Consider the following 72,089-nt stretch of genomic DNA (forward strand, 5'->3'; position numbering starts at 1 on the left):
AATTGAAACCGGCCTCACGGGAGCGTCATAAGTATAGGCAATGCCCTCTTCCCGCTAGGCCACGGCACCAACATTTTCGGACACGCTGCCGGTGCGCACCAGTGCCCCTCGTTCTCCCTCTTCAAAGTTGGGAGGTATGGGATTGTACTCTTTTACTGGGTATAATTATAATTTTACTAACAACCATACAGTACAAAGGATTTATTGGATATCATTGAAAATCAATTTTATTAGCCTGAATTGATCTTAATGATTAAGATTGGTGAAATAGAATAGAATCAACTTTATTGGGCATGTGTGCTTGCGCACACTAGGAATTTTTTGTGGATTTCAGTGCAGCATCAAGCAGGGATGAAGGGAGGGGGGGATGACATTACATATGTTACATTGGGACATTACATGCGGGGGAACATGCCCGCCGAGCTGCGTGGTGCCTAGTCAGCCATCAGCGGCACCACTGGTCGTTGCAGCAGCCAAGTGGGTAACAATATAAGCAAGAATAGGGATGTTATTCCTGGATTAACCTGGCGCTCAGTCGCTGCCCTGGGTCGCTGTTAGATTGTATGTATCACCTAACATACATAGACAAATAGGTAAAGAAGGAAAGTACCAACAGTGTCCTTGGGCGCTGATCTCAAGTGTGTCTCTCAGTTGGTTGAATACCCAAAAACACAAAAAAACATAACCACAATAGTGTATTACCCAATGGAGTATACAGTACAATGTTCATGAAACCATTTAGAATTTAAAGTGGACTCGTACCCTAGACTTTGGTCTACTGTTTAGGCAGACCAAACAAGCTTGGGAGGGAGCGGTTCTGTGCCGTCTGATCCCAGATGTCCAACTCCAATGTCACATATGAACAGAAAAAAGCTAAAATGGTGTAATACCGTTATGGTGTTTTTTATCACATAGGTGTATTAAATGAACAGTCAGACTCGTACCGTATTCCTAGGTCTACTGTTTAAGGTAGACCTTCAATGCTTTGGGGGGAGCGGTTTCTCACCGTCAGACTTCCTCAATCCACCAACAGCCAATTGCATATAAAAGATAAAAAGCGAGTTGTATTGTCCACAATCAGGATGTAGACAAAATAGGCAGATGGTAATACCAGGCGTCCCTGCAGCCTCTCCCGGTGGGTGTCCAGTGTAATATCCCCTCCTGCTCCACGGCCAACGCGTTTCTAGACCACAATGGTCTCTTTTTCAAGGCATGTGGAGCTGGATACATTTACACATATTTATACCCCCAATCGGGGGAGCCTAATGCCAGACATGGATCACCTAACAGCTAAGAACCCTCACAGTCCCATTTCATTTTCCCGGATTTCACCTCCGTTTTTTTCCTTTAAAGCGTGTTTACACAGCTGACTCCTGTCAGTGCTGTAATGCCGGTGGTTTGACTAGGCGGATGTGACATTCGTCCACCTCCGCCCGTCCTCGCTGGTATTTCTGTAGTTCTGCGGGTGTGAGCGGAAGTGATGTATTACAACTGCATCCGCCGCGTTCAATGACGCTTGTTTGCGTTCCATTTCGTTTCCATTTCCGGGAAAACACGCGATTTTGCGTTCCATTTCATTTAGATTCCCATTAATTTCCACAAAGCTTAGTTTCAATGCAAAGTGAGGAGTTATCCTCATCGTTTCCCCGGTATTATGATATGAAACAAAGAAATGCATATATTAGATCTTTTTCACAATAGCAGCGTCAGATTTTAAAGTGACATCGTGCAATAAGGCATTTTAAAGTGCATTGGCAGTGCGTGTGTTTCAAGTCCTTTACGAATATTTCGGAGGTGTTCGCCCATTCTTATTTTAAAGGGCCTACTTGTCCTCCCTATATAGAACTTGCAACACGTGCACTCAATGGCATATATCACATTTACTGAGTGGCATGTGACAAATTCCCTGATAAGGTGTTTTTTACCATTTATCTGGATTTCAGTAATTTTGGGGCCGAAAGTGTTCTTAACATTTTTGCAACCTATACAGGTACCACATCTATAAAAGCCAGTAGATGTGACAACAGCTTTTTTAGGAGATGTTGGGCAGAGGCTTTTCACCAACTTGGATTTTAAGTTCGGTGCTCTCCTAAAGATGCATATTGGTTTTGATGGAATCTCAGCACCTATAACTGGGTCCTTTTTTAAAAGGTCCCAGTGTTTTTGCAGGATTTTCTTAATCTCCCAGTGCTGCGAGGAGTAATTGGTAACAAATGACCATTTAAACTTGTCATCTTGCTCAATTACTTTATCCTTGGGTGCAAGTAAAGTGGCCCTCTCTAATTCCTGCGCTTGTATGAGGGAATTTTCTACCTTTTCGGGATCGTATCCACTCTCTAAAAAGCGCTCCTTCATTCCTTGAGCCTGTTCTTGAAATACAGTCAGATCTGTGCAATTCCTTTTCAACCTCTTGAATTGCCCTATAGGGATTGATTCAAGCCATCTGTCTTGATGACAGCTATTGCGATTTATATAGGCCTGAGAGTCAGTCGGTTTGGTGTAATTTTTTGTTTTAAACACCTTGTCCTCTACATATATGATGACATCAAGAAAGCTTACTTGGTCCTGACTGATGTTGTATGTTAATTTAATCCCTTTGTCATTCTCATTTAAATAACTACAAAAACTGTCAAGACCCTGTTTATCTCCCCTCCAGATGAAGAGGATGTCGTCTATGTAACGACGCCATGACACCAGGTTTGCCCCATATGGGTGGTGGGACCAGATGGTATCGGTCTCCCACTCACCCATAAAAATGTTGGCATAACTTGGGGCAAACCTGGTGCCCATGGCTGTCCCCCTCTTCTGGATGTAAAATTCATCCTTGAATACAAAATAGTTGTTCTGTAAAATGAACTCTATTCCTTCTACCAAAAAGTTTTTCAATTTTTGGCTTATTTCACTGTTCACCAATGCCCTTTTTACCGCCTCTACACCTTGAATATGATTTATAATGGTGTACAGGGACGTTACATCGGCTGTAACGAGAAATACATTTTCTTCCCACTTAATGGACTCAATAAATTTGAGCACCTCTGTTGTATCTTTGAGGTGTGATTGATTTTTTATCACCAGTGGTTGTAAATGGACATCTATGAACATAGAGAGATTTGAGGTTATAGAGTCTACCCCGGAGATGATGGGTCTTCCGGGGGGATGTGTAGGATTTTTATGGATTTTCGGGAGTATATATATAGTAGGTATTATTGGACATTCTATGTTCAGGAATTTATTTTGATCTTCTGTTAGGGTTCCGCACCTACTATATTTGTCTGTCAGATTTTTAAGAAGTAAAATGATTTTTTGGGTGGGATTCCCCCTCATTTTCTTATATGTTTCCTGATCTGAGAGTTGTCTGAGGATTTCCTCCTCATAGTCCTTCTTATTCAGAAGGACTATCCCACCCCCTTTGTCCGCAGGCTTTATAATCAAATTTTTATCCTCTTTTAATGATTTTAGACCTTTCCTTTCCTTATGGGTTAGGTTTTGTCCTATTTTTTTAGAATCAAGTTTCCTGACATCATCCATCACAAGTGTGTTGAATAAGTCAAGGAAACAGCCTTTTAGGTGGGATGGGTAAAATACTGATTTTGGTTTAAATACTGGGGTTTCAGCATTATAGCTTCCCTCATTTTCTCGATCATGGAAGAATTTTTTCAGGGTTAATTTCCTGAGGAACTTCTGTACATCTATAAATACTTCAAATTGGTTAATTGGTACAGATGGGCAGAATTTAAGACCTTTTTCTAATAGGGTCCGTTCTTCTTGGAGGAGTAGATGGTCACTTAAATTGAAAATTTTAATTGTCCCTTTATTTTCAGTAGTAGAGCTAGAGTTTTCACTTATAGCAATGGGATTTTTTGTTTTTCTCCTTTTAGTTTTCCTCTGGGTATTTTTCTTTTTAATACCACCCCTTTTACCTCTGGTAGTTATCTTTTGTGATCGACTTGGTGGCGTTTCCCTAAAAAATGCTGATGATCCTCTCGTCTAGGTGAATAGTTCCCCTCCAAATTACTAAACCGATTATATGTAGGGATACTATAGTCCATCCTCTGACTATTTTCATGTTCTCGATGCCTATATTTTTGGGGGTCAGGTCTGTACCTCCAATTTTTAAATGTTCCCTCTTCCCCTCTTTTTGAATTTTGGAAATTAGGGCCATAGTTTCTGTTAGGGCTTTTGTCACATGGGGACACATTCCCGCCGAGCTGCACAGCGCCTAGGCAGCCATTCAGCGGCACCATGGTCATTGCAGCAGCCAGGTGGGAACAATATAAGCAGGGACAGTACAGATAAGCACAGGGAACACATTCCCGCCAAGCTGCACAGCACCTAGGCAGCCATCAGCGGCGCCACTGGTCGTTGCAGCAGTCAGGTGGGTAACAGTATGAGGTAACAGAGTGAGCATAGACAGCACAGTTGTAACAGAGACAGTACAGTTATCACATATAGGATACAGGATACATATGGCTGAGTGCACAGTTCCTAGGCAGCCATTGCGGCGCCATCTTGCATCTTCCTGTAGGGAGAGCCGTGGGTGGTGGTGGCAGCAGTGGGGAGGAGAAAAGAGAGTAACTGAGGTCTGGGCAGAGACATTGAGGCCTGGGGCTGGAGTTGGTGGGGGAGAGAGAGTCAGTGAGGCCTGGGCAGAGTCAGTGAGGCCTGGGGCTGGAGTTGGGCCCTCCCTGGGCTGAGATCCATGCCACAATGTCTCCTGGGGGAACCCCTGGTGCCCTCCCATAGCTTCCCCTCCCCTCGACTGATGGTCGCCGGGAGCCTGGTCACCTGGATGCCGGGGTCGTGGGATAGACGCCTGCAGACCTCTGTGTGGGGCCTTCGCTAGGCTGTACCGCTGCTGCCTGGGGGGATACCGGCTCTCTCTTCTCTTCACTCCTGGTGGCCATCTCAGCTCGCGATCCCGCAGTAGGGCTGGGGGGCCGGGGGATGGGATCTCCGTGGATGGAGCTGGAGCTCCCAGTGTGGTTTCCTCTCCAACCCCAGCAAGGGGGGGCGCCCGCCCACAGACTGATGGTCCTGACCATCCCGCTGCTACTCCAGCGGCTTGCGGCACTCACCGCTGCTCGCTGCCGGGGGTGAGCAGCTCTGCCTCTTCCCTCTCCTTCCCGCCCCTCACCCCCGCCGCCACGCTGCCCCGGAGGCCCGGGAACATAATTTAACACAAATGTCTGAACTGATGGTGTGTGTATCTAGAACAAGAATATAAAAATATAAAGCAATTTAAAGAATGTAGACAAAAAAAGACACTTAAAACAAAGCAACATTATACAAATAACAGCAAATATATATATATATATATATATAATATAGTAGTTGCAAAAAATGCAGTAATTGCCATTTGTTTTTTCTTTTAAATAAATATGTACTAACTTTCCATATTCCGGTCTTCAGTAAATTTCCAGCCTCTTTCCAGAGCAGCCATGACTGACAGATGTTAAGTTTAAAATGCTATAAATATGTGCCTGTAGAAAAAACTGACAAAACTAACACTTTACTGTGGTATCTCCTAACATTCCATTCAGAAGACATAAATACTGCTGCTGCCTAAGAATCTATTCTTAGGCAGCAGCAGTATTTATGTCTTCTGAATGGAATGCCTGGACATGCCCAAGTTAACAGAGTTTTTTTAATTATACCCCTTTTCCATTAGCAACCTGGGTCAGACCCGGTAATTTGTATCGGGTTGGACCTGGGTTTAAGACACATTTCCACTACAGTGCTACCCGGTAAATTGCTGGATCAGCCCAGTTTACACTTAACCCGGGTAAAGCCTGTTTTTTCCTATACTATAGATTACATAAGAAAATGCCTTTTTAAAGGGCTTTACCAAGAGTGAGGTGACAAAACAGGGCCACCGTTAAAGAAAACATTTCCTGATTAAAGAAGAGACCACAAATATTTATTTGAAAAAGTTTGTGCTTTTATTTTAGTCCCAAATATTGAATATGAAACCTTTTCAAAAGTCTTTTCACACGCGACACGCAAAACTTTTTGAAAACTGTTTGCAGTATACCGAAGCCATTGGTGTACCTAGACATGTAGAAAATGCACATAAGCACGTATAAAACGCACATGAAAATACCCCAGAAGCTCCAATCAGCTGTTTTTCAAATATACCGGATTAGGAGCGTTTCCACTATCCTTGAACCCAGGTACAAACTGTGTCTAACCCTGATCATTACCTGGGTTGGATTGACGGGGAATCCAACCCGGGTTATTTGACATGGGAAAGAAGACCCAGGTAGAAGCGCGTCCACGCTGAAATTACCAGGTTATTTCTGCTAGTGGAAAAGGGGTATGACTATGCAGACGCATCTTCAAAGAAACCTTTAGGTCTGTCCGCTATGACACACACAAAATCAAGAATTTACTAAAGATAGGAGGACAAGGGAAAGTGCAATATTGTTAAACAAATCTAACCACTTCATGCCCATTAATGCCCCATACAGCGGCTTCTCCACTCCACTTCTCCACACCTTGAGCCACCCGATCGCAAGTGATATATCGCATGCAGTCCTTTTGCATGCAAAATATCGAATGCAAACCCAGCCGAGCCTGCCCGTCTCAGAAGCAATCTAAAAGATTTTTTCTGCAGCAGGGGTGACTCAGAGGGTCCGGTGCTATGCACATTGGACCGCACATTGCATCGGACCCACTGTCAGTCACCTGCAATTTGGGCTCTTGCATACCTCCCAACTGTCACGATTCCGTCGGGACAGTCCCGATTTTCGGGTCCTGTCCCGACGTCCCACCCGCGGCAGGCATTGTCCCGCTGCGGGGGGTGGCAGTTGGGAGACCCCCCAATGTAGTAGAATAGACGCTGTGCGCATGCGCACAGCGTCTATTCTCGTATGAAAATGAGGTCGCGGCTAATTAGCATAAGCCACGCCCTCATTTGCATACACCACGCCCCCTTTTCGGGCGAGTGTCCCTATTTCTTCACATGAAAAGTTGGGAGGTATGCTCTTTTCCTGTGATATATTGCTGCAATCACAGGAAGAGTCCAAATTGCAGGTACATCACCCAGTGTATGAGGGCCTTTACATGCAACATGTTGACCTATGGATGAAACAATTCTTTCAAAACAGTTAAAACAGTTGCAAGATGTCTTTTGACATGTGCAGAACTTGCATTGGGCAATTATTTCAGTAACATTAAAACATCTATAAAGTTCTTATCACTAGTAGTAAAAAATGTTTTAAACTGTGAGGTAATCCTTGTTTTCTGTGAGCCTCCAGCTAACTGACACATGTGTCAACAAAGAACATTCCCCACATCTTTATATGGTTGCACTCCTTTTCCACTGTAACTGGAGTAACCTGTTCATCCAGCACTATGTAGCATAAACACAACTGGAAATAGAGCTCCTTTGTCATTTCTGTCATCCTAAAAGACCAGTCATGCACTAATAGCCTCAAACAACATTTCTGACACACCCTCTAATATCATCCATTAGTATGATCTTTCCAGTAAGAAGGAAATAACAAAACAAGGTACACAGTAGTGATGTCACCAGTTTACTGATGAAAATAAACCAGTCGGCTGTGATTCTAAGATGAATTATTTTGTCACCGTTGTCTAATGCAGCTGCTCCCATAATAAGTAATAATGCCAGAATAGACACTATTGAAATAGGGGTACTCTTTACCTAGCACGGCGCCCATCGCGGGCATCGCATGCACATCGCATGCCATTTGCGATGCGACCGACGCGATGCCCGCGATTTCCCATAGAAAACCATGTTAAAAATAGAAATCGCGTCGGTCGCATCGCATGCGGCCAGAAAAAGCATGCAATGCGACCGACGCGATTACCGCGATTTTCCATAGGGAACAATGTTAAATGGGTCAATGGACCCGATTTAACATTGGGAACAATGTTAAATGGCCCACAGATCCCAAATAGCCACCCTGGGCCCCCCTTAATTGTTAACGCCACCCCACGATCAACGTGAACCCGAAGCGTGGCGAGCGCAGCGAGCCCGCGAGGGGCGGCGGTACGCGTCCTCCGACCTTTTCATACCCCCACTATCCACGTCGGTGTGGAGTCGAGAATAGATAGTGTGGCGAGCGCAGCGAGCCACCGAGCCCGAAGCGTGGCGAGCGGACGCGGATACCTGTGAAGCCCGCAAAGGGACGCGTTTACCTGTGAAGGTATCCGCGTCCCCTCGCGGGGCTCGCTGCGCTCACCATGCTTCGGGCACTATCTATTCTCAACTCCACGCCGACGTGGATAGTGGGGGTATGAAAAGGTCGGAGGACGCGTACCGCCGCCGCTCGCCACGCTTCGGGTTCACGTTGATCGTGGGGTGGCGTTAACAATTGGGGGGGGCCCAGGGTGGCTATTTGGGGTCTGTGGGCCATTTAACATTGTTCCCAATGTTAAATCGGGTCCATTGACCCATTTAACATTGTTCCCTATGGAAAATCGCGGTAATCGCGGCGATCGCATCGCATGCGATTTTTTGTCCGCATGCGATGCGATCGACGCGATTTTTTTACCTGCGATGCCCATGATCAAAATCGTGGGCGCCGTGCTAGGTAAAGAGTACCGAAATAAGCAAGGCTTGTGTAAGGCAGTGGGCACAGATGTATAAGGAAATTCATGTTTCCTCAAGTCATTGCCACTGCTTCCTTTCCATATCCTGATTATCGGCTTATAGGATGAGAGATTACCTCCATTGAACTCTGGCAGTGGAACACAATGTTAAACAATAGTGTTGGCCATTGACCATGGAGGTTTTAGATGGTTTTACCATGGTTGTCCACCATTTGCTGTTGTTGATATCTTAGTGTTGGGATGCAAAGCACTAGTTCTGCCCCTGTGACAAAAATGTGTGAAGTGACGCCCCCAGGTTTTTAGTGTCTCGTCATGGGCTAGTCAGTGAATAAGCAGTGATGACCATTGGTGGGTGAAAATATTGATGGTCCTCCACTGCATTGTCATCAACCCTTGATGGTCTTTCACTGTTCCACCAATAATGTTTCTGGTCACACACTCCTCTCTAATAGGCTGAGAAGACCAGTAGCAAACTGCCGTCATGGAAGGGGTCTATGTTTTGTATGCTAGCCACAAGCAGTGGGCATGGGGTATAATAATACATCCACCACCAATCAACATGTGCTGGACGGTTTACTATCTGACAGTCTGCATACAAAGGGGTGAATGTGGTGAGTATTCTGTTTTAACCACATAAGACATCTGTACATAAGATCAATGTTCTAGTATATTTTGCGGATTAACTCTCCAATGCACTATTACAGCTGATTTTTATGTACAAAAGGCACAGATGGCAAACAATAAATCTCCAGCAATGATATTAATGGGAAAATTGTGCTCACATGTGAAACAGGATTTAATAAGTTTGTTGTGTTACCTAAACAACAAAAAGCATGCATGGCAACATTTCACATTCTTAAACCCAAATAATTTAGTAAATGTACAAGTTTTCCTCATATTTTTCAACCATTTTGTTAGTCCCGGTAAGCATATGACAGGCCGCCAAAAGCAGGAAGACCATCCACCTTTACCTGTGTAATACATGGGTCACTGCACTTTGTGGTAAGCATAACTCAGTTGTCAACTGTAACTAAACTATACCCTGGTGCACTTTCCTCACACCATAGACTCTCTTCCTTCATCCTGCATGTGACTAGGTTTCACTCCTCTTCTGCAGCATACACACAATAAAAAGTCTGACACATTGTGGCTGAAAAGTGAGCGGCAAGGATGAAAGTACTGGTAGAAAAGGAGCATGAATGAGATTGCAGCACAGTATCCAACCAACAACTGTAAGACAAGTAGTGGGGAACAAAAATACTCAAATCCATCTTCTTTATAATAGTACCAGAGTAAAATGAGTACTGCATTTTCAATTAATCTAAAAGTATAGTGGACGCTTAATCTTCCCCAGTTTTGGGATTGATCAATAAGGTTCCGGTCTGATAAATTGAGTTGGACTGCTGACCAGCAAAACATATTGATGGCAGAGTACAACAAAGTCATTGTGCCCAGAACAGTCACTGTGCCAATCCGACTAAAGTTTTTCTCCACATTCTCTGGAAGGCTGTTTCCACTCTTCCAGAAGTAAACCCATGGCAGGAGGAAGAGAGCCACTAAGTTCACCATGATCACAATGGCCACCCAAGATTTAAGTGCAGAGCAGAAAAGCACCAGCACAGTGACACGGGTAGCGATCTCCAAACACCTCCATAAAATGATGCAGAGGAAAGCTGGTACACTCAGACGCACTTTGTAATCATCGTATTTGATTTGCATTGCCAAGACATTGAGGACCAAAGCACCATATGTCGTGGACGCCAGAGACATCGCCATAAGGACAGCTGAATGGAAACAAAGAGAACCATGCTGAGCTAATACATTAAATTGTTTATAATAATGGAGAATAAAAATAACATGCACAATTTCACCATCTATTGATAGAACAACCATCTCCTCTAGTCCCAAGTAGTCTCCTTTAAACCACTAATTCAAGACCTCTCACAGTCTTGTCATTTTCACCTCAAAAATATTTCCAGGATCAGACCCTTTCTCCCTCATTATGCTACAAAGACCCTCATCCACTCACTGCTGATCTCCAGATTGGACCACTGTAATCTCTTCCATCTTGCCTCCATGGCAAAGGCCACTCGCCCCTCCAATATATCCTCAATGCTGCTGCCCAGCTCTTTTTCGTCTCTAAACTAACTATGTAAATCTCCCCTCTCTTACGAGCTGGCTCCCTTTTCCCTTCAGAATCCAATTTAAGCTCTACACATACACTTACAAAGTCCTCACCCATTCCTCTCCAACTTATATATCTGACATTATCTCTCTTTACACTCCCACCTGCCCTCTTCATCCACAAATGCACACTGTCTCTCCTGCTTACCGGTGGCTTCTTCCCATTCATGCCTCCAAGATTTTGGAAGTTGTGCTTCTTATCTCTGGAATTCTCTAACCCTCCCCCTCTCTACAAACCTTTAAATGGGCTCTCAAGCCCCACTTTAATTAAACCCAGCCATCTCTCATTCTATTCTTCTGTGTTACTCCTGTCTGCCCCTCCTCTTTAGAATGTAAGATATTATGAGCAGGGCCCTCTCTCCTCATGTACTTTTCTTGGAATATACTGCATATATCTTTGTCACCCTAATATTTACTTCTGCGTCCTGTCACTTGATACAACTGTCTTTATTTTCCATATACTTGTCCTATATTGCCTTTTACTGAAAGTCATTGTTCTCTTGTTTTTGCTTTTATGTATTGTTAGACGTTGTGGAACTCTTGTGGCACCATATAAATGATAATAATAGAAAAATTATTTACTCTTATTCGCCACTAGCCATAGAGTTTTAAACATATAGTTGTGTTCTAGTCCACTAGACAGATCGAAGGAGATAGAGAAATTCTGAACTTTTGTAAAACCAGAGGGAACATTTTAAGTTATATATTTTGAGGTGGAATGGGATCATGAGCTAGCTCGCCTCTAAATTCTATAGAAAAAAACAAAGATGGTTAGTAATAGTTCAACAGATAGTACTTTCTCTGCATGCAAAAAAAGGATAGTATTTGTCCCACTATAGGATTGCAATATGGCTTGTACAGATGTACAAATATACACATAACAAATACTTAAAAGCTGCCTTTGTTCCTAACTTTAAATGTGTCCAATCATGGTTTTAAACTTAGACCATTACAGTAGGTGGCTGCAACATCAATACATTTTCTGAAACCAAAAATGTCATCAGTAAGAGAAGTATGCCTTCAGTATTTTAAGGTTTACAATATTAATTTAATGGGCACATTACAGCACTACAAGTGTGACTTAAACCACAGTTAAACCCATCATCCATGATATGCGTTGTGCCATGTCAAAAGGAAACGGGCTACCATATTTTATGGTTTATTAATGCATTTACCTCTGCACTTTGGATTCATATAATATGTGGCAGATGTACCAAGCTTTTGAGTGTGATAAAGTGTAGAGATAAAGTACCAGGCAATCAGCTCCTTTCATTTTTCATGCACAGTCTGTATCATGGCAGCTGATTGGTTGATCTCTCTCCCTTTAATTACTCTCCAAGGCTGAGCACATATTCATAAAATGAATAATAATAATAATAATCTCCCCAATATGTCTGGTACATCATCTCACCTCGAGCAGTTGGGACATATCTCTGCAAAACACAGACATACAGTTGAAGGGTGAGCTGTGGTGTCGACCCCAGGAAGGCTTGAATGACAGCTGTGCGCTTGAAGGCATTACGGTGTGTGGCCAATCTTCTCAAAGAATGCCCTACCTCCTGTTCTTCTTCTTCAGCCTGCCCCCAGCCTCGTAAATGTTTTTTCCTTGAGATGCTCACATATGGCTCCTCCTCACGCCCCATCTGACAGTAAACTATTAGTGCCTCCACGCATCTAAGGGACAGTAAAGTGGTATTGTTACAATAATATAGATATACTTTGGATTACTTATAAAATATACAAGAATGACATTGTGAAATATGGAGTGAAGGATTATAAAGTCTACATGAATGTGAAATATATATGAAATTCACAGATTCGATTAAGGTTAGCTTAGTTTCCCTAAGCCAGGTACACAATGGTCAATATGCTGTCAGACATATCAGACTGGCATATCGCTCAGCGTGTCTTATTATTATTATTGTTTATTATAAGAAGTCACAAGGGTTCTGCAGCGCCTAACAGGACATTGAAGCAATTTTTAGGTTTGCATATATATATATATATATATATATATATATATATATATATATATATATATATATATATACACACACACACACACACACACACACACACACACACACACACACACACCGGGGGTAGTTCGGCACTCCTGCTGATTTTCTTAATGTCCCGCGGTGCCCTCCTTGGATTAATAATCTCTGGGAGCCCTATAACCCTGAAACCAGGTGTGAATAAGGCAGGCGGCACTCCAACGAAATTAGGTGAAGAAAATATGCTGTTTATTTCATTGCAGTAGTTGCCTACGTTTCAAGACCGAAGTCTTTTCGTCAGGGCGTGCAATATCCAAAGAATAAAGGGGATGCAGTTAAGATCCCGGCGGTCGGGATCCCGGCGTTCAGAATCCAGACGCCGGAATCCCGACCGCCGAAATGCCGACACTTTCTCCCTCCTGGGGTGTCCACGACACCCCTGGAGGGAGAATAAATTAGTGTGGCGAGCGTAGCGAGGCACCGGGCCCGCTGCGTGGCGAGCGCAGCGAGCCCGCAAGGGGGGGCGATCCACGTCCCCCCCTTGTCGGCATTTCGGCTGTCGGGATTCCGGCGTCGGGATTCTGAACGCCGGGATCCCGACCGCCGGGATTCAATACTGAATCCGAATAAAGTGCTCACCTTGAAAACGGGGCTTGTCTGACCCCAAAACGTCGGCATATTGAGATTTTTACAATAAATTCTTTTTTTCACTTTTGAAGTCTCCTGAGTGCCACTGCCCATCCACTGCTGCTATATATATATATATATATATATATATATATATTATATATATATATATATATATATATATATATATATAGTAGTACTCAGCTCAAACAGACACTGTCACTCCAGCAGTCTTGGTGCATACATCAAAGGTTTATTGGGTGAACCGACGTTTCGGGGCTCCAAACGCCCCTTTTTCTTTTTTTTCCCAAAATATTTTTATTGAGCCTCATAAAATAGAATAGTGGTACAACACATCCAATCATGGATGATGACATTGTGATAGCATCAATGAGGATCAAAAACATTTTCTAACATTTTCTATAACAATTCACTATATAAGTGGAAGGAGGAGTACTCTCCCAAGATATTCAAGAAAGTATAGCTGTAAATGATTCCATCGATAATTCTCGACAGGTAATTTCGGGATGGACTCTCCATTTATTGACTCGGCTATATTAAATGCCCCTTTTCCAAGGTGCTCCTTTGGTCATGGCTAGCCATGGCTATTCTATTGTTCTCAGCTGCAATACAATACGTATTGCAGCTGAGAACAATAGAAAAGCCATGGCCAAAGGAGCAAAGATGAAACTTGCTCCTACTATTCTAAAAAAAGCACATGTGGAGAGAGGGCCCTGCTCGTGAGAGCTTACATTCTAGGGGTGTATGCGCGATATGCACACTACCCAGGTCGCTTGCGATAATGCTTCGCTAGCAATACTATGCATGTTTCTCCTTGTCACTCTAGTGTGTACCTGGCCTTAGGATAAGTTATTACCTGCTGAATTTACACTGAAAATATGGCATCATTGGTACTAGCACTATGCAAAATCATCTGTTTTGCCAGCCTATCAGTGACAACCTGACAGCTAACCCTCCCACCCCCCAGCTCCTAAACACAGGCCACACCTAGGTACCACATTTTTGTCTCCCAGAGAGAGAGAGAGGGGGCGGGAGAGAGAGAGAGAGAGAGAGCGAGAGAGGGAGAGAGAGAGGAAGAAAGGGTAGAGGGAGAACAGAAAGAGATCGAAAGTGCTCCCCTGTGACCCCCCCCCCCCCTTGGTGAATTTGGGGGGGTGATATCTTGTTTCCCCAGCAGGTACCACCCATAGGCCGTACCTCACAGACCTAGTGGGAAATCCATCCCTGCCTAAACACCTGTATGACTTTCCCTCACAGTGTAACACAGTGTACTACAGCACCCCTTCCCCTGTAACCTTATGTGTCAGAACCCCCTGGCTGCTTATCTCAGCACCACAGTCCATCATGCAGCCTAATGTGCTCAGACCTACCTCAGTCTATGTCCCCCAGGCTAAAGTATGCAGATTAAAAGAGGAAAGAGGCGGGTACCAGATAAGGTATGCGGTTATTAGGTAGAGAGTGTCTACATTACCTGATCTAAGTGATGGGAGCTGCCAAACAAAGTCAAATCAGTTGTGCTGGATAGAGGATTCTTAGTGACTGACCACAAATTTCTCTGTCCAGTTTATTGTGCTTCATTAACTCAGGTTGATTCATGATATGCCTCAGTTTGTATTTGTGATGCATGCAAAAACTGCAGAAGATTCTCAATGCAAACATACATGGGATGGTGACTGGTGTTTCTAATGAATTGATCTTTCATAGCTTAATGGCTGAGACTGCAGTAGTAGTAGTAGTAGTACGTTTATTTATAAGGCGCCACAAAGTGTCCGCAGCGCCGTACATAGCAAAAAAAAAAAAAAAATTACAAGGTAACGTACAGGGTGTGTAGAAAGATACAGTATAAATAGGGGTATAGCTGGTAGAACTAAAATCAGCATCAGTTCAGAAGTAGGTGTCAAAATAGTCAAGGAGACCGAAGATGAAGTAGAGGAAGGGAAGAACAGGACAGGAGCACAGGTGAGGTAATGAGGTAGGGTGAGTACGTGAGGAAGGAGGGCCCTGCTCATAAGAGTTAACATACTAAAAATAGGTGGGTGGACGAACGAAATACAATAGGATAAGTAGGAACGGAGGGGAACGGAGGCAGGATAGGAGGATCAAAAGAGGTTAGGAGGAGGGATAGGCTAGTCGAAAAAAGTGGGTTTTGAGGGAGCGCTTGAAGGAGGTAAGGGAATCAGATAGCCTGATGGGTGGCGGGAGGTTGTTCCAGTGCAGGGGGGCAGCGCGAGAGAAATCTTGGACACGGGAGTGGGAGGAGGTGATTAGGTGAGAGGTCAGTCGGCGGTCAGCGATGGAGCGAAGAGGACGGGAGGGAGTGTGGATAGAGATCAGTGAAGAGAGGTAGGGAGCTGTGGAGGAGGAGAGAGCCTTGTAGGTGGTGGTGAGGAGTTTAAAGAGAACTCGGAAAGGAATGGGGAGCCAGTGAAGAGATAAACAGAGGGGGGAGGCGGAGGTAGAGCGGCGGGAGAGGAAGATGAGCCTAGCAGCAGCGTTAAGAATGGATTGGAGAGGTGCGAGGCGGGTGAGAGGTAGCCCAGAGAGAAGGATGTTGCAGTAGTCAAGGCGGGAGATGACAAGAGAGTGAATAAGAATTTTGGTCGCGTCAGTGGAGAGGAATTGTCTGATGCGTGAGATGTTGCGTAGGTGAAAGCGGCAAGACTGTGAGAGAGCACGAATGTGGGGGGTGAAAGAGAGGGAGGAGTCAATGATGACACCGAGGAAGCGCGTTTGGTCGGTGGACGTGATCTCGGTTTCACCAATGCTGATGGAGATAGTGGGAGAAGAGGGGATGTTCGGGGGATGGAAGATTAGAAGTTCAGTTTTAGCCATGTTTAGTTTCAGGAAGCGTTGGGTCATCCAGGCTGAGATGGCCGTGAGGCATTCGGAGACCTTGGACAGAAGTGATGGGGATAAGTCGGGGGAGGAGAGATAGATTAGGGTATCATCAGCATAAAGGTGGTAATGAAAACCATAGGAGCTGATGAGGGTGCCCAGAGAGGTGGTGTAGAGGGAGAAGAGGAGAGGGCCAAGGACTGACCCTTGGGGAACACCGACTGGCTGGGGGGTAGTAGGAGAGGAGGAGCTCGGAGTGGAGACGGAGAAGGAGCGATCGGAGAGGTATGAGGTGAACCAGGAGAAGACCGTGCCAGTGATGCCAAAGGAGCGGAGGGTGTTGAGCAGGAGCAGTAAGAAAGATATACCCACCAATCAAGCAAATTAACACCATTGGAATTTTGTGGGGTATTGCAGTTAGCACAATGGTAATACATTGAAAGCACGTACTATCAGGAATATTAAAATGGGCATATGATAAGGTCCTTTTAATACACAGTCATATAAGAAAATGCGGTTGGCAGGTTGACAATAAATAGGTTGAAAGTCAATAGGTCGACACACGAAAAGGTTGACATACCTTAGGTCGATATGGTCAAATGGGTGACAATTACAATAAGTCAACATGGAGCTATGTGAGGGGACGCAGTAAACTTATATGGTGTCCATGTCCATATGGGTCAACATAGACCCCCAAAAAACTCTGAAAAACCCATGTCGACCTTTTCCATGACGACTTATTTCCTGTGTTGACATTTTGGCCATGTCGAGCATTTCCATGCTCCGACAAATGACCTTAATTGGGTCAACTTAATGAACCATACCCCATATAAGCATAGGACATCATCCTAGAATGATTAAGTGACATTGTCACCAAAGAAATAGAATAATGTAGTGAATCTCGATATTATTTTGCTTGCAAGAAAAGGGTTGTGACATGGGTTGTGACATGGCAACACTTGCTGGCATTGTAATTTACTGGGATGAGCTACAAAGACACAATTCAGTATGAATCAGATGATCAATCAGCAGCCGCCTGGTAGCAGGCAGCCACTGGGAGACTGGACTACTCTGGGAGCATCCCAGGCATTCTGGGAGAGTAGTCAAGTATGTTAGATGATTAACTAATATTAATTAATCAAACATGTTGCAGTACACTAGTCATTCACAACATATTTTATGTAAACATTAAATACATAAGGGAAAATAAATGTATAAATGATGAGTTCACGTCTATGATCACTGAGAAGTACAACATACACTCTACAACACACGCCATGGTCTGTTTCCTCCCACGTCAGCAGCACACGCAAGGGGGGATGTTATGTTTGCCTGAAGTCATAGTGGCCTTATCTGGGGGCATCCTGAGATGTGTCCGCCCCCTCATTCACACATAGGCCCAGATTCTCTAAGCTTCAAAAGTGATAAAATGGAGAGCGATAAACAGCCAGCCAATCAGCTCCTACCTGCTATGTCACAGACTTGTTTGAAAAATGTCAGGCAGGAGCTGATTGGCTGGCTGTTTATCAATCTCCATTTTATCACTTTTGAAGCTTAGAGAATCTGGCCCTATAATCCTTGCGGTGTTTGGGTGCATTGCACATTTGCGTAATCGATGCAAAGTGTTTCTAATTACATCAGTCCTATAGGGTCATTGTTAATTGAATTCATTTAGTCTGTTCCTAGAAATTTATTTATTATTATAACAACCAGTCAAAAAAACTGTACAGCTTAAACAACATTACCGTGTCCTACAATATTTCTTGCAGACGTTCTTTAGCAACAGCACTAACATTCTGAGAAGTTTGGGGTGAAGCGACCAGATCCATTTTACAAAGCAGGGGTGTATCGCTTCTGTTTTGTTGACATGCCTCGTCAAGGGTCTCTGAGTAATCTTATGTGACCGGATAGGATGGTCAATCGGAGTAAGCTTTGGCCTATAAATACTGACCGAGGTCTGCAACCATCATGAGTAGTGAATGATGGACACAATGGTGATCTAATGATGGGTCCATCTTTATCATGACAGTGTGGCCAAAAAGTCTTATCTAATTATTCACATGATGTATAGTTCAAAATAATTTGGTATATTTTTTTCTTGAAATGCTTTCAGAACAGCTTGTTATTATCTATCAAAAAGATAAGAGCAGTTTCTTGTGATTAGAGAGGAGCGGGTCCGGATCGCCGGGATCCGACAGATCCGGATATGGTGATCCGAGTCGGCCCGGGAGTTCCTGCCTGAATTCCGGACCGAAAAAGAGGCAAAACGTCATCATCGCGCTGTCGGATTCTTGCGGGATCTGGATTCTATATAAAAGACGCACGTGCGCCCCGCCATCTTTACTCCAGCATAGGAGAGGGAAGAGGGTGGTTGTGCTCTGTGCTGTGCTATAATAATAATATATTATTTTGCTGCTGCTCACTCGATTAGGGTCTGCAGAGGCTGCTGTACACAAGTCCAGTGTACAGGGGCTGCAGTGGCCAGTGTACAAGGGGCTGTGTTTAGTGTGACAGGGCTTGTGTCCAGTGTGACAGGGCCTGTGTCCAGTGAGACAGGGTCTGTGTACAGTGAGACAGGGTCTGTGTCCAGTGTACAGGGGCTGTGTCCAGTGTACAGGGGCTGTGTACAGGGGTTGTGTCCAGTGTACAGGGGCTGCAGTGGCCAGTGTACAAGGGGCTGTACAGGGGCTGTGTTCAGTGTGACCAGGGGAGCCGAGAGAGGGGGGGAGCAGGTACTAATTACCCGGGCCCAGGCTTGCTGAAGGGGCCCCGCAGGTTCGACCCCTCCCTTCCCCCTCCGTCCCTCCCAGGTATCAACAGTAGCACACACTTCTACAGCATGTGCTGTTCTCACTGACAGCGTGAGAGGTCATGCGTTTTTGAATGGTTAGCTCTCTGTGCACCTATACTCAGGGGCGGATCCAGGATAAAATGACAGGGGGGGGCACCATGATAAAAGAGGGTTTAGGTGGGGGAGGGGCGGTGTTAGTGGTGCCTAAGAGAGCGGCAGAGAGAGGGTGGGAATGGGATTAAAAATAGGCCCTGGCATTTAAAGTACGCAGGCCCACCATGGTGACAAAAGTGAAGGATGTAGTTGTGCTCCGGAAAATGGGGTGTGGCCACTCAACAGGGGGCGTGTCCTTGAGTGTAGTGTACAACACCATATACAACTTTTATTATGCAACAAAATACTAGACCCCATTATACTTGCCCCTTACACATGATGCCAAATGGAATGAGCCAAAATTCACATAATGCCACATGGATTGAGCCAAAATTCAAATAATGCCACATGGATTGTGTCAAAATTCACATCAAGCCACACGGATTGAGCCAAAATTCACATAATGCCACATGGATTGAGCCAAAATTCAAATAGTGCCACATGGATTGTGTCAAAATTCACATAATGCCACACGGATTGAGCCAAAGTTTACATAGTAACACACGGATTGAGCCAAAATTCACATAATGCCAAATGGATTGAGCCAAAATAAACATAATGCCATATGGATTGTGTCAAAATTCACATAATGCCACATAAATTGAGCCAAAATTCACATAATGCCACACGGATTGAGACAAAATTCACATAATGCCACACATATTGAGCCAAATTTCCCATAATGCCACACGGATTGAGCCAAAATTCACTTAATGCCACACAGATTAAGCCAAAATTCACAATACGTTTCATAATCAGGAACATTGTCCACCAAAGGCGCGCATTAAACATTTACACCATAATGTCCATTACACGTTAAGTTACACGCCATTATGTCCATTATGTATTATGTCAAACACCATAATGCCTATTAAAAATTATGCTACATAAGTGCTGCTTATCTACATGCTCATTGCCAAGGGTTCCATGCTCATTGCCAGAGGTTCCATGCTCATTGCCATGTGGGATTACATGCTCATTGCAAAGTGGAATACATGCTCGCGGTAAATGGGGGACAGCCGCCAGGCAGAAGTGATAGCCACTGACAGTGGCAGAGCCTTACTGTATTCAGAGCACTGCAGGTCCTGGCTATTTGAAATAATACACCTTTCACACCAGAAAATGCATTCCCAGGTTGGCCCCTTTTACACCAGCCTAGTCCCTGCATTTTCTGGTGTGAGGGGGAGAGAAAACCACCCCTCCCCCCCCTTTAACCAGTTATCTTATTTAACCGGCTATATCTTCGGAACCAACTGATCCATTTACATGCGACAAGTATCATATTGAAGAACTTTTGAGTGGGCTTTGAATGATTTTGGTCCAGTGAAACTGGAACTTTTGGTTCCAGAGTAATCTGCCCTCAAAGAACAAGAACAGCCATGAAATTACATTTCAAAAATAAAAAAATTAGTTTACACGTAACTATTGACCGTTATGGACCAGCCTGGTATCATATTGAAGGCCCAGCGATTTGGAATTGAATGAGATCAACCACAAGCTTCTGTGATGCCAGAGGGGGAACTGGCAGCCGTCGGAACCGGGTGGGGGTCGGAATTAACGGGTCCCATATTATCCTATGGGGAAAAAACGTTACAGCTTTGCCAGGCGATATCTCTGGTTCCCGGCGGGCTAGAGACACGGGGCTGGGCTCGTTGGAAAGCCCTGGTCCTCAGCTACAAAATGAAATGACAGGGGGGACACGTGCCCGGGTGCCCCCCCCTGAATCCGCCACTGCCTATACTAGCAGCAATACTACTGATTGTGTATAATTTGAGGCATGCTGCTGCACTCAGCGCTGTACTCTGCAGTATTAATGCTGGCTGTGCACCTATACAGGGGAGCCGAGAGAGGGGGGGAGCAGGTACTAATTACCCGGGCCCAGGCTTGCTGAAGGGGCCCCGCAGGGGCCCTGGTTCGACCCCTCCCTTCCCCCTCCGTCCCTCCCAGGTATCAACAGTAGCACACACTTCTACAGCATGTGCTGTTCTCACTGACAGCGTGAGAGGTCATGCTGAGCCTGCTGTCAGCACAGCACATGCTGTAGGTGTGTGCTGCGTCTGAGATTACAGTTTTTAGAGTTTTCTTTTACCCACCTCTAAACATTTTGGGGGTGTGGCCTAAGTGTGGGAGGTGCCCACACCACACACACACCCAAAATTTTACCGGGGTCCGGCATTCCTCTCGGCTGCCCTGAGTGTGACAGGGTTTGTGTCCAGTGTGACAGGGCCTGTGTACAGTGTGACAGGGTCTGTGTCGTGTTTACAGGGTTTGTGTCCAGTGTACAGGGTTTGTGTCCAGTGTGACAGGGTCTGTGTCCAGTGTACAGGGTTTGTGTACAGGGGTTGTGTCCAGGGGCTGTGTCCAGTGTACAGGGGCTGTGTACAGGGGCTGTGTCCAGTGTACAGGGGTTGTGTCCAGTGTACAGGAGCTGTGTACAGGGGCTGTGTCCAGTGTACAAGGGCTGTGTCCAGTGTACAGGGGCTGTGTCCAGGGGCTGTGTACAGGGCTTGTGTCCAGTGTGACAGGGCCTGTGTCCAGTGTGACAGAGGCTGTGTCCAGTGTACAGGGGTTGTGTCCAGTGTACAGGGGTTGTGTACAGGGGTTGTGTACAGGGGCTGTGTACAGGGGTTGTGTCCAGTGTCCAGGGGCTGTGTCCAGGTGCAGTGTCCAGTGTACAGGGGCTGTGTCCAGAGGCTGTGTCCATTGTCCAGGGGCTGTGTCCATTGTCCAGGGGCTGTGTCCAGTGTCCAGGGGCAGTGTTCAGTGCCCAGGGGCAGTGTCCAGTGTCCAAGGGGCTGTGTCCAGTGTCCAAGGGGCTGTGTCCAGTGTCCAAGGGGCTGTGTCCAGTGTGACAGGCTGTGTCCAGTGTAAAGTAAGAAAAATAAATAAAAGTAATAAATAAAATAAAAACACATTTTTGGAGGATGATGGAGGAGGAAATAGTGGGAGATCAGCAACCTGATAGAAGTGCTGAAGCTTCTACCACCAGTCATGACAAGGCGGATACCTCTGTATTTTTTGCTCTTTGGAGCATTTCTCTTTTTTTGGGGTAGTTTATTAAACTGCCACCCTGTCTGCCCCTGGAGTGCCGCTCTGCTTCCAAGATGTGCCAGGTTGGAGGTGTAAGGTCCACATGTATGTGATGCCCACTGCTGTCTCTTAGCTCAGTCATCCAGCTACCTCGGTATAACCTTTTGGCCCAACTACAGTAAATGAAAACAATTTTGTGAGCTGTGAAGTGATCAAAATTGACTAGAAATGAGTGGAAACTAATGTTATTGAGGTTAATAATACTTTAGGTCCAAAAACAGGCCCAAATTCTGTTATTTTAGCAATTTCGCATTTTCCCCCAAAAAATCCAGATCCAAAACCAAAACCCACAAGGGTGGTTTTGCCAAAACCAATCCAGATCCAAAACACGAAGGGAGATCCAGATCCAAAACCAAAACCCGAAAAAGTGGCAGAGGGGACGCGGTCTCATAAGAAAAACGGGAGCCCAGATATTACATATGTACCGTATGTTCAAATACAGGTTTGGGAATCATAAGGCACTAGGAGATGATTTGTTTAGTAACAGGTCTATACTTAGAACACGCAGGCATTTACTGAGGCTCGAGGAAAATAAATTCTGTACTGAATTAAGAAGAGGATTCTGAACCATGAGAGCAGTACAATTCTGGAACTCATTGACAGTGGGGGTGGTTACAGCAACTACGGTTATTGAATTTAAATCAAAACTGAATACATTTTTGGCCACTAAGGGAATCCTATAGATATGATTTACTCAAGTTAAAATAATATGTGCCTCTAATGCCGCCACCTGTCCTGCACTTCTACTGTCTAGGATGATCCAGTGTTTTTTTTAGACTTAAAATGTCTAGGACTGAACTGATCATCTTCCCACCCTCCGGCTTAAAATCCAACCATCTTTCATCCTAACAGTCTATTTATGATCAGTGCTAACCCTTCTGTGTCATTCCTGTCTGTCTTACCCTTCCCTCTAGAACAGTGGTTCCCAACCCTGGTCCTTAAGTACCCCCAACAATGCACATTTTCCAGGTCACCCAGCAGGTGCACTCGTTATTCAGGCACATTTGAAAAGATCCACAGGTGGAGCTAATTATAGCACCTGTGATTCTGTGTGGAGACCTGGAAAACATGCACTGTTGGGGGTACTTGAGGACCAGGGTTAGGAACCACTGCTCTAGAATATAGGTCCTCAAACTGCGGCCCTCCAGATGTTGTGAAACTACAAATCCCAGCATGCCTTGCCACAGTTTTGCTATAAGGGAGTGTTAAAACTGTGGCAAGGCATGCTGGGATTTGTAGTTTCACAACATCTGGAGGGCCGCAGTTTGAGGACCCATGTTCTAGAATGTAAGCTCTCACGAGCAGGGCCCTCTCTAGTCTTCCCTCCTGTTCTCACAGAACTCTTCTTGCATTTCAACTACAGCTCTCTTACTCACCTACAATCTTTACCTGCATCTATTCTCATTCACTTCCTTATATCTCAGCTGTATTGTGTACTAAGAATTGTGCTTTAATGGTGTTATGCCTAGTTCTGTGTACCCTGTACTGTTCTATATGTACGGTGCTGACTGGTGCAATCACCATGTGGCGCCACTGAATTGCTGTCTGAGTGCTGCACAACTCAGTAATTATATGTTCCCCATGTCTGTGTCCCTCATTAGAGTACATCTAATATATATCTATATATCTGTACTGTTACTGGCTACCTATCTGGCTGTGCAATCACCATGTGGCACTGCTAAATGGCTGCCTAGGTGCTGCACAGCTCATTAATTATATGTTCCCCATGTCCGTGTCCCTTATTAGAATGTGTCTTGTGCATATCTGTACGTGTGATGTATATCTGTACTGCCATTGTTGCCAGTGCCAGATTAAGGTCTAAACGGGTCTGGAGCTTAAAATTATCAAGGGCCTATTATGCGCAATCAGGGGCGTAAGTAGTACATTGTGGGCCCCATAGCAACATTTTGAAAGCCCCCACCCCCACCATTGCCATTATAATGCCTTTTGGGGGGTTAATTTAATTCAGTACATTATGAATAGCACCAGGAGGGAGCTCGCATAGCTAGTCAAATCAGCATGCTGTTATGTCAGAGAATGAAGGTACTCATGGATGTTTAGTCACAAGTACTGGCATTCTCTAACTAATGTGCCCTGCGCAGTGTTGCTTTATACCGCACTAGGGCACAAAGCAGCATTGGTGAGATAGTTTCTTCATATTTCTGCTCACATCTTACCTGGCATGCAAGCAGAAATCCTCAAGTTAGGACTTAGCATCCCCTTGATTTGAATAGCTACAGGGATGTCTCTCAGGGTGCTGTGAGAGAGAATGATGGAGAGAGAGAGAAAGAACGAAGAGTACGATTGATAGTCAGACAGAGAAAGGGAGAGACGTGGACTGAGAGAGGGTCCCAGGGAGAGAAAGGGTAGAGAGAGGTAGTGATAGAGGGTGCCAGGGAGACAAAGGAAAGAGAGAGGTAGTAAGAGAGGGCGCCAGGGAGAGAAAGCGAAGAGAGAGGTAGTGAGAGAGGGTGCCAGTGAGAGAAAGTGAAGAGAGAGGGAGTGAGAGACGGTGCCAGCGAGAAAAAGCGAAGAGAGAGGGTGCCAGGGAGAGAAAGCGAAGAGAGAGGTAGTAAGAGAGGGTGCCAGGGAGAGAAAGCGAAGAAAGAGGTAGTGAGAGAGGGTGCCAGTGAGAGAAAGTGAAGAGAGAGGGAGTGAGAGAGGGTGCCAGCGAGAGAAAGCGAAGAGAGAGGTAGTAAAAGAGGGTGCCAGGGAGAGAAAGGGGAGAGAGAGGTAGTGAGAGAGGGTGCCAGGGAGACAAAGGAAAGGGAGAGGTAGTAAGAGAGGGTGCCAGGGAGAGAAAGCGAAGAGAGAGGTAGTGAGAGAGGGTGCCAGTGAGAGAAAGTGAAGAGAGAGGGAGTGAGAGAGGGTGCCAGCGAGAAAAAGCGAAGAGAGAGGGTGCCAGGGAGAGAAAGCGAAGAGAGAGGTAGTAAGAGAGGGTGCCAGGGAGAGAAAGCGAAGAGAGAGGTAGTGAGAGAGGGTGCCAGTGAGAGAAAGTGAAGAGAGAGGGAGTGAGAGAGGGTGCCAGCGAGAGAAAGCGAAGAGAGAGGTAGTAAAAGAGGGTGCCAGGGAGAGAAAGGGGTAGAGATGGATTGAGGGATGGAGCCAGGGGGAGAAAGGGGTAGAGATGGAGTGAGAGATGGTGCCAGGGAGAGAAAGGGGTAGAGACGGAGTGAGAGATGGTGCCAGGGAGAGAAAGGGGTAGAGACAGAGTGTGAGAGAGGGTGCCAAGGAGAGAAAGGGGGAGAAGAGGTTGTCAGGGAGTGACAGAGAGTGTCAGGAGGGGGGTAGAAGATGAGAGGGGGAGGGTGTTCAGGGTTAAGGATGAGGGGGTAGAGGATGAGAGTGTGAGAAGAGGGTAGGAGGGGAGTAGAGGATGGCTGGAGTGGTAGAGGATGAGAGGGGGGGTAGATGATGAGAGGGGGTGGTAGAGGACAGGGAGGCTCTGCTCACAGTCCAAGTAGCAGGACATGTACCTCTAACAGCACAGGGCTCCCATCTCCAGGTGCCGGCTTTTCAGCTCCTGATCCCCAGCACCAGCAGCCCAAAACTGCTTGTCCCTGGCATCCCAGGGCTCCCATCTCTGGCGCTGGGTCTTCATCAATGTTTCCTGGCAGTTCAAAACTCCCTCTCCTTTTTTAAGGCAGGGTGCTGACCACCGGGCATGGCACTTTTTTCAATTGGGAGGGCACATTTTGTATTAGAAATTTACATTAGAAACAACAACACAAATAATATATATAAAAAATTGCATATTGCACTAGATTACGACAATTAAACGTGGTCATACTCTGCTATGCCCATTAGATATTCTGTCATAATGACATTATACTGTACCACACACCATAATACCCACTACACATGAAGGCACACACCGAAAGATCTCAGTGGCATGCACAGTGCCACACACAAATAGGGCAGGGTGCATTTTGAAGTTTTAAAAATGGACAGGGTGTGGCACCCTGGAAAAGAAGGTTAGAAGGAACACTATGGACCAGCCTGGTATCAGATTGAAGGCCCAATTGAAGCAATTTGGGTTCGACTGAGATCAACCTCGAGCTTATGTGATGCCGGAGGAGGAACTAGCAGCCTTTGGAACTGGGTGGGGATCGGAATTAGAGGGTCCCATGTTATCCTATGGGGAAAATGTTCCAGTTTTTCCTGGCGGTATCTCTGGTTCCTGGGGGTCTAGCGGCGTGGGGTTGGGCCTATTTGGAGAGTGGGCCTGGAGCTATAGCTCCATCAGACTCATTGTTAATCCGGCCCTGATTGTTGCCTGTTTCTTGTACTGTTAACTCTTTGTATTAAAGTATGTGCTTTGCTATTTTTAATGTCTGTAAAGCGAAGCGCCTTGAGTCCTTTTGGAGAAAGTGCGCTATATAAATAAAACTTACTTACTCCTAGTGCTAGCTCCCTTATGGCTTTCACAACAGACATACTGTATGTATATATATATTTATATATATATATATATATATATATATATATATATATATATATATATATATATATACATATATATATACACTGGGCCAAATGTAATAGGGTGAGAGTTTCAGAAAATGAGAGATTTTGGGAGAGTTTTCCCATGTATTTTAAAGCAGCAATCAATTACACTGCAAAACCAGGTTGATTTTGCCATGTAATTGATTGCTGCTTTAAAAAACATGGGAAAACTCTCCCAAAATCTCTCATTTTCTGAAACTCTCACCCTATTACATTTGGCCCACGGGGTGAGATTTAATAGGATGAGAGATTCAGAAAGGGAGAGATTTGGTAAGAATTCTCCAGTTATTTTAAAGCAGCAATCAGAGGCGTAACTAGACCTTTGTGGGCCCCATAGCAAACTTCTGAATGGGCCCCCCATGTGCTCTGTAGGGGGGGGGGGGGTTGGGGGAATTGAGGTGATGGGGATCAGAACAGCAAATAGGGAGCAAGGCATGACAGTTTATATTTGTGTACATTATATACAGTATATTATACAAACCAATATAGTGGGTGTAGTTCAGTTGCAACTGCCACTTGCATGTAGGATCATTTTTTTATGGCTACATAGGCTCAATAATAGTAGTAGTAATAGGGGTACTGATGGTAGCAGTGATAGCGGCAGTGATCATGGTAGTTATGAGGGTAGTAATGGGTAATGATGGCGGCAGTGATCATGGTAGTGATGGGGGTTGTGATGAGGGTAGTAATGGGGTAGTGTTGGCATCAGTGATAGTGGCAGAGATGGGGTAGTGATTGGGGCAGTGATAGCAGCAATAAAATGGCAGAGACCGAGGTAGTGATAGTGGCAGTGAGGATGGTAGTGACAGGGGCAGTGATGGAGGCAGTGATAGTGGCAGTGAGGATGGTAGTGACAGGGACAGTAATAGTGGCAGTGATGGAGGCAGTGCTATGGCAGTGAGGATGGTAGTGACAGGGGCAGTGATATGGCAGTGAGGATGGTAGTGACAGGGGCAGTAATAGTGGCAGTGATGGACGCAGTGATATGGAAGTGAGGATTGTAATGACAGGAGCAGTGATGTCGGCAGAAATCTAAAGTAAAGGATACATATCATCACTGTTGCGTTGGGCTGGTGTCCTGGCAGTGTACTTACACAGAGGTAGGCGGGAGGTTTTATGCATATTCCATAGTGTAGCTGAGCCTACAGTAGCGGTGCCGGCGCTGCACGGATGACGGAAGTGACACTTTAGTATGAGGGGGATATATATCATCACCCCTGCACTGGCTGGTGTCCCGGCAGTGTAGTTATGCGGAGGTACGCGGGAAGAGGAAGCCGCGTCTTATGCATATTCCATCAGTGTAGCTGAGCCTGCAGTAGCTGCCGGGGCTGCGCGGATGACGGAAGTGGCACTGTAGTATAAGGGGGATACATATCATCACCCCTGCGCTGGCTGGTGTCCCGGCAGTGTAGTTATGCGGAGGTACGCGGGAAGAGGAAACCGCGTCTTATGCATATTCCATCAGTGTAGCTGAGCCTGCAGTAGCTGCCGGGGCTGCGCGGATGACGGAAGTGGCACTGTATAAGCATGAACAGTCAGTGTCCGTCATCTACAGTACGCAGCCCCACTCCACTACTGCAGGCTCAGCTACACTGATAATTCTGCAGAAGACGCGGCTTCCTCCTCCTGTTTTCCTCTGAGTTTGTAAAGTGTGGGGCGTGAATGATTACAATTAAAAATGAGGAACAGTTTTTGTAGAGGGTGCAGGGGATGGTCTGTGGGATCCTCGGGCCCCCCCCACCGTGCCGGGCCCCATAGCAGCTGCATCCCCTGCACCCTCTATAGTTACGCCACTGGCAGCAATCATTTACACTGCAAAACCAGTTTGATTTAGAAGTGTAAATGATTGCAGCTTTAAAAAAAAAACTGGAGAGTTCTTCCCAAATCTCTCACTTTCTGAATCTCTCATCCTATTAAATCTCACTCATGGTTTCACCCCAGACACTGAATAATTCCAGTAACCAAATATTAAAACCACATCTTAGTAAAATTCAGAGATCTTGGTTACATATAATTGCGTAGACATGGTTAAGCCCCAGAGCCATTTGTCAAGTCTTCTCTGAGTATTGGGGGCCCTTATTGCTATCTATGTGCTGGGTATGGTACCCCAAAAATCAGAATATGCTAGAAAACCCAGAGCAGCTGCCGAGTTTGCACGTTTCGTATTTTCAGTTTTTCATATTTGGCTGTCGAGTTTACTGACAAATGCGGCTTACCATGAAGCATCACGCGGATCAGTCAGACACGAGCGATGCTTCTAGGTGTATAAATAAAAAAAATCAGCGCTCACCCACAAGAGCATAATCAGCCAGGGACCCACATGATGGTACTTGTTGTTCTACAAATACCACTATGCTGGGGAGTCTTGGTGGTACCCGCAGTACTCCTGTAAAAGACAATATTACTTTTTACAACAAAGGTAAAAAAAGGAATCTCCACGGTACCCACGATCAAGGGGTACCAGAAATAGAACCACGCTTCAGCCATGGCTTTGGGTGCTAAGAGAGGGGGGACCCCTTAATTGGGGGGGGGGGGGTCACTCTTCACTAGCCAAGAATCCCTGTCAGGGCTGACTTACTTAAGGGGGCTAATGCATGACACGGAGACCAGTATAAGCTCTGAAATATGGCATTACCTCCCTGCCTAGGCGACCCTTGTGCTTGTTTAAAAAAATCAGTTGGTAAGGGGCAGTATTATTTTCTCAATTGTTTTGTAATCGTGTCTAGTCCCACCCCCAAATTCATATTGTAATTCAGGGGTGGACAACAGGTGGCCTGCGGGCCACGTGCAGCGCTCAGCTCCTGACTGGCCCGCCATTCGGCAAGCTGTATGTGTGTCCAATGGCAGCTGTGTGTTTGTGCGCGCGCACGTGACATAGCCCTGTGTAGCCACCGCTTAGCGTGGAAGCGTGGCAGGCGCAGCCCAGCTCATTCGTAAAAGGCTGCAGGACTACGCCGCACACACAGCCGCCATCAGAAACACATACAGCAGCACCGAGCCTACTGCCCCCCACATGTCTCTACAGCCGCTGTGCAGCAGTTGATGATGGGTGAGTCGCTGTGACTGCATGGGGTTGCAATCGGCACCATTTCCCAAGGCTGGCACAAAGGTGTTTGGAATATCTAAAGAGGAGCAGGTGTGTGGCATTACTAATGGGGGCAGGTGTGTGGAATAACTAAGGGGGAGCTGGTGTGTGGAAATGTGAGGGGCATGTGTGGCTTTACTAATGGGGGCAGTTGTGTGGAATTACTAATAAGGGGCAGGTGTGTGGAATTACTAATGTAAGCGGCAAGTATAAGGGACCTACTATTGCGCTGCATGATGTGTAAAAGGGGTATATGGTGTGCTATAATACATTCAAAGACACACCACCTTTTGCGTGACCACACCCCCTATTTCTGGAGTGCAGCCCTCGTATATCTGCTGGAAGTATTAAGTGGCCCCCCAGCTGAAATAATTGCCCACCCCTGGTTTAAATCGCTGGTATGTACAGTTCTCTCATACAAAAGACTTAAGATGTCAGTAAGTTTGATTACTGGTTCAATAAAAAGCTGTCCGGCATTTATGGGCTACATGCAAAAGCATTCCCCCACATGCAAAAACATGTATGTATTTATACCCTTTACATTGCAACATGCTTTGTCCAGGTACAAGTTACTTTCTTGTTTTATCGCAAGTCAGAATTAGGACCACTGCTATAAATAATAAGAAACATCTGCACATTTATCTCTACAGCAGCAGGTGAACAAGATAGTGTATGGGCACATCATTACTATAGTCAGAGCGCTGGTCATTTTAAAATGACCTATGTTGTGCATACAGCCAGACAATTCAGTGTTTTTACCAGGTGGAATGGCAAAGGTGGGTGGGTCTTGGAATGCTGTTAATTATATCCTCAGTAGTGTCTTCATAGGAAGACACCACTGGGATCCACATATGCTGCCATATCCACCTTTGCATTGGAGCCGATCTAGCACTGCAATCCCTCAAGTGTGAGGGTATTGCCAACACCGACCCGGGACCACCAAGTGTGAGGGTATAATTAACAGCATTCCAAGACCCAACCACCTTTGCCATTCCATCTGGCCATCTTCCATCCATACACACTTCGGAGGATAGGGGTGTGCACTGCTATCCCCCCTTAACCACCAGGTCTGGGGATCCGGACACCAGACATCTTGCAATAAAGGGGTGTGCCATTCCCCCCGTGGCCCTAAAGTTACAGGGCACCAGGATACACCATTCGCAAACAACATTATTGGGTTCAGAAGGAACGGACTCCCACGCAAGAACTACATCTACAGCAATCTAATGTGGAACCAGTGGGTGAATATTTACTCATAATATATATGTGTCATTTTCAAAATTTACAGTCCTTAATTATTTTTCATGTTTACATATTGATTTCAATTTGATTAAAATGTGCTATTATTTTAATTACTGGTGTATAGCGCTGTCACCCATTATTGTTTTTTCCTCTTTCTGACTGGGAAAGTTACTACCCCCAATAATTGTGGAAGCAGCTAGCTGGCACAACAGCACATCGCAAAGCCCCCTCTAAATATCACTTGATATACTTTTCATTGGCAACCACCATTCTGTCACTTATGGCAGCAGCTGCGATTCACTCTATGCCTGCCCTAGTCCTCGAGAGCTACCAACAGTGCATGTTTTGCAGGTCTCCTCACAGAATCACAAGTGAGCTAATTAGCTCCATCTGTGTATCTTTTAAAATGTGTCAGTGATTAATGAGTGCAGCTGTGCAGCAGCTAGGTTGTCTGGAAAATGTGAACTGTTGGTAGCTCTCGAGGGCTAGGGTTGGCTACCTAGAGTCTATGCAGTCCTAGAAAAACCTATGGAGTATGGTCTTGCACTAAAACAGGCCCATTATAATCCCATTTCTTCTAAATATTTCATAATGTAGCAGGCATTACTCAGAGATTACAAATGTGGGTACTTGTGAGTTATCTGGACGCCCGATTTTTTGATTGTATGCCTTAAGTTAAGGCATACAATCAGATGCGATGCGATGCGATATCGCATCGCATCGCATGCGACCATCGGATGCGATGACCCGATTTTTCCATAGGAATCAATGTTAAAATGGACTGAGTCCATTTTAACATGGAATTCAATTGGAAAAAGGGGTCCTTTTCATACCCCTACTATCCAAGTGGGCATGGAGTTGGATATAAACCTGTGGCGAGCGTAGCGAGCCACCGAGCCCGAAGCGTGGCGAGCGAAGCGAGCCCCGCGAGGGGACGGTATTCCGTGTCCCCTCGCGGGGCTCGCTACGCTCGCCACGCTTCGGGCTCGGTGGCTCGCTACGCTCGCCACAGGTTTATATCCAACTCCATGCCCACTTGGATAGTAGGGGTATGAAAAGGACCCCTTTTTCCCATTGAATTCCATGTTAAAATGGACTCAGTCCATTTTAACATTGATTCCTATGGAAAAATCGGGTCATCGCATCGCATCGCATCCGATGGTCGCATGCGATGCGATGCGATGTCCCGATCCGACCCGATTTAGAAATCGGGCGTCCGGATAACTCACAAGTACCCAAATGTGTCCTCTCACATCCTTGCCCTGATGCTTAATGTTACGGCGTAGCGCGTTGTAGCGGGAACGTGCCCATGCTACCCATACAACATATGCCTCTGAAGCAATGCTCCCTCTACCATCAATTGCATGGGGCATCGAGCAGAGGATAAGATCAGGGATAGCAGGAAACTAAACTGCCGCTACCCATAGGTTTTTCATTTATTAATGACATCTGTGTGTGCATATTAATATAATACAGGGTTGTCGACCCTCCCGGAATTACCGGGAGGATCCCGAAAATCGGGTCCTCCTCCCGGCCCCCCGGATTCCGGGGGACCCCCAAGCCACCCCCCGATTGCGGCGTCTTCCCCATACCTTTTGGATTTGAAATCGTCAATCAGCGGGTCTCAGAGGAGGGGGCGGAGCTAAAAATCGCGTCATTTTAATGATGTAAAGCTCAAGCCCCGCCCCCCGAACTGCAGCTGGAAGTCTCCTCTCCGGGCTTCTCCCGGAGAGGAGACAGAAAAAGTCGGCAACCCTGATATAATCTTTATGCTATTAATGATGTGTGTATGCTAAGATTATCCAGGTATGAACAGTATATTCATGTTATCTCTGGGTTACCTATTGTATGGTTGTGTGTGCATTAGGTTTATCTATGGTGTGTTTATGTTAAGTTGCTATCATAAACACACACACACACACACACACTGAGATAACACTAATAACACAACAATATAACATACAGTATAAATCTCCAAGACATCTCTCCTGAATCTCTCTCTTGTCTTCTGTCCCAGCCCTGATCGTAGATCTCATGACGGAATAGATGATCTAGGTCCTTGATGGCTAATCTTGACACTCCAGCTGTTGTTGAACTACACATCCCTAGCAAGCCTTAAGGTGCCCACAGACACATCGATCCCGGCATGCGTTCTGTGCTTAACTAGCACACATAGCATCGCATCGTATGCCTTGTGCATGCGATGTGCATGCGATGCGATGCTATGCGATTAAAAGCTAGTACAAAAAGTATGTGCAGCACATACTTTTTGTACTGTGCGATGAGGTGCCGCGGGAGTGCGCACCCCATCGCATAGCATCGCACCGCCAGGATCGGTGCGTGTGTGGACACCATAAGGAATTTGGTTCTACTACTGTAGGTCAGGGGTAGCCAACTCCAGTCCTTGAGAGCTACCAACAGTTCACATTTTCCAGCTCACCTCAGAGGTACACAGGTGTGCTCATTACTGACTAACACATTTTAAAAGATCCACAGGTGGAGCTAATTACTTCACTTGTGATTCTGTGAGGAGACATGGAAAACATTGACGGTTGGTAGCTCTCGAGGACTGGTGGAGAGCTCCTTCCGAATGGGGTGTGCAAGCATCTTGTGCGCATGCGCCCCCTTCCGTTGGATGGCGGAGGCTGGCTATTCTATCGCCAGCAGCTGGCTATATGAGAGGCGCTCCATCTGTACCTTATTAGGGTTCTGCTGGGAGTACTAGCTGCACAGCTTCTTGCTGGGACTTTCCCTGTCAGTGTGCAATCTCTCTCTCTCTCTCTGAGGATCAGTCTCATCATGGTACTCATAACCTGGACTTTGCTCTGGACGGTGCCATGCCCACGTGGTTCCGTCCACTTAGCCATATTTGTCCTGCTTCCCAAGACTCACACGGTGACATGCAGACAGCCCCAAATGTGGGAATCCTTCTGGTTCACTTCCAATCATGCTGCTGCTGCCTTTACCCTGTGATCTCTCTCACTCTCTGAAGTTGCTGGCTCCTATGTTGCGATGCAGAAACTGATCCCCTCTCTCCATAGCAACTCTGGACTTCTCTTGCCCTTCATAACAGCACCTATATGCTGCTGCATCATGCCTGGGACCATGGAGGCTGTCCACAGTCCCCGGCCTGACTTCTCATTCCTGGAACTAGGCTGTTTCCATGTTGTATCATCAGTGTCCTCATGTCCTCAAGTTTAATATCCCCAGCAAAAATAATTGTTATATTTGGGCCTTGCTAATTCAGTTTCTCAGAGGGCAATGTGTGAAAGACACCGCAGCTTCAAGGAAGAAAAACCCAATACAAACAAATGGGGAGGCAGTGATTGGCTGAGAGCTCTCTCAGCCAATCAGCAATTGGCTGAGAGAGCTCTCAACCAATTACTGGCTCCTCATTCTTTGTATTGGGTTTTTCTTCCTTGCAGCTGCCTGGTCCTCCTGCCCAGCACATGAGCTGTTCCCCTCGCCGGTTCACCGGCGTCCCCCCGCCCGCTGCCTATGTGTCCGCTGCCCCTGCCAGCCTCTCCCCATGCCTGGCTCACCAGCGTCCCCCGCCTGCTGACTATTTGTCAGCTCACCCTGCCCTGCTGTTCCCTGCAGCTCCCCAGCGTCCCCCACCGGGCTCTCCCCCTGCAGCTCCCCGGGGACTTCATATGATAAATCCATGCGATATATCATATGCAACATTTGGCACATCAAGTGCCTAATCGTGTGTTCCCCTCCCAGGGAGCTGCAGGGGAAATCAAGTCTGACTTGTCCCCAGTACAAGTTGGTCTAATGTATGGGGGCCTTTAGTTGCGCTCACCATGCTGTCTGGGTCCGGCCAGTCGGGATCCCGACGTCAGGATAATGACTCTCAGGATCTCGACTGTCGGACTAGCCACACACACACACAGATTTATCTTCAGATCTGGCTTGTTAGAACAAAAACATGGTTATGGATAAGAGCAAATGCCAGTTGACCATTTTCTGGAAAACTGACAAACTGTCACTCATCCATAACAATGTTTTTGTTCCAACCAGCCAGATCTGAAGATAAATCGGTACTTATATGTTAGTTGGGCGCCCACTAAGCTATTTGCTTAGTTTTCCGCGTCCGCTCGCCACGCTTCGGGCTCGGTGGCTCGCTGCGCTCGCCACACTACATAAACTAAACTCTGTGCCGACATGGATAGTGGGGGTATGAGCATACTAACTATAGTGGGCGCCCAACTAACATATAAGTACTGATAAATCTTACTAGTGTATGGGCACCTTAACAGTACTGTAGCTGTACAATCTGTTCCATGTGAGGTTATGTTAGTTTTCATTTCCTCGCTGCACACAGCAATTAGTGATTTCCCTTACAGCAGGTTAGTAAAGGCACATAGACACAGGGTGATTTCTGCTAGCCTGCATGCTGAGTGATGCAGGCTCAGGAAATCACCTCTGTGCTTCCCAGTGGCTAGATTGCACATACACAAGTAGAAACAGAGGCGGAACTAGTGAGTTGTGGGCCCAGGTGCAAAAACATGCTTTGCCCCAACAACACACAAAAAGCCTGCATTTCCCCTGACACCACCAGAAAAACAGGCAGGTAACACCAAACAAGTGTCAGGAGATCTTCCAGGGTGGAAATTTGGCATGCCACCAAAATGGTGGATGGGCCCATAGAAATGTTGTCAGGGCCACAGGGAATGGAGGCATTTCCCTGCCTGCTTGGGGCGGGCAGATGACATCAGCGCATGCTCCCAATTTGGACAACAACGTGCAGCAGAAAAGTAAGCCCTGCGCTACCTTTCTGTTGCAAAGAGGAAAAGTCATTTGATGGTGAGCACCCATCGAAGGATTTTTCCTCTCAGCGGGTACTTGCGAGCGAATGTGTAAGCGACGTTTCATGGGAGCGCCCTCCAAAAAGTATATACACGTCTGCTTGCAGCATAGTAAGGGGATCCGGCCGGCCTAGAATAGATCAAATTTGCATTCGATCTATTCAATTTTATTTTTTTCGCTGACCTTCAGAAAAAATGTAAAATGTCATAAAAGACGTGGATCCGCAAAAAAAAGGCAGCTAATTCACAAATGTAACGCCTGTTTCCTCAAATGCAGGTTCAGCTTTTTAAAGAGCCGAATCTGCAGCGGTGAGTCCCAGCCAATGATCCTGGCCGATCTTTCTGAGTATTGGAAATATCGCCCAACCTTGAATTCCCCATAGTCTGATTCTTTCATTTTATTTATTTTTTTGCTTCAATTTTGCTGCTTTCAGCATCAGGTTTCTTAGCAACCTCCGATTGCACTGAGGGACTCTGCTGAGGCATTGGTCCTTATTCTAGTTCACTCTTTCTGACAAAATCCTTCTCAGATGGACAAAACCATGTGCAATGCAGGGGGCAGATGTAAAATGAGCAGAGAGAATTAGATTTGCTTGAGTTATTTTGTATCTGTGCAGGGTAAATACTGTCAGCTTTATTTTTACACTTTAAAGTAAAACCCCACCCAAATCTTATTCTCTCTGCACATGTTAAATCTGCTTCACCTGCAGTGCACATGGTTTTGTCCATCTAAGAAGGATTTTGTCAGAAAGAGTGAACTAGAATAAGGCCCATTGAGAGGAAAAAGAACTGAATATATCTGTTGCTGCACAAAACACACCTTTGAACTGTGCTGACATAATTACACTGCAGGCCGTCAGAAAGTGCTTAAAAACCCAATGTAAGCAATCTACTGCATAATACATTTTTTCAAATGTCTCTTTAACTATAAATCTATTTGTTTTTACATATACAACTAATTGTTTTACTAGAGTGATCCTTATACTGCCATGTTTAGTTTCCACCAAGAGTAATTGTGAGCACTTTTGTGGGCCCCACAATTGGAGCTCTACTGAAAACACCACTGTAGGGCACCCAAAGGGGACACTATGGGCGGTATTCAATGTGAATACTGGCAACGTGCAGCGAATCCTGTTTAGGATTCGCTGCACATTCGCCACTGCTCGCTGCGTTCCGGAGCCTCGCTGGCTCCGGTATTCAACGAGTCAGGGGCTCTCTGCCCCTGACTGGCGAATTTGAGCTCCTGCGGCGGATGCCGCAGGGAGCCTGAGGACGGTGGCAGGCAGGGAGATGGAAGTCTCCCTGCCTGCCCCAAAACGTTTGTTGGGGGGAGGTGGGCTCCCCGGGAGCCAGGCAGCACAGGCTGCCCCCCGGGGGTGGCAGCAGGGGACCGGGTATATTCACTACACCCAATCATGCATATGTAATGATCGGGTGAAGTGAATATATGAATATCTAATGAGCGGCTCGGCTCCGGCCCCCTGCTGGCTGGTCTGTGTAAAAAAAAAATATATATATATTTTTTTTTAAATTAAATATTTATTCATGTGCTTACAGCACATGAATAAAAATAGCATGCCCCTCCTCAGAATAAAATTCCAGATTTTTTGACACCAATTGTAAAAAACAAAACACTTTATTTTAAAAGTTCACCTTCCACTTCACCATAAAAAGATAGCGATTGCTACTCGGTGAATCATGGCGAAAAAAACCTTGAAATGTATTCGCCATCTGGTCATTGAATAGGGTGATTCACCATTTTAGTCAAAAATTCGCCTTACAGCACAAAATCGCCATAAAAACATGGCGATCAGCCTCATGCCATTTACATCCTCCCTGAAATTCCCAATGCAAAAAAGTATGAAAAGGATTTAATGCCATTTTATCACCCTATTCAAAACACTGTTAATTAAAGATTTCTCACTCTATTATCAGAAAAATATATAAATAAAACCGCCATTTAATGTCATCCTATTTATAATGATTAAATACCCAATAGAGATGGTCATCAGCCATTGATGTTTAGTCTCAATTGATTGTCTGTGACCGATGGTAAGCCTTATCACTATTATATACCTCCCAACTGTGGGAACGTCACGGTTTTTGGGGACGTTCCCGCGGCCGACAGTGTCCTGCTGCAGGAGGGGGGGGGCAGTTGGAAGTACCCCCAAATCGACAGAATAGATGATGTGCGCATGCGCTGCACCCTCATTTACATACTTCACCCCCCCTTTGTGTCCTCATTTACATACGCCGCACCCCCTATTATACTGTTGATAAAGTTGGGAGGTATTCTATTATTCGAAGAGAACCAGCATTTTTTTCCCCATTAGCTGCTGCTGCACAAATGCTATCATCCACATTCCAGCTGGCTGTGTGTCATAGCCGACCGTAAAGCCCCATACACACGGGGGAGATATATTGCTCAGCAATATATTGCTAGCAATATATTACTGAGCAATAAATTGCTCAGTGTCACCTTTTCATCAACGACCAGAGATGGTCGCTGATGAAAAGGAACCTCAGCCGGCAGTGCCACAGAGGTAATCAGCTGGTCGCAGGAGCAAGCTCCTGCGACTAGCGATTAGAATGGGGCAGAAAACGGGAGCGCGCATCCGGCGATTTATCGCCGGGCACACTCCCGTCACTGGCAATATGGTCCCCAGCGACCATATTCCCAGCGATTTCAGCCCCTATAGCCCCCGTGTGTACACAGCACTAGGTATTGCATGCGACTGCATGAGTGCGCAGCCGCAGACTGGTCGTGCACACTGAATGATCCAGCCAATATGCTGTTCTGATTCAACCAGAAACATCTTAATGGTCAAGATTTCTCCAGTAAGTATCAAACTTAACACTCAGTTGTATATATGCACACATTTCCTCAGAACTTCAAGTAGGGCAAGAAAAAGTTTTATTACTGAAGGTGAATAGGTTAATTGTGTATATTCATAGCCTAAAATAAAATATTATTGCCTTTTTCCTTTGGAATCGTAATAAAACAATAACATTCATGACGTCAAAGAAGAATACAGCAATTTCCTTACAGTAAAATGCTGTTTTTTGGTTGCTCTGCATGTTTACGACTTTCCTTGCTCTAGTCTAGTGACATGTCTGCGCTGAGCCATATGGAAAACCTGTGTCAAAGGGAGGGAGCCGGAGGTTTCTCTAAGGTGAAAGGGTCCTTTGTGTTTCCGGCGACATTACTCCTCCCATAATACACATGATGCACACACAAGTCACACAAACTGTATATGAGAAGGACACAGTGTATATTGCCGTAATACTATACCTGATGAGCGGCCCAAGCTGCAACAAGTGCATCAGAAGTACCAGGGGTCGGTCCCTGCCAAGATCCCGGTGTATGAAAGTCAGTGTGAGCTGCACCATGATGGAAGGAACCAGCATGAAGACGATAGTCAGAGACATCCAGACGGTGTCCTCCGTGTGACTGTACTGCGCTGTTACCACACAAGCAGCCACAGTCTCTGCACAGAACAGCAGGGTTGAGGTTAGGATGCTGATAGGGGGGTGAGTCCAGGACCTGACCGGCACGTACACCCCATTCTCTAGCAGAAGCTGTGGCGACTGCTGAGCCTCGCACACCTGATCCATCCTGGCAGTGCCCCCTCGGGGAGTAGGCTCAGGCAGGCATGCGGCGACTGGTAGCACAGGACTCCTCTTCTTCCTCGGTTTTTGTTTTGAAGACACGTAGTCAGATGATGAGAGCGCAGTAATCTTATTGTGCTAAGCAAGATAAACGCTGGCTGTGCCACTACATACCACTTACTGCTGCCAGCACCGCACACCACTTACTGCTGCCAGCTGTTAGGGATACATTTACTGGTGGTGGTGGTATTACAGTGCCAGGGTATAGAAGCTGGGTATGTCCCAGGTCAGGGCAGGCTACAGAATTCAGACCAGGTAATAGATCTGTCCTGACGTGCCCTCTCCCCTCCACCCCAGACCTGATCAGCCTGAATTACCTGTGGCTGATTTATCAGTCATGATGTAGATAGACACTAGCCTCACGCCTGGCTTGTTATCTGTCTCTCCGGCTGTCGCTACTTTCTCTCTCTACTACAGACTGCAGTCAGTGTGATCGCCAGCAGCAGGTGTGTCCCTCCGCTCTGCTGGGTCCTAGCTCCCGCCTGCTAACTGGTTCATACAAAGACTGTCACTGTAATACAGGTTTAGGCCAGGGTACAGGCCACAGGCATTTGTATACACGTAAATGCTTATGTAAAGCAACACATAATATATATTTTTTAAACAAATATTGCAACTGTGTGTATCCATCTGTAGCAGATTAGTTGTAAGAAGTTACCATTCATGACCTTTATAAATGTAAAGAGAACATGTAAAGTTTGTTTCTAAAAATGTTTGCACACACAGTATTGGTATATTTATACGTACAGACACAGCATAGTGTATTGCTTGGTGCACACCCCTTCTCTGCATGGGACTTGTTTCTGCATGCACTGGTGACTACAAAACCACATGATTCCTCCTTTAATCAACTTGTGAGCAGCTTTTTGTCATGTGAAACATAGAATTTGACGGCAGATAAGAACCACTTGGCCCATCTAGTCTGCCCCTTTTTTAAACATGTTACATCAAACCATATTTAATCCTTATTTTTTTTAAGGATATCAATATGCCTATCCCAAGCATGTTTATATGTGGTTTAGTAAGTGTATTGTGTGAAAGACATACTTATTTTACTGTGTTTTTAGTAAATCGACTGATTATTTGTGTCTACATGCCCGTGTTTTATGCAGATTATTTAATGTTTTATCATTATTAACATTGTTTCCTCCCAACACTAGAACAGGGTTGCCGACCCTCCCGGAATTCCCGAGAGTCTCCCGAAAATCGGGTCCCCCTCCCGGCCCCCCGGAAGGGTGGGCAACCCTCCCGGAATCTGGGGGACCCCCCTGAACCTACCGAATCGCGGCATGTAAATGCCGCAATCCGCGGGTCTCAGAGGAGGGGGCGGAGCTAAAATGGCACAATCGCGTCATTTTAGCCCCGCCCCCTCCATGGATATCAGTAATTTCTACTATTTCCCGTAGTGGGGGGCGGGGCTTAATGATGTCACCGTCAAGCTCCGCCCCCCGATCGGGTAAGGAAAGTCTCCTCTCCGGGCTTCTCCCGGAGAGGAGCATTAAAAAGTCGGCAACCCTGCACTAGAACCATGGCTTTAATTGTTGTGCTATCTGCATAAAATTAGAATATTATTCATGTGTGTGCATACACTGGGATGCAGTTCAAATCCCGGCAGTCGGGATTTTGAACACCGGGATTCCGACCGCCGGGATTTCATATCAATCCCCATCCACTACCTCCTGGATGTACTGGTTTTCTTGAATAGTTAAAAAAAAAACAACATACTGATAGCCCATGGTTGCCTACCTGACCCTCTCCTTCAGGAAGAAAATGCTCTGCCCCTCCCTGGTAATGTATGGTTGCCATCACCTGTGGGGAGCTAGGTAATTGATAAGAAAGGTGTTTCACCACAGGTGATGGCAACCATACATTTCCAGGGAAATCCAGGAACAAAGCATTTTCTCCCTGAAGGAGAGGGTCAGCTAGGCCAGTGGTTCTCAACCTCAGTCCTCAAGGACCCCCACCAGTGCACGTTTTCCAGGTCTCTACACACAATCAAAGGGGAGATAATTAACTCCACCTGTGATCTTTTAAAATCAGTGTGTGACTAATGAGTTATAAGTGCACCTGTTCACCTGCCAGGTGACCTGGAAAACGCATACCTCCCAACATGACCCTCTCCAGGAGGGACAGAATGGACTGTTCCTGGACTTCCCACTGAATGTTTGATTGCCATCACCTGTGCTGAAACACCTTTCTTATCACTTAAGGTGCGTACACACGGGGGGGCGATTTTGTGTAATATCGTGGGAAATATGGTCGCTAAGCGACCATATTGCCCGCGATGGAAGTGTGCACCGGTGATATATCGCCGGGTGCGCGCTCCCGGTTTCTCCCCCATAGTGATCGCTGGTCGCAGGAACATGCTCCTGTGACCAGCTGATTTCCACTGCCGGGCTCCCCCGGCAGTTTCTTTTTCATAAGTGACCATCTCTGATCGCTGATGAAAAGGAGAAACTGAGCAATATATTGCTGAGCAATATATCTCCCCCGTGTGTACGGGGCTTTAACCTATTCAAAAAAAAATGATGGTAATCATACATTCAGAGGGAAGTCCAGGAGCAGAGCATTGTGTCCCTCCTGGCATGGCTCATGTTAGGAGGTATGAAACGTGCACTGTTGGGGGTCCTTGAGTGCTGAGGTTGAGAACCACTGAGCTAGGCAACTGTGTGATAGCTGAAATTTATTGTGGCTAAATTGGATATAGTGCATGTTGTGCCTGTAATAAGGGGCAATTTAAAAAAAATGTGGTACTTGTTTAGTTTCACGGCGGCAGATGCGATATCGCATGCGATTTTGAACCTGTTCATAACCCCACTATCCACTACGCATGGAGTTGATTTTATATAGTGTGGCGAGTCTGAAGCTTGACGAGCCCCGCGGATTACTTTACATGTATTCCGCGGCCCCTTGCGGGGCTTGCTGCGCTCGCCACGGAATACATGTAAAGTTAACGGCGTCCCCACGCGGGGCACGCTACGCTAGCCAAGGTGGGCTCGGTGGCCCCCTGCTCTTGCCACACTATATAAAATAAGCTCCATGCGCAGTGGATAGTGGGGTTATAAACAGGTACAACATTGGATGAAGTGCAATATATCTGCCGCCGTGAAACTAAACAAGTACCTTTATTATTTTACTGCAAGTTTTTTTGGATAAATATGACCACAATCACACGTTTACCGAAAATCGCACATGAAGTAGTGTGCAATTTGCAGTAAAATTGCACATTTTGCTGTGACCAAAAAAAGGCATTTGAAAAATATGGCCAAAAATCACAAGAAAACTAGATCTGCTTCTTCTGAGTTTTACTGAACCATGCAAGGATCAGTGGTCCTACTATAAGATCATACTATTTTGTATGGTTCCATACAAAATAGTGCGTAAAAGTTATAAAAACACGACAAGAGAGTCCCCAGAAAGGATAGATGGAGGTAATCACAAAAGTGATTAGTATGCTGGAGTATCACTACTTCTGCAATGTTTCGCTGGGAAGGGGATTTATATGCATACAGGTAGTTAGTAATAACTGCTAAGTAGCAATATCTGACTCAATGTGAAACAATATCCATACCAATGAAGGGTATGCAAATAATAATATGTTCACACTGCTAGTGTGAACTACCCAGCATTTAAATGCTGGGGACTGCATCGCCAAACCCATATTCTCACTGCTAGGCAAATTATCAGGTGAAGCAGTTCTACCCAGTAATTCTGCGTTCTCATTGCCGCCCCTGTTCCCGTGTTTTTGGCGGGTCACAGAGCATCTCAGCTCTACAGACCCCATTTATACTGCACCTTACATCCGGGAAATTCACATGTCTGCCCCGTTCACACTGCTTCCCCTGGTATGCCTGCCATCAAGTGTGTGGCATCTAAGAGCTGCTTTGATTGGATGTTTAAAAAGTATCTTTGATTGGCTGTTTAAAAAGCTGCTTTGAGCAATGCAATGAACTTGCTTTTTTGCATTTTGTGAGAAAAACCCAGGTCTAGCTTGTTCACACTGCCATACACCCGTGTATTACCCATGAAAAACCCTGCAAAAAACCTGTGTGTAATTCCCGGGGCATAACACCCGGGAATTTCGCAAAGACCCTTTCACACTGAGACCGGACACAGGGAATTACTGCTTGCCCTGGCGAAAACACGTTTTTTTTGCGGCAGTGAGAAATGGGTATAAATGGGTACACCCGGTTCAAAAGAGGAATTTCTACCCGGGTTGTGCCGTTCACACTAATACCATGTTCTCATTGCCACCCCTGCAAAATCCTGGGTTTTTCTTGCCGGATTTTTGGCGGGGCACAGAGCTTCTCAGCTCAACAGACCCCCTTCATACTGCACCTCAGACCTGTGAATTTCCCGTGTCTGCCCCTTTCACACTGCTTTCCATGGTCTGCCTTCCAACAAGTGTGTGGAATGAAATAGCAGCTTTGATTGGATGTTGGGAAATTTGTAAAAATTGCTGTGATTGGCTGTTTAAAAAACATCTTTTATTGGGTGGCTAAAGATGATGTCATTTTTAATAGGCCTTTTTTCACCAGCACGCTGCATAGATTTTATCATGGCTATTACAACATTTAATAAAATATTAATAATAAGGTAATAACAAGTAAGTTTTATTTATATAGCGCACTTTCTCCAACAGGACTCAAGGCGCTTTACAGACATTAAAAATAACAATGCACATACTGCAATAGAAAGGGTTATCAGTACAAGGAACAGGCAACAATGGCAATAGAGATGTACATTACCCATACAGATATGCACAAGATGCATTCTAATAAGGGACACGAACATGGGGAACATATTTACTGAGCTGTGCAGTACCCAGGCAGCCATTCAGCAGCGCCACATGGTGATTGCACAGCCAGTAACAGTACTGATATATATATATATATATATATATATATTAGATGTACTCTAATGAGGGACACAGACATGGGGAACATATCATTACTGAGCTGTGCAGCACCCAGGCAGCCAATCAGCGGTGCCACATGGTGATTGCACCAGCTAGTACTGTACATATAGAACACAAAAGAACAGTACAGGGTACACAGAACTAGACATAACACAATTAAAACACAATTCTTAGTACACAATACAGCCGAGATATAAGGAAGTGAATGAGAATAGATGCAGGTATAGATTGTAGAAGAGTAAGAGCTGTAGTTGAAATACAAGAAGAGTGCTGTGAGAACACGAGGTAGGAGGGCCCTGCTCTAAGGAGCTTACAATCTAGAGGGAGGGGGAGACAGACAGGTGACATGAGGTGCAGGTAAGGAGACCTGGGGCAAGAAGTGAGCATGGCAGGGATGGTCAAGACACGAGGCAGCAGGTAAAGAGAATGGACAAAGTAGTCCTCTCTCTATTCCTATCCTCCTCTTCCACCTGCACCCTTGACCGCTAACAGCTTTGCACCGTGGGCCATGCCACAACACACCCTGCTAGGGGCAGAAAGCATGCAGAGTGAATAGGGAATGCACCGGATTGAGGAACCATGGCTCTGGTACAAAGATTGGTTCAATAAGGAGTTCATTGTCCTGGCTGTGAAGACTGTAGGTGATGCTGGGTCAGGTAACTCACTGCAGAATTCTGGATTTTCAGTGGATGATGTTTACTTTTATGTCGTCCTGTGTTCCTTCTTTATTTCTTTATGTAGTTGTTCAATGTTTGTTCGACTGTTTCTTTAACTGTTCAGATGCTACCCTTAGTTAAAAACACCCTTGTTAAAACAGCAAGCTGAAAGTCAGCAAGCTGCCTTGCTGCTAAAGGAGCCCACACATGGTCCGTTGTGTACGGCTCCCGCGCATCACATAGTACGGTACAAAAAGTATGTACTGCACATACTTTTTGTACTAGGTACACATCGGATCGGATTGCAGTGCATGCACACTGCATGCACTAGGGATGCGATCCGATCGGACCGTGTATGGGCTGCTTAGCCCTACAGAAAAACTATCCCAAATTAAGAGCGAGGCCAGGCCGGACCATTTGCCCACCTGATTGAAATGCTAATTGTTCAGAGGTCATAAACTAGCCTGATTGGCCAGCCAAGAGGTATGCTAATATTGGCTTGCTAAAGGAGAGCATACACGCACCGATGCGGGCGGTGCGATGCTGTACGATGGGGTGCGCGCTCCCGCAGCACCTCATCGTACAGTACAAAAAGTTTGTGCTGCACATACTTTTTGTACTAGCTTTTTCTAGCACAGCATCGCATGCACATCGTATGCACAAGGTATACGATGCGATGATATGTGTGCTAGTTAAGCCCACAACGCACGCCGGTATCGGTGCGTGTGTGGGCTCCATTAGAACCTTTCAATCTATACATACATCTAACAAATACAATTAGCTATTGATATACATACATTTAAAGCAAAAACATGCCAGAAGATAATGCAGAAGCTAAACATTTATGTTTTTATGTACATATTTTATTCATATGTGCATTAAAGTGATTTTCACTATATATTTACTTGTACATAAACAATTTGTATATCACATGATTACATCCCCCAATGAGCTTGTTTTATGGCATCATGTGTAAAAAACATGGATCTGTGCTGTTCACATTGCCGTACACCTGTGTATTACCCAGGAAAAACCCTGCAAAAAACCCGTGTCTAATTCCCAGGGCATAACACCCGGGAATTTCACAAAGACCCTTTCACACAGAGACGCGACATGGGAATTTTCCGCTTGTCCCTGGAAAATACCCATGTTTTTGCGGCAGTGAGAATGGGGTATAAGGCAGGTACTCAATGTAATTTCTCGCGATGTGCAGCGAATCCTGTTTAGGATTCGCAGGGTTCCGGAGGGCTGGAGCATTCGCTACCAGCACTCCCTGTCATTCTATTCAACGCCGCAGGGGCTCGCTGCCCCTGATGGTAATTTTTCCGCAGGGAGCCGGGGGACGGCGGCAGGCAGGGAGATGGAAGCCTGTTCCGGAATGTGTGTGTGGGGGGGGGGAGGGCTCCCGGGGACACAGGCAGCAGAAGCTACCCCCCCCCCCCCCCAGGAGAGCTAGCAGGGTACGCGGGTAGGGAGCCGCTGCACTGGTCCCGCTCGTGCATATGTAATGAGCGGGGCCAGTGTGAAGTGAATATCTAATGGGCGGCTCCCCGCCCCCTGCTGGCGAATGTGTAAAAAAATAAAATAATAATTTTAAATTAAATATATATTCATGTGCTGCCAAAATAGCATGCCCCTTCAAAGGATACATTTACTGATTTTTATTTATTTTTTTTACACCAAAAAAAAAAAAAAAACCTTTATTTTAAAATATCACATTCCAGTTCACCTTTAAAAGATGTCAAATGCAAAACGGTGAATCATGGCAAAAATCATGCTGAAAGCAGTTCTCCATCCTAGCATTGAATACACTCTCTTGGCGAATCCCAGTGAAAACCCCATTGAAATACACCAGCGAATTGCAGCGAGCATGAAACAGAACTGGCTGGCATTCACTTTCGGTGAACAGTAAACATTGAATAGGGTGAATCAGATTTTCAGTGAAAAAGATTCACCACAAGGGCCTTTATTCAGATCTGATCGCAGTACAAATTTGTTTGAAAAATGGGCAAAACCATGTGCAGTGCAGTGCAGTGCAGTGCAGGTGGGGCAGATGTAACATGTGCAGAGAGAGTTAGATTTGTGTGAGTTATTTTATTTCTGTGCAGAGTAAATACCGGCTGCATTATTTTTACACTGCAATTTAGATTTCAGTGTGAACACACCCCACCCAAATGTAACTCTCTCTGCACATGTTACATCTGCCCCGCCTGCAGTGCACATGGTTTTGCCCATTTTCCAAACAAATTTGTACTGAGATCACATCTGAATAAGGGCCAAGGAGTGAAAACTGCCCAATTCGCCCCCCCCCCCCCCCCCCCCCCCCAAAAAAAAAAAGTGAATCAGGAACATTGAATACTTGCCTAACAATAAAACCTGTGTTGAAAGACAAATTACCGGGTGGACATGCTTGACCCAGTAATTTTGCTTGCTAATGAGAACGTGGTATATTTAGAGCATTTTTAATTTTCAGGTAGGGTGATTACAGCAGCCTTTCACCCTTACATTACTACAGTACTTTAAGCGGTCCTGGTGAGCTGGTGGAATCAACCCCCCCCCCCCCCATATTTGAAAGCCAGGTGGGTACTAGGATGTTCGGCACCACCCTACAAGCTCTAAATTTATGGCCTTTCTCACATACCCATGAACAGAATAATGCGGGCCACATAATGCCACCCTTATTGCAAATTATGCCCTGCAACCCAACTAAGAATAAAAAAGGGACAGCAAAAATGTAGGGCATGACTTTGTTGGACAGGGAATTATGCACACCGTAATGCCCATTACACATTATGCCACACACCATAATGCCCACTACACAATATGCCATACACGGTAATGCCCTTTACATATTGCGGCACTTATGTGGCATACCTACATACTTATTGCTAGGGTTTTCTTGTTCGATGCCAGGGGTTACATGCTCAGTGCCAGGGGTTTCATGCATGGCACCAAGGCTTACATGCACGGTGTCAGGGGTAACACAGGGTTGCCAACCCTCCCGGAATGGCCGGGAGGATCCCGAAAATCGGGTTCCCCTCCCGGATTCCAGCTGTCCCCATCCCCCCTCATGTACCTTGTGGTGGCGGAAGCGTTAAATTGCCATGATTCTCGGCATTTCGGGCGGAAGGGGCGGGGGTAAATATGCAAATAGTGCATATTTAGCCCTGCCCCCTCATCGGAGACCCGCGTATTGCGGTATTTGCATTACTGGGGGCAGGGACTGATGATGTCTCCATCAGGCCCCACCCCCAGAAGTGATGTTGACAGTCTCCTCTCCGGGGTTCTCCCGGAGAGGAGATTGTAAAAGTCGGCAACCCTGGGGTAACATTACATGTACAGTACCAGGGAGTAGTGTGTGCACTGCATTTAATGTATGATAAAGAAGACAGCCAGGCAGAGTGGTGGGAAACCTGGCTGTCTCTCTTTGAGTAGGTCCATCCATCTGTCCGCGACTGTGGCGCGGCTCTTTCAAATGATGCGACGGGCCCGGCTCATGGCCCTGCAAGTAACTTTTAATAGGTACTGAACATGCACGGGGCCAGCGTCATAGGCCCTCCTCTATGTATGCCCAGCCACGGGTATCCCGAAGGAGGAGGATGAGAGGAGAGGGGACTCACCGCACTACTGGAGTCACCAAGGAGCCCAAAGGCTACAGATAGGAACACGCAAACCCTGTCCAGGCGTTGGAGAAAGTTAGCTGTGGGCCGCTGAAGCAGCCGCCAGGAGAGATGGAGAGCAGACCATGCATGGGGGTTCCGGCAGGATGGTGTCTCATGCGGCGCTGCAGCAGTACAGGCCTCAGGTCAGTGCGGGTGTCCCACAACTACACAGGTCCCAAAGAGTTGGGCGAAAAGAGGCACCACAGATGTCTCCTTTAACAAGAAAGGTAGGCTGCAGGCAGGGACACACAGCGGGGGCAAGGTGACCGGATGGAGGCTGAACCGTTCCGCCTCCAATATGGAACTGACGGTACGCAGTTCCGCCCCGTTCTGGCTCACTTTAATCCCTGCATTACTACTTACCATTGAGTCAGGTAACTGAAAACCGAATGCCCTAAGGATTGATAATTTTTGGTAGCAACGAGGCACTCAGCTCAGCTTCAACTCACAATACCATTTATTTTGCCTAATTATATTTATTTATATGTTCTCACTGTAAATACCTGTACACATACATTGTATTTGCATGCCCTAAGGATTAATACTTTTTGGTCACAATGAGGCACCTGCCTCATTTTACAATACCATTTATTTAGCCTATGCATGTAATATTTTATTTATTTATGTTCTCATTGTAAATACCTGTACAAATACACCATATTTGTTTACCATACCTATGTATCAAAACACAGAAAGTACCAAATGTTTATCAGTAGAAAACATTTTGGCAAGCACTTGTGTACAGGAGCTGTTACATATTTTATGTCCTACCCTGTGGACTACTCCTATTACTGTATGTATATAAAGTGATATACTGTATATAATATTTTCTCAACACATTGTGCCATATTTGGATGGTGTAATGATTACCATTACTGCCTCACAGCAATGAGGTAATGGGTTTGAGCCCCACTATGGCCCTGTGTGGAGTTTGTATATTCTCCCTGTGCTTGTGTGGGGTTCCTCCCACAACCCAAACATATAGTTGTAGATTGATTGGCTCATAATAAAATTAACCCTAGAATGTATGTGTGTGTACATGTGGTAGAGAATATAGATTGTAAGCTCCACTGGGGCAGGGACTAATGGGAATGTTCAAATATTCTCTGTTAAACTCTGCAAACTGTTAGTAAATAAATAATAAGTCACTATTTTCGATGTGTCATAAATAATTATACATGCACAAGAACTGAAGATTGTCTGTAACTCAAAGACTGTATTGTATTGCATATCTGTATTGTTTATATACGTATGGTGTAATGGTTAGCATTATAGCACTGAGGTGGTTTTCTCCGGGTGCTCCTGTTTCCTCCCACCATCCAAAAATATACTGGTAGGTTAATTGCCTCAATGAAGATTAACTTTAAACAACTATCTTGTCTAAAAGCGTGCCCCAGCAAAAAGAGTATTCTTTTTCTTCTCCCTTGCATACTCCTCTTAACCAATCAGAGCTGAGCTCAGCCCTGATTTGGATGTAGCCATCTCCATGTGCAGAGGGTGATGGCATGACTAGATACTATACTTCCTCTCTTGGCAAACTAATCAGCTTTTTTCGGATTTCAGTATCACTTATATGCGAATGATACTCAAATCTATCAACCCCAGAGTTGTCACCAGTGGTTTTGGACCGAGTCTCTGAATGTCTATCTGCCATCTCATCTTGGATGTCTTCACGCCAACTCAAACTTAATATTTCCAAAACGGAATTACTTCCGCCAACTAAGAACAGTTACCACCCTGACATCTCCATCGCTGTTGACAACTCAACAATCCACCCTACCCCACAAGCTCATTGCTTAGGGGTCATCCTCGACTCTGAACTGTCCTTTCTTCCCCACATTCAATCTGTCTCCAAATCATGTTACATGCACCTAAAAAACAGATCCAAAATACGACCCTATCTCACACAAAACACTACCAAATCTCTTATCCATGCACTCATTATATCCCGCATTGATTATTGCAATAGTCTCTTAACTGGTCTTCCCAAGATCAGACTCTCGCCACTGCAATCCATTTTAAATGCTGCTGCTAGGCTGATCTTCCTTGCAAGACGCTCATCGTCTGCTGATCCGTTCTGCCAGTCCTTTCATTGGTTGTATCTTACCGTATTCAATATAAAACACTTCTTCTTGTATATGAAGCTATAAACCAGTGGTTCCCAACCCTGGTTCTCAAGTACCCCCAACAGTACACATTTTCCAGGTCACCCAGCAGGTGCACAGATTATTCAGGCTCATTTTAAAAGATCCACAGGTGGGGCTAATAATCTCACTGTTTCTGTGTGGAGATCTGTAAAACGTGCACTGTTGGAGGTACTTGAGGACCAGGGTTGGGAACCACTGTTATAAACCATACTGCACCAGCTTATATCTCTTTACTTATCACAAAATATCTCCCATCTCGACCACTCCGCTCTGCACATGATCTGCGTCTTTCTTCTGCACGGATCACTAGCTCCCATTCACTATTACAGGACTTTCATCGGGCTGCTCCGACCCTATGGAATGCCCTTCCACGCACAAAAAGACTCTCCACTAGCCTCCAAACTTTCACGTGGTCCCTGAAAACTCACCTCTTCAGGCAAGCCTGTCATATTTAAGTTCTACACGAATAACCCTCTGAGGCACTTACGTATTATATAGCTTCCCTTCTGGATTTGTAACTTGATGGGACTGCTATGCTATTACTGATGCGTGTCCTTGTGTTTCCCTCTTATATCCCTATAGATTGCAAGCTTGCAGCAGGGCATTCTAACCTCCAAGTCTGTCTGTCGTTACCCAGCGTGTTTCATCACTGTCTACCATTGTAAAGCACAACGGAATCTGCTGCGCTATATAATAAACTGTATAATAACAGGAAACCACAGGTTGCACCCGTGCACAATAAATGGACACCACAGGCTGCTCCCCCTGCACAGCAACAACACCACAGGCTGCTCCCCCTGCACAATAACAGGGCTGAGGAGTCAGGACACCACAGGCTTCTCTCCGAGAAGTTCTCTGGGAGAAGCCTGTGGTGTCCTGACTCATCAGCCCTGTTCTCCCCCTGTACAGATTAGGCTGTGAAGCTGATTTCATATAAAGTATTCCTCTGTCTCCATTCATAATAATTGATCCTCTCCCCCTGCCTCAGTTATTGTTCATTCCCCTCCCCCCCCCCGCTTCCCCACTGCTACATAAATTTTTTTTTTTAAGCAGTGGGGAGAGGGAAGAGGAACCCTTTTAATGAAGCAGTAGAGGTGGCAGGGGAGAGGAACAATCTTTATAAAGCTGCAGCAGCGTGGAGGCCTGAAGAAGGGAGACGGTGGGGATGAGAATAAAAGCAGCTGGTTAACATTAAATCTTACCCTTGCTGCTGCTCGCGCAGGTGCTGCCGTTCCGCTGGTGCTGGTGCTCCCGCTCTCAACCCTCCAGTGCTACCCGGGTTAGTAGTGCCCCAAAGAGAGACCTGTGGTGGCTGGAATTTGAAGGAAAGCGAGGTCATGACGCCGCTCTTGCAGGACCTGACCCTGGATCTCTGGTGACTCTCGCATGCGCTGTCACATTTTTCACGGAGACAGGTCCTCAGTGCAGGAGGCCGGCGGCCATGTTTCTTAAGCCGCAGCTTTGAGAATATGGCTTAGGAAACATGGCCGCTGGCATCCTGCAGACCTGCACCAGCAGATCTCAAATTCGGCCCGCCTGGCCATCGGCCCATCTGGCATTTGCCAGAAGTGCCAGATGGCCAGTCCGGCCCTGATGGTATTATAATAAAGCCCCCATATTGAGGTTGTATGGAGTACAATGTGGATGTAAACATAGGTGCCAATTTATGTTTTTGCTAGTGGGTGTACAAGCCAAAAATATAGGAGAGTGGCTTCATGGGAAAGGGGCGTGGCCACAAAATAATACTGATTTATATTACGCAGCACAGTTGTCTCCAATATTCAAATTATGGCAACAGTGCCAAATACATAAATGCCCCCACAGTGCAGGTACATAAATGCCTACACAGTACCTGTGCCAGCGACAAGGGAGGGGGAGTGCAGTGGGACACGGGCGGGTGGGCCTCTGCTGAGTGGGTGGGTGCTCATCAATTTCCGTGGGTGCTCGGGCCCTCAAGCACCCACAGAATCGGCACCTTTGGATGTAAACAATTCTAATTGATGTATATGGCAAATATGAGGCATTTATGCTGTACTTTAAGCGCCTTGAGTCCTGTTGGAGAAAGTGCGCTATATAAATTAAACTTACTTACTAACTTTCTTACTATATATATGAAACTGAATATGTTGGACAATAGGACTGTGTGTTTGTCGACTTTGGCCTTATGTTATACTGTTTGTGCTTGGTAATAGTGTGGATATTATGAGCAGCTTAAATTATTGTGGATGTTATTTTTATTAAATTTGCATTACACTGCACATAAATGATAGTGTTGCTATGCACAGCCTTTAAACCTTTTGTGAACCAGTGTTTGCTATGTTACTTCAACCTTTTTTTCCATACAGCGTGCCAAGTTACTATACTGATACGTGCTATTGGAAATCTAGTGTGTTTTGCAGTAAATCTAAAATGTATGCTACTGTTTTCAGAGGCTGTCTTAAAAAAAAAAAAGTTAAGTGTGAGGTCTGCATTCTAATTCAAATCTTCAAATGTCATTATTTGTTTGTATGTTGACTCAATGTGGCAAACCTAACTAAATAAACCACTCCCTTTTTTTTCCACTGATAAGGCAGGGTACAGTATAACAGCACTTTCTACTCATGTTCATGCTTGTCTAATACCTCCTTCCAACTTTCTGTCCTGCTGCCTTTCCCAGGCTCATTTTCTATGCACCCTCTACACAGATCACGCTCTATTTCCTAATATAGCCACAGACCAGCTGTAAACACAGCTCGCTATAGGTAACCCTTTCCACTCCACTGTACAATTCCTCTGTCCCAAGGACAGCGTATATACATAGTTACATAGTAGGTGAGCCTGAATAAAGACTTGCGTCCATCTAGTTCAACCTATGTTTATAATAGTTTATCCCTTTGTTGTATAGAATGTTCTGATATTTTAAAGACAGATTATGTTACTTATTCGTACCCATGGATGTTTTTAACCAATAAATATTTATCCAACCTTATTTTAAACGTATTTATAGTGTCTGCCGACACCACTTCTCCATACCTCCCAACTGTCACGATTTTAGAGGGACAGTCCCGATTTTCGGGTCCTGTCCCACCCGCGGCAGGCATTGTCCCGCTGCGGGGGGTGGCAGTTGGGAGACCCCCCAATCTAGTAGAATAGACGCTGTGCGCATGCGCACACCGTCTATTCTCGTATGAAAATGAGGCCGCGGCTAATTAGCATAAGCCGCACCCTCATTTGCATACGCCCCGCCCCCGTTTCGGGCGCCCTATTTCTTCAAACCAAATGTTGGGAGGTATGCTTCTCCAGGAAGAGAGTTCCAAAATTTGACTGCTCTGACTGTAAAGAAATATTTTCTTCTAGATGAACAAAATCTCTTTTCTTCTAATCTAAACTCGTGCCCTCTCGTCCTAGATTCCTGTCTAGCAGAAAAAAGGGTGTTTGACAGCTTAAATTCTCCATTCCCCTAATCAGCTTTGTTGCTCTTCTTTGGATTTTTTCTAATTCTGTGATGTCCTTATTATAGTGTGGAGCCCAGAATTGTACTCCGTATTCAAGGTGCGGTCTAATCAATGATTTGTACAAAGGCATCATTACTTTTGAGTCCCTAGTTTCCATGCCCCTTTTAATACATGCTAGAGTTTTGTTGGCCTTTTTTGTTGCTATATTACATTGAGCACTACACCCCAGTTTGTTGTCTATTTGGACTCCTAGATTCTGTTTGAGTACTGAATTACCCAATTCATCCCCACTTAGGTTATAACTAGCACACTGGTTATGTCTCCCAAGGTGCATGACTTTGCATTTGTCCACATTGAACGTCATTTCCACTTTTTTTGCCCACTCATCTAGATTGTCAAGGTCATTTTGAAGCATGGTGACTGATGATTTAATAACTCTTCTCAGTTTTGTATCGTCAGCAAAGATGGATACATTGCTGAGTAACCCCATCCCAATATCGTTAATAAAAATGTTAAATAAAATGGGCCCTAGAACCGAACTCTGTGGCACTCCACTTATTACTGGTATATTTGATACGGCACTGTTCATGACCACTCTTTGTTCTCCATTACACAGCCAGTTCCCTACCCATCTACAGATATTTGCCCCTAATCCCAGGTCCTCCATTTTATTTAATAACCTTTTGTGTGGTACTGTGTCGAAGGCTTTACCAAAATCTAGGAAAATCACATCTACAGCGTTTCCATTATCAAGGTTTTTGCTAACCTCTTCATAGAAACCAAGTAGATTAGTTTGGCATGAACGATTTTTCATGAACCCATTCTGGTTATTACTGAGTAAACTATGAAGGTCTAAATATTCCTGGATACCATCTTTTAAAAATCACTATTGATGTTAAACTAACAGGTCTGTAATTAGCCGGATCCTCCTTTTTTCCTTTTTTGAATAATGGCACTACCTCTGCTATTCTCCGGTCTTTTGGTACCTTTCCTGATGATAGTAAATTATCAAAGATATAATGTAGAGGGGAAGCTAATTCCTCCCTTAATTCCATTAGTACCCTAGTATAAATCCCATCTGGCCCAGGTGATTTATATGTTTTGATTTTACTAAGCCTCAATATTATTTCCTCGGTAGAGAAATCAATATTGAGGACCGGCTTGTTCATCCCATTTGTGGTATGTGTGTGTGTTCAACAGTCTGCTCTCCCTTAGTAAACACTAATGAGAAGAACTCATTTAACAGTTCTGCTTTTCCCTCCGTAAATCTTTTTCCAGTGATATCGGTTACTAGGCCTATGTTGTCCTTAACCCCTTCCCGACATTTGACGTACATTTACGTCATGGTCGGGAAGTACTTCCCGACACATGGCGTAAATGTACGTCATGGCTTTAAACTGTCACCGCGTCTATAGACGCGGTGACAGTTTAAACATGTCTGCTGTCCCTGACAGCAGACATGTCCCTGCATGCCCAGGGGGGGCTGCGATGCAGCCCCCCGTCGGCGATCGCTGTTATTGGCTGTTCAGTGTGAACAGCCAATTACAGCGTTTTCTGTGTCACCGGCGAATAACGTTCGCCGGTGACACAGGGATCGGAGGTGATTGGTGCTGTAAAGTACAGCACCAATCACCACGGGGTGTAAGGGTGACACTGGTGTCACCCCACCTCACCCCGCCCGCCCCCAAAGGCCGTGATTGGTTCGTCGGACCGACGAACCAATCACAGCCATGGAGGGGGATTTAAACTAACGGTGACTGCACTGCAGACGCCATTCCGGTCTGGAATTGCGTGCAGTGCGGTCACCGTGCCTATCTGCCGTAGTATACTGACCTGATCCTTGCAAATACTTACCTGATCACTTGTAGCGTGCTGGATGCTTCCTGGATCCTGTTACTACTTGTGACTTCCTGTGTTGTGCTGCTGCAGTGTGATAGCGTTATAGATAGAGAGAGATAGAGAGAGATAGAGAGAGATAGTGACAGAGAGTGCTATATTTTGTGCTGCTGCAGTGTGATAGAGTTATAGATAGAGAGATAGAGAGAGAGATAGAGAGAGATAGAGAGATAGTGACAGATTGTGCTATATATTTTTTATATAACTGACTGCTGCCCCCCCTTTTGTGCTGATCAGTATAAATTAACTGATCAGCAACTTTTTGGGGGCGCAGGTTTTTTTTTTTTAATATATATACCTGTCAGTGCTGCTGCTGCTGCAGTGTCATAGAGTGATAGATAGTGAGAGATAGAGAGATAGAGAGAGATAGTGACAGAGAGTGATAGAGAGTGCTATATTTTGTGTCTGCTGCCCCCCTTTTGTGCACCCCCAGCAACTTTTTGGGGGTGCAGGGGTTATTTTTTATATATATAACTGTCAGTGCTGCTGCTGCAGTGTCATAGAGTGATAGATAGTGAGAGATAGAGAGATAGAGAGAGATAGTGACAGAGAGTGATAGAGAGTGCTATATTTTGTGTCTGCTGCCCCCGCCTTTTGTGCTGATCACTATATCTGAGGTGATCAGCAACTTTTTGGGGGTGCAGAGGTTTTTTTTTTTTATATATACCTGTCAGTTGCTGCCAGTTGCACTGTCAGTTGCACCAAAGGTTGTGCACCTGCTGCCCCTCACTGGTAATCAGTGTCGCATCAGTGATCACCTTTTTTTTTTTTTTTTGAGGGTGCTGTGGGGTCTTTTTTAAAAAAATTTTTACACACACTGTGATTTTGTGGGTGTCCTGTGGCCACTGTGCGCTGATCAATGACGTACATCACTGATCAGCTTTTTCGGCACAGGGTTGATCTATTTTTTTTTTTTTGGATCAAATTCCTGTTGCCTTTGAGCGCTGTTCAGTGACGGACGTTACTGACCAACATCTGTGCTCAATTTTTTTTTTTTTTTTAACCCCATCAATTTTTTTTTTTTTTATTGGGATCAAATTCCTGTATAAAGTATTTTTTTTTTTCTGCACTACATACACACTACACACTACATACCCCCCTGGTTGAAATAAAGTTTGTACCCCCCCTACACTATACACGTGTTGAAACATTTCACTACCAGAAACACAAAAATAAAAATGGCATCCCAAATGTCATCCCAAATGTCATCCCAGTCATCCAGAAGAATGTATTCAGCGGAGGAGGCATATGCCATGCTTGCCTCTGACTCTGACACAGCCAGTGAGGCAAGCGGGGAATTTGAAGGATTCATCTTAAGCTCCTCTTCCTCCTCTAGTGATGAGGGACCCCCTCAAAGACGCCCCCGTAGAGCAGCTGAGACCCCCCCCCCCAATAATTGATCTCGTATGGACCCCACCACCAGACAATTTTGAGCCCCAGGTTCCTGAGTTTTTGGCCATGCCAGGAATCCAATTTGATTCCACAGGTCTCAGAGAAATTGACTTTTTCAAATTATTTTTCTCTGATGATTTTATAAATTTAATGGTGGACCAAACTAATTTATATGCCCAGCAGTTTATTGCTCAAAACCCCACGTCATCATTTGCTAGGTGGACCCCTGTAGATGCAGTAGAGATGATGACGTTTTGGGGTCTGGTGTTTCATATGGGCATACTAAAAAAGCCAGAAATTAGGCAATATTGGAGTACAAATGTTCTGTACAGCACCCCATTTTACCGTATGGCCATGACTCGGGCTCGTTTTGAGATGATCCTTAAATTTTTGCATTACAACGATAATGCACAGTGCCCACCCAGAGATGATCCCTCCTTTGACCGGCTATTCAAAGTCAGGCCGGTCATTGATCATTTCAGTGCCAAATTTGCAGAGATGTACATCCCTGAAAAATCTATTTGTATTGACGAGTCCCTTATACATTTTAAAGGAAGGGTTAAATTCCGCCAGTACCTTCCCAGTAAGAGGGCAAGGTATGGCATAAAAATGTATAAGCTGTGTGAAAGCACCTCAGGGTACACCCACATGTTTAGGGTATATGAAGGGAAGGATTCAAGAATTGAACCGCCAGAATGCCCCCCCTCCCTCGTAGGTGTTAGTGGAAAAATTGTCTGGGATTTAGTGCACCCCTTCCTGGATAAAGGTTATCACCTCTATTTGGATAACTTTTACACTAGCATCCCCCTGTTTAAGGCCCTTGGTTCAAGAGGTACAGCAGCTTGCGGTACTGTGCGCAAGAACCAAAGAGGCCTCCCAAAAACGCACATTGCCCAAGTAATGAGAAGGGGGGAAAGCAGGGGAATATGCACCGAAAATATGTTGTTGGTCAAATATAAGGACAAGAGGGATGTCCTTATACTGACAACAATTCACGGAGACAGTACCACCTCCGTCCCTGTACGAGGTACCAGTACCCACACCTCAAAACCTAATTGTATCCTGGATTACAATAGGTACATGGGCGGAGTGGATCTTTCAGATCAGGTACTGAAGCCGTACAGTGCCCTGCGGAAAACAAAAATCTGGTACAAGAAGCTGGCCGTGTATATCATCCAGATGGCACTGTATAACGCTTACGTGCTATTCCGTTCTACCGGCAAGAGGGGGACATTTATGCACTTTCAAGAGGAAGTCATAAAGGGCCTAATATTTGGGAACCAGCAGGCAGAGGGCCCCAGTACTTCTAGTACTGGCCCCCGTATTGTACCAGGGCAGCATTTTCCTGATGAAATCCCCTCCACTGGAAAAAAGGGCAGGACACAAAAAAGGTGCAAAGTTTGCTATAAAAAGGGAATAAGAAAGCAAACTATTTTCCAGTGTGACACTTGCCCCGACAAACCCGGCCTATGTATAAAGGAGTGTTTTAAAATATACCACACATCTATGGATTATTAGGTTCATCATTTCACCGTGCTTCGGGGGTCTTGCTAATGCCACATAGCACCCACCATTCATTCCACCAGAATCTGAGCCGCAAAATCCAAAAATCACTCCTTCCCTTCTGAGTCCTGCCATGCACCCAACTGGTATTTTTTGGTTACATGTGAGGCATTGCCGTACTCGGGAGAAATTGGGGCACAGATTTTGGGGTGCTTTTTCTCCTTCATACCTTCTGAAAATGAAAAATTTTGAGCCAGAACTGCATTTTTGTGTAAAAAAATTTAATTTTTCATTTTCACTGCCCAGTTGTATCAAAATTGGTGAAACCCCTGGGGGTTTGAAATGTACACTATACCCCTAGATGAATTCCCTGAGGGGCGTAGTTTGCAAAATGGGGTCACTTGTGGGGGGGTTCCACTGTATTGGTGCTTTGGGGGTCTTGCTAATGCGACATAGCACCCACCAACATTCCACCAGAATTTGTGCTGCAAAATCCAAATATCACTCCTTCCCTTCTGAGTCCTGCCACTTTTTGGTCACACATGAGGCATTGCCGTACTCGGGAGAAATTGGGGCACAGATTTTGGGGTGCTTTTTCTCCTTCATACCTTCTGAAAATGAAAAATTTTGAGCCAGAACTGCATTTTTGTGTAAAAAAATGTAATTTTTCATTTTCACTGCCCAGTTGTATCAAAATTGGTGAAACCCCTGGGGGTTTGAAATGTACACTATACCCCTAGATGAATTCCTTGAGGGGTGTAGTTTGCAAAATGGGGTCACTTGTGGGGGGGTTCCACTGTATTGGTGCTTTGGGGGTCTTGCTAATGCGACATAGCACCCACCAACATTCCACCAGAATCTGTGCTGCAAAATCCAAATATCACTCCTTCCCTTCTGAGTCCTGCCACTTTTTGGAAACACATGAGGCATTGCCGTACTCGGGAGAAATTGGGGCACATATTTTGGGGTGCTTTTTCTCCTTCAAACCTTCTGAAAATGAAAAATTTTGAGCCAGAACTGCATTTTTGTGTAAAAAAATGTAATTTTTCATTTTCACTGCCCAGTTGTATAAAAATTGGTGAAACCCCTGGGGGTTTGAAATGTACACTATACCCCTAGATGAATTCCCTGAGGGGTGTAGTTTGCAAAATGGGGTCACTTGTGGGGGGGTTCCACTGTATTGGTGCTTTGGGGGTCTTGCTAATGCGACATAGCACCCACCAACATTCCACCAGAATCTGTGCTGCAAAATCCAAAAATCACTCCTTCCCTTCTGAGTCCTGCCATGCACCCAAATGGTATTTTTTGGTCACATGTGAGGCATTGCCGTACTCGGGAGAAATTGGGGCACAGATTTTGGGGTGCTTTGTCTCCTTCATTCCTTGTGAAAATGAAAAAGTTTGAGCCAGAACTGCATTTTTGTGTAAAAAATGTAATTTTTCATTTGCACAGCCCAGTTGTATCAAAATTGGTGAAACCCCTGGGGGTTTGAAATGTACACTATACCCCTAGATGAATTCCCTGAGGGGTGTAGTTTGCAAAATGGGGTCACTTGTGGGGGGGTTCCACTGTATTGGTGCTTTGGGGGTCTTGCTAATGCGACATAGCACCCACCAACATTCCACCAGAATCTGTGCTGCAAAATCCAAAAATCACTCCTTCCCTTCTGAGTCCTGCCATGCACCCAAATGGTATTTTTTGGTCACATGTGAGGCATTGCCGTACTCGGGAGAAATTGGGGCACAGATTTTGGGGTGCTTTGTCTCCTTCATTCCTTGTGAAAATGAAAAATTTTGAGCCAGAACTGCATTTTTGTGTAAAAAATGTAATTTTTCATTTGCACAGCCCAGTTGTATCAAAATTGGTGAAACCCCTGGGGGTTTGAAATGTACACTATACCCCTAGATGAATTCCCTGAGGGGTGTAGTTTGCAAAATGGGGTCACTTGTGGGGGGGTTCCACTGTATTGGTGCTTGGGGGGTCTTGCTAATGCGACATGGCACCCACCAACATTCCACCAGAATCTGAGCTGCAAAATCCAAAAATCACTCCTTCCCTTCTGAGTCCTGCCATGCACCCAAATGGTATTATTTGGTCACATGTGAGGCATTGCCATACTCGGGAGAAATTGGGGCACAGATTTTGGGGTGCTTTTTCTCCTTCATACCTTCTGAAAATGAAAAATTTTGAGCCAGAACTGCATTTTTGTGTAAAAAAATGTAATTTCTCATTTTCACTGCCCAGTTGTATCAAAATTGGTGAAACCCCTGGGGGTTTGAAATGTACACTATACCCCTAGATGAATTCCCTGAGGGGTGTAGTTTGCAAAATGGGGTCACTTGTGGGGGGCTTCCACTGTATTGGTGCTTTGGGGGTCTTGCTAATGCGACATAGCACCCACCAACATTCCACCAGAATCTGTGCTGCAAAATCCAAAAATCACTCCTTCCCTTCTGAGTCCTGCCATGCACCCAAATGGTATTTTTTGGTCACATGTGAGGCATTGCCGTACTCGGGAGAAATTGGGGCACAGATTTTGGGGTGCTTTGTCTCCTTCATTCCTTGTGAAAATGAAAAATGTTGAGCCAGAACTGCATTTTTGTGTAAAAAATGTAATTTTTTATTTGCACAGCCCAGTTGTATCAAAATTGGTGAAACCCCTGGGGGTTTGAAATGTACACTATACCCCTAGATGAATTCCCTGAGTGGTATAGTTTGCAAAATGGGGTCACTTGTGGGGGGTTCCACTGTATTGGTGCTTGGGGGGTCTTGCTAATGCGACATAGCACCCACCAACATTCCACCAGAATCTGAGCTGCAAAATCCAAAAATCACTCCTTCCCTTCTGAGTCCTGCCATGCACCCAAATGGTATTTTTTGGTCACATGTGAGGCATTGCCGTACTCGGGAGAAATTGAGGCACAGATTTTGGGGTGCTTTTTTTCCTTCATACCTTCTGAAAATGAAATATTTTGAGCCAGAACTGCATTTTTGTGTAAAAAAATGTAATTTTTCATTTTCACTGCCCAGTTGTATCAAAATTGGTGAAACCCCTGGGGGTTTGAAATGTACACTATACCCCTAGATGAATTCCCTGAGGGGTGTAGTTTGCAAAATGGGGTCACTTGTGGGGGGGTTCCACTGTATTGGTGCTTGGGGGGTCTTGCTAATGCGACATAGCACCCACCAACATTCCACCAGAATCTGAGCTGCAAAATCCAAAAATCACTCCTTCCCTTCTGAGTCCTGCCATGCACCCAAATGGTATTTTTTGGTCACATGTGAGGCATTGCCGTACTCGGGAGAAATTGGGGCACAGATTTTGGGGTGCTTTTTCTCCTTCATACCTTCTGAAAATGAAAAATTTTGAGCCAGAACTGCATTTTTGTGTAAAAAAATGTAATTTTTCATTTTCACTGCCCAGTTGTATCAAAATTGGTGAAACCCCTGGGGGTTTGAAATGTACACTATACCCCTAGATGAATTCCCTGAGGGGTGTAGTTTGCAAAATGGGGTCACTTGTGGGGGGGTTCCACTGTATTGGTGCTTGGGGGGTCTTGCTAATGCGACATAGCACCCACCAACATTCCACCAGAATCTGAGCTGCAAAATCCAAAAATCACTCCTTCCCTTCTGAGTCCTGCCATGCACCCAAATGGTATTTTTTGGTCACATGTGAGGCATTGCTGTACTCGGGAGAAATTGGGGCACAGATTTTGGGGTGCTTTGTCTCCTTCATTCCTTGTGAAAATGAAAAATTTTGAGCCAGAACTGCATTTTTGTGTAAAAAAATGTAATTTTTCATTTTCACTGCCCAGTTGTATCAAAATTGGTGAAACCCCTGGGGGTTTGAAATGTACACTATACCCCTAGATGAATTCCCTGAGGGGTGTAGTTTGCAAAATGGGGTCACTTGTGGGGGGGTTCCTAAATTTTAGCATCTTATGGTGCCTAGAAACCTACCTGGTGCCTAAAAAATAATCTCATAAAAAGGAGGCTCCAAAATCAAGTAGGTGCTCCTTCTATTATGAAGCCTGTGGTTTGGTCAACGTGCACACTAGGGCCACATATAGGATATTTATGAAAACAAAAGAATTGGGGGAATCAATTTTTAGTCACATTTCTCTAGTAAAATCTACTGTGTTCCTTAGAAAAATGTATTAAAATTGCAAATCTGCAAAAAAAATGAAATTTTGAAATTTCACCTACACTTTGTTTTAATTCCTGTGAAACACCTAAAGGGTTAACAAACTTCCAAAATGCTGTTTTGAATACTGTGAGGGGTGCAGTTTTTGAAATGGCATCATTTATGGGGGTGTCTCACATACAAGTCCCTCAAAGTCACATCAGAACTGAACTGGTCCCTAAAAAAATCAGTGTTTGAAATTTTCTTGAAAATTTGAGAATTTGCTATTCATATTGTAAGCCTCCTAGTGTCCAAAAAAATTAAAAGGAAGTTGAAATAATGATGGAAACATAAAGTAGACATATGGTCTATGTTAGTTATTAACTATTTTGAGTGGTATGATTATTTGTCTCACAAGCAGAAAATTTAACATTTTGCAAATTGCTAAATTTTCCATTTTTTTACGACATTTTGGTATTTTTCACAAAAAAACACAGACTGTATCGACCCAAATTTACCACTAATTTGAAGTAAAATGTGTCACGAGAAAACAATCTCAAAATCACTGGGATAAGTAAAAGCAAAAAAAAGTTATCCCCACTTAAGTGACACATGTCAGATTTGAAAAAAAGGGCTCTGTCAGGAAGGCAAAAACTGGCTGTGTCAGGAAGGGGTTAATTATACGTTTGCTATTTATGTATTTGAAAAACTTCTTGGGGTTAAGCTGGGAATACATCAAGGCGATTTGGTCCGATATCGGCCGATTGCGACCAATCGGCCCGTCAAATCGGACCAAATCGCCTCTCCCTGAAATGTAGTCGGGTCCGATGCGCGGTCCCGTGAGCTTCGGACCCGACTAGGTGGTCGGACCGGCTGTGCTCTCAAACTTGGCGTGTGCTCTCAAACTTGCTATATTTATGTCCGCATACTGCTCTGTGCACCCTATACTTTCAAGACGTGAAACTGGACATACTGTATGTAAATAATGAAGCCTTTTGAAAAAAAAATATTTATGTTGCCGAAAATCTGTGTATGGGTATGATTTTTACACTGCGAATAACAGAAAAAAAAATATATATATGTGATGATGGATCCAGCCGTTTCCTGTGGTTTTTGACTGAGTGCCGCCGTCCACCATCACTCCATACAGTACCTGTCTCCCACGGGGATCCATCACGGAGGGCACCAGCTTATTTGTTTTTCCAGCCCACGCTATTGAGGAGTGCCGCTCCATGAAAATTGGTGTATATATATATATATATATATATATATATATATACTTGTGGTACGGTCCGGCACTCCGTCTTCATGGGCAACTGCCCCGGTGCCCGTCTCGGTGGATAGTAAAGATGAAGAAAAAGACTGGCACTCGTGGGTCTTTTTAGAGATTGTATTAAACAAACAGTGGAACAACCAACGTTTCGGGGCTGCGCCCCTTTGTCAAGGTGTGTGTGAACAAATAACATCAAAACGTGCTTACCTTAAATAAGGGTGAGTGATTAGGAGGCTGAGTGGCATGCTGGGCCGGGCCTGCTCCATCTGCGGGTCGTAGCGCCGGAACTGGCTCCCAGGAAGAGGTCACTGAACCGCATGAACGACGCGCTATGGAGCGCAGGCTCCAGCAGCGCCGGAAGTAGGGGGTGGATGGAACGCACGCACAGTGGTTACCATGGTGCTATAGTAATACCCGGTGGGCGGCACTTAAGGTCCAGCATTACACGTAACCTAAGATAATGACAAAAGTGAAAATGAAGAATTACAAAACAGTATATGTGCATAAAAGTTGCTAATAAAAATTGCAATGGAGATATTACATGTAAAAAATTTAAAAAATCGAGCACAATTAAATCTCCTGGTGATATCATAATAATTAAAACCGTGACATGCGCGAGGCGCGTGGTATAATTAAAATCAGCCACTGGTCGGTTTCAGCAGGTACACTGGAACTTCCAAGTGCAGATAGATGATGGCTTAATGAACCAAGTGTCGTCACTATGTGTGTCGACCTATCTGGTTTGTATGTGGGAAGGGACGCTACGGGGGACAAGTAAGGGCTGAAGGAGCCTGAGATGCATTAGGTGAACCTAATTCTGCTGGTACTGCGGGATCTGCAGTCCCTTTCAGGGAGACTACATATCTATACCAAACATTATGAAGAATAACAGGGACAGCAGGATGTAGGAGGGAAGGAAAGCACACACTGAGCATGGATAAGCTCTCTGGGGGCATTAGTGCAAGAACCGGCGGTTCTCTATAAACAACATACTACTGGTGAGACTAAGGGATTAGCTTGCGCAGCGAGAATGTTGAGAGCAACTGGCATAAATTATGTCTGCTTGGTTTTGCTGATGGCAATACCATAGTCGCAGCTTGGAAGGTTTCTACATATGGTTATCATGTAGTATGAAGAGAGAGAAGGAAAAGCACACTCTAGGCGTGGATACGTTCTTAGCGGCTACTGGTGATATTTTCAAACTGCCAGCTCCTATAGATACATAAATAATGCTGTTACAATCAGAAAAAAGTCAAAGGGACAGTAAGAAGAAGCGGAGAGAAGAAAAAGCACACTATATAGGCGTGCATTACACCGAGGTATGTATCTAGGGCCTAGTATAGGCCTGTCTTGTACACTTTAACTTTACACTGGAAGAAAATCAAAGGGATAGTAAGAAGTAGCGGAGAGAAAGAAAAGCACACAATATGAGCGTGCATACGCCAATGTAGGTATCTAAGGCCTAATGAGAACCTGTTGGGTACATTATATCTTTACAATGGAAGAAAATCAAAGGGATAGAAAGAAATAGCGGAGAGAAAGAAAAGCACACAATATGGGCGTGCATACGCCAGTGCAGATATATGAGGCCTGATAGAGACCTGTCTAATACATTATATCTATTACAGTGGAAGAAAATCAAAGTGATAGTAAGAGGTAGCGGAGGGAAAGAAAAGCACACAATATGGGCGTGCACACACCAGTGTAGGTATCTGGGCCTGATAAAGACCTGTCTTATACATTATATCTATACAATGGAAGAAAATCAAAGGGATAGAAAGAAGTAGCGGAGAGAAGGAAAAGCACACTATATGGGCGTGCATACGCCAGTGTAGGTATCCGAGGCTTGATGAAGACCTGTCTGGTACATTATATCTTTACAATGGAAGAAAATCAAAGGGATAGAGAGAGGTAGCGGAGAGAAAGAAAAGCACACAATGATACGGGCCCTATTCTTATGGGATGGCGTGGCCTCATGTATACGATTATACGTGACTTAAAGCATTGTTTATAGGAAAACATTCAAAGGCAGTCTGTCATTCAGTCCTCATGGCTTCACTGATTTTAAACGATGGATCCATCTTGTTTCTAGGCGTAGTAGTTTACCGCCTCTGTCTCCTCTTCTTAGGCTATCCGGGATGTGATCAACTGCCATATGTCTCAGATCACATAGTCTGTGTTTCTCCTGTGCGAAGTGTTTCGCCACGGGCTGATCGTTCCCCTTGCCCATTAGAGCTTGGCTGATGGCCGAACGGTGCAGTGCCATGCGTTCCCTCATAGTCCTGATAGTTTTCCCCACATACGTCAACTTGCACGGGCAAGTGATCACATATACAATGTGAGTTGAGGTGCAACTTAGCACCTGCCTGATCGGGAACCTCTCTTGAGTCTTAGGGTGCGTGAAGTGGGTTCCAATATCCATATGCTGACAGGTGGTGCATTTGATGCATCTGTAACATCCTGGTGCCTTGCTCAGGAAGTTGCTCCTGGTGCTCCCCGCAGATAAGAAGCCTGTGACATCGTTGTGCACCAGCGTATCTTTTATGCTTTTGCCCTTGGTGTAGCATAGCATAGGTCTCTTGTTTTGGAAGCCAGGAAGATTCTTATCCGTTTTGATAATGGGCCACAGCGCTCGTGTTGCCCTGGGTAAGATAGCACTGGACCCGCACCAGGGTTTTATACTAGCACACAGTAAATCCACGTTCGACCCGGTATCCACTAACTCTTCAATAGATTCCTATTTGCGCCTGATGGAAGAGTCAGTGAACAGATACACTGCCCCGCAACACCCCACGCATTGTAACCTTAGCAAGGAGGAATTCAAAGCCCTGAACAACATGGGATCCTACAAAGATGTGGTTTTTCGAGCAGCAGACAAGGGGGGTGGGATAGTGGTCCTCAATACGACCGACTACATCAAAGAGGCCTATCGGCAGCTGGATGACACTAGCGTATATGAAAAATTGCTCAGTGACCCCACTATAAGCTACAAAAATGAGCTGGACAGCATCTTAAAAACGGCACAAGAGACCAACCTGATCTCTGAAAAGCTGAAGGCCACCCTTACGCAACCCCACCCTGCAGTGCCTGTGTTTTTCATGGTTCCCAAAATCCATAAGTCCCTGACAGACCCCCCGGGCCGCCCCATCATTAGTGCGTACCAGTCCATATACCAACCCATATCGCAATTTCTGGACAGTATCATCCAACCCCTCATTACCCAACAACCCTCCCACATAAAGGATACTACCGATTTCCTGAACAGGCTGAACCAGCTACCTACTTTTCCTACAGGGGCTCTGCTGGTGACCATGGATGTCACCAGTTTGTATACCAGCATCCCCCAACAAGATGGTCTGTCGGTCATGCGATAATTTCTCATGGAAAACAACATGAGTACCCTAGATCTGGACTTATACATGAAGCTCCTAGACCTGACCCTGACCAAGAATTATTTTCTTTTTAACGGCCAGTTCTTTCGTCAAAAATCGGGTTGTGCGATGGGGAGTTGTGTATCACCCTCAAAGAACCATGCTCCTGGATGACCCTGACATACAACAGCACATCGTCATGTTCACCAGGTACATAGACGACCTGTTTATGATCTGGACGGGAGGTGAGGAGGCCCTAGCAGTACTCATAGCCAACATCAATTCCCGGGAGTCACCCATAAAGCTAACCTATAGCTTCTCGCACAAAGAAATTAATTATCTTGATGTTTTGGTTATGAACAACAATGGGCTATTAAGTACTGCAGTCTACTCCAAGCCCACGGATAGGAACACCCTCCTTAGGGCAAACAGTTTTCACCCAAGGGCGTTGAAGAGGGGACTACCCAAGTCCCAAATGGTACGAGCTGCCAGAATTACCAGTGACCCAGCGCTGTTACCTCAGGTTCTGGACAGATTTGTGGCCAAGTTTGAACAAAGAGGTTATGAGACAAAGACCCTCAAGCTGCAGAAACAAGAGGTATTGGCCATGGAGCGGGAAAGCCTTCTGAAGAGGGCACAGAATCCGGAACAACCCCAGCAAGAAATCCTGCCATTTGTGACAAGATTTAACACAGCCAGTGCTATCTTACCCAGGGCAACACGAGCGCTGTGGCCCATTATCAAAACGGATAAGAATCTTCCTGACTTCCAGAACAAGAGACCTATGCTATGCTACACCAAGGGCAAAAGCATAAAAGATACGCTGGTGCACAACGATGTCACAGGCTTCTTATCTGCGGGGAGCACCAGGAGCAACTTCCTGAGCAAGGCACCAGGATGTTACAGGTGCATCAAATGCACCACCTGTCAGCATATGGATATTGGAACCCACTTCACGCACCCTAAGACTCAAGAGAGGTTCCCGATCAGGCAGGTGCTAAGTTGCACCTCAACTCACATTGTATATGTGATCACTTGCCCGTGCATCAGGACTATGAGGGAACGCATGGCACTGCACCGTTCGGCCATCAGCCAAGCTCTAATGGGCAAGGGGAACGATCAGCCCGTGGCGAAACACTTCGCACAGGAGAAACACAGACTATGTGATCTGAGACATATGGCAGTTGATCACATCCCGGATAGCCTAAGAAGAGGAGACAGAGGCGTTAAACTACTACGCCTAGAAACAAGATGGATCCATCGTTTAAAATCAGTGAAGCCATGGGGACTGAATGACAGACTGCCTTTGAATGTTTTCCTATAAACAATGCTTTAAGTCACGTATAATCGTATACATGAGGCCACGCCATCCCATAAGAATAGGGCCCGTATCATTGTGTGCTTTTCTTTCTCTCCGCTACCTCTCTCTATCCCTTTGATTTTCTTCCATTGTAAAGATATAATGTACCAGACAGGTCTTCATCAAGCATCGGATACCTACACTGGCGTATGCACGCCCATATAGTGTGCTTTTCCTTCTCTCCGCTACTTCTTTCTATCCCTTTGATTTTCTTCCATTGTATAGATATAATGTATAAGACAGGTCTTTATCAGGCCCAGATACCTACACTGGTGTGTGCACGCCCATATTGTGTGCTTTTCTTTCCCTCCGCTACCTCTTACTATCACTTTGATTTTCTTCCACTGTAATAGATATAATGTATTAGACAGGTCTCTATCAGGCCTCATATATCTGCACTGGCGTATGCACGCCCATATTGTGTGCTTTTCTTTCTCTCCGCTATTTCTTTCTATCCCTTTGATTTTCTTCCATTGTAAAGATATAATGTACCCAACAGGTTCTCATTAGGCCTTAGATACCTACATTGGCGTATGCACGCTCATATTGTGTGCTTTTCTTTCTCTCCGCTACTTCTTACTATCCCTTTGATTTTCTTCCAGTGTAAAGTTAAAGTGTACAAGACAGGCCTATACTAGGCCCTAGATACATACCTCGGTGTAATGCACGCCTATATAGTGTGCTTTTTCTTCTCTCCGCTTCTTCTTACTGTCCCTTTGACTTTTTTCTGATTGTAACAGCATTATTTATGTATCTATAGGAGCTGGCAGTTTGAAAATATCACCAGTAGCCGCTAAGAACGTATCCACGCCTAGAGTGTGCTTTTCCTTCTCTCTCTTCATACTACATGATAACCATATGTAGAAACCTTCCAAGCTGCGACTATGGTATTGCCATCAGCAAAACCAAGCAGACATAATTTATGCCAGTTGCTCTCAACATTCTCGCTGCGCAAGCTAATCCCTTAGTCTCACCAGTAGTATGTTGTTTATAGAGAACCGCCGGTTCTTGCACTAATGCCCCCAGAGAGCGTATCCATGCTCAGTGTGTGCTTTCCTTCCCTCCTACATCCTGCTGTCCCTGTTATTCTTCATAATGTTTGGTATAGATATGTAGTCTCCCTGAAAGGGACTGCAGATCCCGCAGTACCAGCAGAATTAGGTTCACCTAATGCATCTCAGGCTCCTTCAGCCCTTACTTGGCCCCCGTAGCGTCCCTTCCCACATACAAACCAGATAGGTCGACACACATAGTGACGACACTTGGTTCATTAAGCCATCATCTATCTGCACTTGGAAGTTCCAGTGTACCTGCTGAAACCGGCCAGTGGCTGATTTTAATTATACCACGCGCCTCGCGCATGTCACGGTTTTAATTATTATGATATCACCAGGAGATGTAATTGTGCTCGATTTTTTACATTTTTTACATGTAATATCTCCATTGCAATTTTTATTAGCAACTTTTATGCACATATACTGGTTTGTAATTCTTCATTTTCACTTTTGTCATTATCTTAGGTTACGTGTAATGCTGGACCTTAAGTGCCGCCCACCGGGTATTACTATAGCACCATGGTAACCACTGTGCGTGCGTTCCATCCACCCCCTACTTCCGGCGCTGCTGGAGCCTGCGCTCCATAGCGCGTCGTTCATGCGGTTCAGTGACCTCTTCCTGGGAGCCAGTTCCGGCGCTACGACCCGCAGATGGAGCAGGCCCGGCCCAGCATGCACGCAGCCTCCTAATCACTCACCCTTATTTAAGGTAAGCACGTTTTGATGTTATTTGTTCACACACACCTTGACAAAGGGGCGCAGCCCCGAAACGTTGGTTGTTCCACTGTTTGTTTAATACAATCTCTAAAAAGACCCACGAGTGCCAGTCTTTTTCTTCATCTATATATATATATATATATATATATATATATATATATATATATATATATATATATATATATATATATATATATATATATATATATATATATATATATATATATAGTGTTGTCCTGACAAAGGGAATATAATAAAATTCCCGAAACGTTGCCACAAACACCGGATTGAGGTCTCTTTATTTGGATGTGTGAGAGTGCCAAGTGCGGGGAGCATTGTTCCCAACAGTGGATTGTATAGGATTATACCGAGGCACCCGTTTTTCTACAAGTCATTGGAGTGCTGGTTTATCTACGGCTGCTGTGTGTGTGTGTATATGTGTATATACAGTGGTCGAAGTGGGGCGGTATACGGGGGTATGCCATAACGCCACTTTAATCTGAAGATACAAAAAAAAACTTTTTTTTCCCCCTCAGGATGCTCTCTGATCACTCAGCAGCGCATATTGTGCTTTTGTAATACCCCTGTACAACGGGGCAGTCTGGCAGGGGACCTTGATGGACAGGGGGGTGTCCGAAGGTGCGCACTATATTCACTCTTTACTTTTCCATACCCCCACTTCAAAATTTCCATACCCCCACTTCAAAATTTCCACTTCGACCACTGTGTATATATATATATATATATATATATATATATATGTGTGTGTGTAACGTGGTGGGAGCGGCGACACTCAGAAAAACGACACAGACGACCTGGATAAACCCAACATTTCAAGACCTGGTGGTCTCTTTATCAAGGAGTGAAGACAGTGATAATACAAAAAACAATTACCTTTATGCAGGTCTGAGCCGTCCACACGCCTCCCCGACCTTGGGACCTACCTACGGGCTCAAGATAGGTAAGTATCAGTGTGTTTGTGTAATGTATG

At 45.2% G+C, this 72,089-nt stretch overlaps 1 protein-coding gene across 1 annotated transcript; it reads right to left on the reverse strand.

Moving 5' to 3' along the window:
* Positions 1–8,421: 8,421 nt before the first annotated feature.
* On the reverse strand, positions 8,422–40,053 carry LOC146035536 (endoplasmic reticulum membrane adapter protein XK-like). The gene is made up of 3 exons (XM_083159043.1): positions 39,212–40,053; positions 12,173–12,435; positions 8,422–10,361 (listed from the first exon to the last, which is right to left on the reverse strand). Exons 1-3 carry the CDS (start codon positions 39,532–39,534, stop codon positions 9,634–9,636), a joined length of 1,314 nt encoding a protein of 437 aa, XP_083015169.1. The 5' UTR covers positions 39,535–40,053; the 3' UTR covers positions 8,422–9,633.
* Positions 40,054–72,089: the final 32,036 nt, after the last annotated feature.

Source organism: Crinia signifera, chromosome 9 (genome assembly GCF_055691185.1).
Source record: "Crinia signifera chromosome 9, ASM5569118v1, whole genome shotgun sequence".
Taxonomy (NCBI): domain Eukaryota; kingdom Metazoa; phylum Chordata; class Amphibia; order Anura; family Myobatrachidae; genus Crinia; species Crinia signifera.

Bases quoted from the DNA above. Each gene is read 5' to 3' on its own strand.
- LOC146035536 (XM_083159043.1), bottom strand. From the start codon at position 39,534: ATGGATCAGGTGTGCGAGGCTCAGCAGTCGCCACAGCTTCTGCTAGAG. The intron at 12,436-39,211 runs GTATAGTATTAC...ACTGTCCCTTAG, and splicing joins CAGCTTGGGCCGCTCATCAG to ATGCGTGGAGGCACTAATAG. The intron at 10,362-12,172 runs GTGAGATGATGT...GTTTCCATTCAG, and splicing joins ATATGTCCCAACTGCTCGAG to CTGTCCTTATGGCGATGTCT.